Below are 72089 nucleotides of genomic sequence, written 5' to 3'. Positions count from 1 at the left end.
GATGAGAGAATATCGATGTAACAGTTTGTTGTTATATTTGCTCGCATAATGTCTATATTCATGTCTCCAACAACAATGAGGTTTTGTTTTTTGTTTATTTGTTTTATGTTGTTTTCCAGTTCAAGCAGAAACTGATTTATACTGCTACTAGGAGGGCGATATATTGAAAGAAAAGAAGTGAGAACATTATTTATCTCTACATCAATTTGGAGACATTCGTGAGAATATGTGTCATAGTGAGTATAAGAGAAATTTATAGTTTCCTTAATGTACACAACAATACCTCCTCCTCTCCCAGTTCTGTTGACAAACACTGAGTTATACCCATTTATTGTGTAGAATTTGTTTTCGTTATCATTTATGTTGGTCTCAACTAATATTATGAGATCTACTTTATTTAGTTGACAATTGATGCTTGCGAGAAAAGGAACGAAATTTTTCCTTAGCGACCTTATATTCATGTATATGAAAGATAGCGAGCTATCCATTACCGGCTGATTTAATTTAAAGAAATTTTCTACTATTAAAGTATTTGATATATTCATCGTAATTCAAATTTGATATAAAGAAAAAAATTGCTCTATGAGCTCAAGCGTTTTGTTTTGTGTTTTTTTTTATTGTTTATTTATTTCTTTTTAAGAATTTTAAGATTGTTTTTTTAAAACTTTGATTTTTTTAACTTTCTTATACTGTATATGTATTTAATTTGATTTTGTTGTATTATTCACTTCTGATTGGCAAATTAATTCAATATCGGAATTATTATTTATCAAAATGGCATTGGTATGTTCTGACTTTCTGGCAAAGATCATTCCGTTTTTTACCCATACATATTTCCAACTCGATTCTTTGGCTTTTGTCTTTGCTAGCCATAGCAATAGCCGGTTGGTTGCTGTAAGTTGGTCATTTATGTATATGTAATTTCCATTCTTTTGTCCTTCACTAGGCACTGGCTCTTCTATACGATGTCGTTTTACTTTCCCCATTATCTCTCTTTTCTTTGTTATAGATGCGAATTCAACAACAACTTTTCTTTTATTTTGTATATGGTAGGCATTGGAGATATCTCTCTCCGGTCAGTTGAGCCATGAAATCTTTCATTTCTTTCATGTCTGCTTTCATTTCTTCAATTCCTGACTTGGATGTGGTCACAAGAGCCTCTCTGAATCGCTTGCTCTGTGAGTTGTTGGTGTCAGCACTGTCTCTTGGTTGCTTCGGAATAATAATAGTTGGTGTTGTATTGTCAGACCGTTCGTTAACTTGTTGCTGTATCGGAGAACCTTGATTTGCATTGTCCTCATTGTACACATATGTTCCGTAAAAATTGTTGGGAGATTTATTGCGCGGTTTACACTGATGACATTTCCACTCAGCTTTTTTTGCTGTGCCCATTCCATTATATGTACTTTCAGAGAGAACCGTACACGGATTAAAATGAAATTTTTTATTACAATTGTGGCACAGGACAAAATTGGCTGTATTTATAGGTGTTAAGCAGTGATTACACATATTTTCATAAACTTGTAATTGATTCATTTTAAAAGAACGTCTCAAAAATTGGAAATAAAAAACTATCGTAATGGAATGCGATTTATGCGTAGCGAAAGCAAATGCGTCTGTACACGTCGAGTGCTGCAGGCTGACTGACTATAAAGAATATTTTACTAAGTTGCTCTTAAGCAGACACGTTAACTAGAAATTTGGGAGCCACCGTGGTGCAATGGTTAGCATGCCCGCCGTGCATACACAAGGTCGTGGGTTCGATTCCTGCTTCGACTGAACACCAAAAAGTTTTTCAGTGGTGGATTATCACACCTCAGTAATGCTGGTGACATTTCTGAGGGTTTTAAAGCTTCTCTAAGTGGTTTCACTGCAATGTGGAACGCCGTTCCGACTCGGCTATAAAAAGGAGGTCCCTTGTTATTGAGCTTAACATGGAATCGGGCAGCACTCAGTGATAAGAGAGAAGTTCACCAATGTGGTATCACAATGGACTGAATAGTCTAAGTGAGCCTGATACATCGGGTTGCCACCTAACCTAACCTAACTAGAAATTTTAAAATTCTCATTCATATTGTATTTAATACATTTCATATTTTATGATTTCCATATCTGCTTCCTACATTCTATATTTTTGGGAATACATACCCCATAGCCATTTGCTTGCTTGGGATTCCACAAACTATGGCATTCCAAACACAAAAAAGTATATAACTGTTTATGAAGTAAATACAAAAATGCCAGGAAAAAATCTACAACAAATCAAACTTTGTTTGAAATTATATGCAAGGGCTGCGGCTATAGTTTCATGTCAGCAACAATATCGAAACTAAAGTTATCAAACTATTCAACCACATAGCCATTTTACCGGAAAAAAATCAAAAACTTTATATTTCAAACTGACATGAACATCAAGGTGGCAAGCCATATTGCTGCAACATTTTCCCATTTGAATATGGTCGAATTATATTTAAACACAAATCACGAATAATAATTAAATTAAAAATTATAGAAATTTGGAAGTATAAAAAAATAATGCAGTATACTTCTATTATGTGTTTTACTACATTTTCAAATGTATATTTTTATGTTGTGTGGCTGAAAATGTAAGTGTTCAGCGAAACTAATTCGTTTCATCTTTTGCGGACCATGGGGCGTATAATTATTGTCGCATGCAAAACAGGAAAAATCATACGCACAGGTGGACACAGTATATGTAGCATTCAAGTAGGCTAGTAGATAACGGGTCACGGTTGCCACTACCCTACGGGAAACGGATCAGCCCCAGGACCGGTACAGGGTTAGTCCCTGGTGTGTATGGACCAGTCACAGTTCTGGTCCAAGCGTATGGAATGGAACGGTCACTTTAAAATGGGTTTGTCATTGGCTGGGAAAATGTACACTTTAGGACACGATATGGACTCATCCCAAAGGACACGCCCTGGAACAAATTAGTAGGACTACCCCATAGACAACTGCTCATGAGAGAGTCTTGGACAAATTTTTAGGACCCTATTTCCATCCGCATCCGCTAACCATTGGACCACGGGAGCCACATGGAATCGGGCAGCACTCAGTGATAAGAGAGAAGTTCACCACTGTGGTATCACAATGGACTGAATAGTCTAAGTGAGCCTGATACATCGGGCTGCCACATAACCTAACCTAACCTAACCTTCCATCCCCATCGCACCAGAACGGAATATGTTGTACAATTAATAATTCTGATAGTTGTATTGTAGTAAAAGTGTGGACTCAAATTTAAGAATTAAGATTTTAATATCAAGTGAGTATAAAAATCAATAAATTATATGACAATTAAATATGTTAATAAACTGGAGCACTAGTACCAGTCCTGTAATGGGTCTATTAGTGGCAATTTGCACTAATTTCCCGTAGGGTAGCCCCAAAAATAATCTACCACAAATCTGTCAAATTAACAAAATAAAATATTTTTGAAGTTTTTGATCGAATTTTTGTGGTTAGTTAAAATTTGTTGTTTGAATGAATGAATAATCACTCCTATTAGCGACAATTTTTTGGGTGTATACCTATCCCTTGAATTGTAAATGTGTCGAATAATAAATCTTTTAACAATTTTAGCCTACGCCAACAATAGGACTAGATCCACGAAAAGAGAGAACTTACTGACAACGTATGAAATAACACGAAAATTATGTTTCTTTTTTTTAAGAAATTGAATTTTGTGAAAATTTAATTTCTATAGAAAACTAACTAAACATTTTATTTCTAAAGAAAATATTGTCAAAACTTTATTTCCTATATAGAAAATTTTCTAAACATTTCTAAAAAAATTGTGTCAAAATTTTATTTCCCATATAAAAAATTCTGTAGAAAACTTTCTCACAATTTTGTTTCTATAGAAAAATTTCTCACAATTTTGTTTCTACAGAAAATTTTGTCAAAATTTCCATAAAAAATTGATGTAGTTGCAAAATTTCCAAAATATCAAGAATTCTACCAAACAGCAACAAATCTACAATTTTTGGTAGAATTCTACCAACTGTGGCAACCGTGTAATGGATATAAGAAAGTCAGAAAAATCGACACATTTTTATACCAACCATCAAAGGATCGTGGCTTACCATTCCGTTTGTAACACATAGAAACTTCGATTTCCAATAACGTGTAAATTTTTATGACGATCTAATAGTGTCTATCTGTCAGCTGTAGCCATGCTACGGCATTAAAAAATAGATCCCAATTTGGTTTTTGGTGTTATTAATGGAAAAATTCCAAATATTTTCGGTCCACCAAAAAGTGTGCCGAACATGGTGGGTATCGGTCTATATTTTGGTATAGCCGCCAAATAGCCCTGTCTCCCTTGGGCTTCTATATACCGCACCACAGAGCCAACGTTGTGCAATGGTTAGTATGTTGGCCTTCATACATAGGGTCGTGGGTTCAACCTCAGTTTCATATTGCTCATATTGCTAGTTATGCATCTATTTTCCTCTTTGTTCATTATAATTTCGACATTTTAGCACTGTATGAAGTAATTGCCAACTTTGTTTCATAAAATTTTACCATTAGAACTTACTCACAATTCAATTGTTCTTCTCATAGTTACTGTATAACAAAAAATATGAAAAAAAAAGATATGATTTATATCACCTAAGTCTTTTGTGGTTGAGGTTAATGGAATGTATTCCCAATTCTCTCTCACAACTCACAATGAAGAGTTTATCTAAAAGACAAGATGCAAGAATGCCAGAAAACAAAACAAAAGCAACAATAAATACATACGGATATATTTTTCACTTTTGTTTTGTTTAAGTAAGAAAACTCCCGGAAGTCTTTTCCACAAACAATAGTCATATATCAACACAGAACATTTTCATTTCATCTCAACCCAGAAAGGAAGTAACACGAAAAATGTACTCATCTTCAGCATAGTGTGGGCCCAGTCATCGTCGTTGTTGTTACGCATGCAGTCTCTCTTCAACCCCACCACATTCACTCGCAACATAATTTCATAATGCATTCTCATGAATACATAAACTCATAGAAATTTGCATATGCAAGTTTTTTTATAGTGAATGTTCCGCCGAGAACTTTAAATAAAATGATACAAATGTAAAACTCGAACTTGTATGTGCACCTATATTCAGTGAGCGAGTGTGTTATGTGTAGTTTGAACGAATTATATATAACCTCTATATGAGAACCGACATCATCAGTAGCATCAACAATATTTTGACAACATTTTCTATAGAAATAAAATTTTGACAAAATTTTCTATAGAAATAAAATTTTGACAAAATTTTTCTAACGAAATAAAATGTTGACAAAATTTTTCTATAAAAATAAAATTTTGACAAAATTTTCTATAGAAATAAAATTTTGGCAAATTTTCTATAGAAATAAAATTTGGACAACATTTTCTATAGAAATTAACTTTCGACAACATTTTCTATAGAAATAAAATTTTGACAAAATTTTCAATAGAAATAAAATTTTAACAACATTTTCTATAGATATAAAATTTTGAGAAAATTTTCTACAGAAATAAAATTTTGACAAGATTTTCTATAGAAATAAAATTTTGGCAAAATTTTCTATAGAAATAAAATGTTGACCAAATTTTCTAAAGAAATAAAATTTCGACAAAATTTTTTATAGAAATAAAATTTGAACCAAGTTGTCTATTGAACTAAAATATTGCTAATATTTTCTACAGAAATAAAATTTTGACAAAACTTTCTAAAGAAATAAAATTGTGAAAAAATTTTCTATAGAAATAAAATTTTTACAAAATTTTCTATCGAAATAAGATTTTTACAAAATTTTCTATAGAAATAAAATTTTGACAAAATTTTCTATAAAAATAAAATGTTGACAAGATTTTCTATCGAAATAAAATTGTTACAAAATTGACAATTTATTTCTATAGAAATAACATTTTGACCAAATTTTCTAAAGAAATAAAATTTCGACAAAATTGTTTATAGAAATAAAATTTGAACCAAGTTTTCTATTGAAATAAAATTTTAACAAAATTTCCAATAGAAATAAAATTTTGAAAAAAATTTCTATGGAAATAACATTTTGACAACATTTTCTATAGAAATTAAATTTTGACAAATTTTTGCAAAATTTTCTATAGAAATAAAATTTTAAAAATATTTTCTATAGATATAAAATTTTGACAAAATTTTCTACAGAAATCAAATTTTGACAAGATTTTCTATAGAAATAAAATTTTGGCAAGATTGTCTATAGAAATAAAATGTTGACCAAATTTTCTAAAGAAATAAAATTTCGACAAAATTTTTTATAGAAATAAAATTTGAACCAAGTTTTCTATTGAACTAAAATATTTCTAATATTTTCTACAGAAATAAAATTTTGACAAAATTTTCTAAAGAAATAAAATTGTGAACAATTTTTCTATAGAAATAAAATTTTAACAAAATTTTCAATAGAAATAAAATTTTGACAAAATTTTCTATGGAAATGAAATTTTGACAACATTTTCTATAGAAATTAAATTTTGACAAATTTTTGCAAAATTTTCTATAGAAATAAAATTTTAACAATATTTTCTATAGATATAAAATTTTGACAAAATTTTCTACAGAAATAAAATTTTGACAAAATTTTCTATAGAAATAAAATTTTGACAAAATTTTCTATCGAAATAAGAATTTGACAAAATTTTCCATCGAAATAAAATTTTGACAAAATTTTCTATCGAAATAAAATTTTGACAAAATTTTCTATAGAAATAAAATTATTACAAAATTGTCTTTGGAAATAAAATGTTGACAAACTTTTCTATAGAAATGAAATTATTACAAAAGTTTCTATACAAAATTTTTCAATTAATGAATTATTGATAGAAACGAGATCGAGGTCTGTGTTTTTTAATTTATTTTTTATTCAATATATCGTCTTTTCATTGAAAGACTTCATCGGAAAAATTTTTGAAAACAACAAAAATATTACACCCACTATTGAGTAGAACCTAACGACAAAAAAAATTTTGACAAAATTTTCTATAGAAATAAAATTTTGACAAACTTTTCTATAGAAATAAAATTTTGACAAAATTCTCTATAGAAATAAAATTTTAACAAAATTTTCTATAGAAATAAAATTTTGACAATGTAGGTAAAACTTATGCAGAATAATAAGTCATCACCATTTTGAAAAAACATCATAAATTATTTGAAGCCAATAATACTAGACCAAAAGTTTTGCAGTGGATCGGAGCTTCTTGCCGTAAGCTTTACAAATGTTGTGACATTTCTGCTTGTGTAATAAAAAAATTTGCAATATATAGCACATTTCGTCATTATTTCCACTCATTTTCAGCAACTTTTTTCAACTTCTCCAATATTTTTTTAATAAGTCGCCTTTCCTATACTCTTTGACTTAATATACACGTCCCTAACGAAATCTTTTGAAAAATATAAAAAGAATTTCATCTAACCAATGTGGACAAGTATCTTCCTGTTTAAACGTAGCAAACCACACAATCCAACTATATAATCTTATTCATAATATGGACGCACAAAAGCATAAAGTAAATGGGTCATAAATGTTAGCTAAACTGCATTTATTTTGACATTTACATATAGCACCAGTATCCATCCTAATTTCCACCCAACACAACACAGTTGCTGCATATATTTTATACTGTAGCTGCAATATGATTTAATTATGGCGTTATTTTAATGTCACATGCATGTATACCCCGCATTGGGAAACATTATTAAATAGTATACCATAATTTAGTTTACATTTATATAATGTAATTACATTTCATTATACTTTTCCATATATAAATGAAATTATCTATTTGTATGTCCTGTTGCAAGGACACCAATGGTCTGCATTATTTGAATGGGAATAAATTTCACAAAAATTGAGATGGAGGCTTTCTCATATATGCATTTACAGTGACGGGAAAAAGTAAAAGGCAAAATATGAATTCCATAGTTTGGATTCCCAACTTACGATCAGGAAGTAGAGTAAATTTGGATCACATCCAATGAGTTTTACATGTGCCTCTCATAGGACAGAAAAAAACAACTTTTCTTTGCATTTTTTTTAGAAGTAATGCCTTGGGATTTCATTGGAACCCCGCAAAAACTTTCGTTACCCTATAATTTTGGAGGAAACTTAGATTAAAATTGGCAAGCAATTATTATTGAATGAGAATTCTCCTACTTCTCCAACGAAATGTCTTATGAGGAAAGTAATTCTCTGCAGCATTACCAAACGCTGATTTTTAATTGTTGGCGAGATATAATCAGAAAAATCTATTCAATGACTCAATTGATCACGTTCTTTAATTTTCTTTGTGTACATAGGTCGAATAATAATTAATTGTGAATTAAATCATGCATTTGGACATTGATCGTTGGTTTCGTTAAAGGCTAACTTGAAAATTAAGAAAAAATTAATTTTTGAAAAAAAAACAACAAATGAATGGGATAATCGAAACGAACAGGGAGTCCGTCTGTCTATTGTACTCAAACTTCAGCCTTAAGTAATGAAACTACTGAAGATTGGGTGGAGCTTTGAAATACAACTTTAAAAAAGCCACTATACCTATCCATCCATCCATGTTTTGATATAGACCTCATATAGACCGACCTCCTGATTTAATTCCTTAAGGACATTGAAACTGCAGTTTTTATGAGAATTGTTAGATGTGTGAAATCTAGAGAAATATAAGGTCCATAAAGCGTAGAAAATTTTGATCAAATGTTTGTGGTTATTATGAAACAAAATATGTTTTTGTTCGAAAGAAATGTTTTATTATTTATTTTCAGTATATGCATTTTATATATATTGATCTCTCCTATTAGCGACAATTTTTGGTGTAAGGACTTTGATATATGACTTTAAACAAAATTAAAATTTTTTAAAGGTATTACATTTATAGAAAATTTTGTTAAAATTTTATTTCGATAGAAAATTTTGTCAAAATTTTATTTCTATAGAACATTTTTTCATAATTTTATTTCTATATAAAATTTTTCAAAATTTTATTTCCATAGAAAATTTTGTCAATATTTTATTTCTATAGAGAATTTTGTCAAAATTTTATTGCCATAGGAAATTTTGTCAACATTTTATTTCTATAGAAAATATTGTCAACATTTTATTTATATAGCACACTTTGTAAAATTCTATAGAAAATTTTGACAAAATTTTATTTCTATATGAAATTTTGTAAAAATTTTATTTCTAAACAAAACTTTGTCAAAATTTAATTTCTATAGAAAATTTTGTCAACATTTTATTAATATAGAAAATTTTGTTAAAATTTTATTTCTATAGAAAATTTTGTCTAAATTTTATTTCTATAGGAAATTTTGTCAAAAGTTTATTTCTATACAAAATTTTATCAAAATTTTATTTCTATAGGAAATCTTGTCAAAGTTTAATTTCTATAGAAAATCTTGTCAAAATTTTATTTCTATACAAATTTTTTTTTTCAAAATTGTATTTCTATAGAGAAGCTTGCTAAGATTTAATTTCTGTAGAAAATTTTGTCAAAATTTTACTTCTATAGGAAATTTTGTCAAAATTTTATTTCTATAGAAAATCTTGTCAAAGTTTTGTTTCTATAGAAAATTTTGTCAAAATTTTATTTCTATAGAAAATTTGGCCAAAATTTTTCTATAGAAAATTTTGTCAAAATTTTATTTCTATAGAGAGCTTGCTAAAATGTTATTTCTATAGAAAATTTTGTCAAAAGTTTATTTCTATAGAAAATTTTGTCAAAATTTTATTTCTATAGAAAATTTTGTCAAAATTTTATTTCTATAGAAAATTTTGTCAAAATTTTATTTCTTTAGAAAATTTTGTCAAAATTTTATTTCTATAGAAAATTTTGTTAAAATTTTATTTCTATACAGAATTTTGTCAAAATTTTATTTCTATAGAAAAGCTTGCTAAAATTTTATTTCTAAAGAAAATTTTGTCAAAATTTTAGTTCTATAGAAAATTGTGTCAAAATTTTATTTCTTTAGAAAATTTTGTCAAAATTTTATTTCTAGAGAAAATTTTGTCAAAATTTTATTTTTATAGAAAATTTTGTCAAAATTTTTCTTCTATAGAAAATCTTGCCAAAATTTTATTTCTATAGAAAATTTGGTCATAATTTTTCTGTAGAAAATTTTGTCAAAATTTTATTTCTATAGAGAAGCTTGCTAAAATGTTATTTCTGTAGAAAATTTTTTTCAAAATTTTATTTGTATAGAAAATTTTGTCAAAATTTTATTTCTATAGAAAATTTTGTCAAAATTTTATTTCTATAGAAAATCTTGCCAAACTTTTATTTCGTAGAAAATCTTGCCAAACTATTAGTTCTATAGAAAATTTTGTCATAATTTTATTTCTATAGAAAGTTTTGTCAACATTTTATTCCATAGAAAATGTTGTAAAGATTTAATTTAGATTTACATATTTAGACCAATGTAATAAAATTGGTCTACACAGATTAAAGTGTTTGTGCATAAGAGGCCATCCTATTGTTTTGCCCGCCTGTGTATGAGCAAGGCTCTGTGTGCCTTAAAATACATAATATTTTTCCAAAAAAATTGTCTGTCCGAACTTTAGATGCAATGTTTAGTTAGAACCTAGGTATTGTTAGCAATCCAATAAATTCGTTAAAATTACATTAAAATTTAATTTGTCTAAAAGTGAATTATTGCACAGTCAATGTTGGCTAATATGTCAATACAAATACATCCACTTCTATGTGATATGCAAATGAATGTGATTAAATGAGGAAATCGCAGTTTTGTAAAACTAATAAAATAAGAAAGAAACGAAAATTTAAATACTCATCTGTGTGATCCTTTCATCAATATTTTGGAAAATCAATTACTATTTATGAATATATGGCCTTTTCCGCGAGTTCTTCCATTAAATTTATGGTTCTAGTATCTATGGTGCTATAAGATTAAATGATCGACCTCCGCTTAAAATAGCAAAGGGTCGATGATCTCAAGACGACGCTACGTCATGAATAGGCCAAAATACCGCAGATCCACTTTGGTGCTATTTCTGACAGTTTGTGCTTTGAACAACAACAAAAATATATACACCCCACAATAAATCATTGTATTCATTTTCTTTCGTGGCACATAAAAATCATCACATAAGAAAGCCTTTAAATATAAGTCTAATTAAATCTACGAATCTAGGATATTTTTAGCATCACATCCTCCGTGCTTAGTTTATCTCCTTTTCGACATTTATTAATTTAGCTATTTCGCCGTCACAACAACTTGAGACAATGAATTCTATACAAAATTAATTTATGAAATTCCTTTGATATTGACAAAGAAAAAGAAAACAATATTTACTAACTTAGTCTTTATCTTGACTTTAACAATTTGTTTCACAATTTCTTTCCTTTTTGCATATCCTACTAAATGCACGCCTCTAAGTGTAAGCACAATGAGTTCACACACACATTACAAAATATGCAAACACAACCACACACTTACAATACCAACACTAAATTGTTTGTATATTTATTGCTGTTGGCACTTTAAACTTTGTCTTGAAATAGAACTTTACATCCAACTTGGCAAAAGAACAAAAGAGGAACTTTTATTAACTTTTCCTCAGTTCTTGGGCTCAGCCTTTATTTCACTCCCTCCGAACAACAAAACGCCAAGGAATAAAACAATAAGACAAAAACTTGCAGCATTAGAATGGAAGGAGTTCAAGTGTATTTTTTAGACATTATACCTTGGAGAAAATATATAAACAAACTGTTTATGTGTTTCTTTCATTTTAATTTTTTATTCGAAGCAAAATTAATTTTTCATTCCTTAATATTTGTGTAAATGTTTGGGCAAAGATTTCTAAATGGACAATCTATAAAAAAAAAGACAAACAAGTAAACACCAAAGCAATTGGGTTCGCACCGAATTTCAGACACTTTTCAAGGTTACCTGAAATCTCTTCTTTTCTGTAATGAAAAGTTAATTTCTTTGGGAAATTTTCTCAAAATTTCATTTCTATAGGAAATTTTGTCAAAATTTCATTTCTATAGGAAATTTGGTCAAAATTTAATTTCTGTAGAGAAATTTGGTCAAAATTTAATTCTGTAGAGAAATTTGGTCAAAATTTCATTTCTGTAGGGAAATGTGTTACAATTTCAATTTTTAAAAGAAAATTTGTCACAATTTCCTTTCTATAGGAAATTTGGTCAAAAATTCATTTTTATAGAGAATTTAGTCAAGCTTTCATTTCTATAAGAAATGTTGTGAATATTTCATTTCTATAGGAAAATTTGTCACAATCTCATGTTTAAATGAAAATTTGTTACAATTTCCTTTTTATAGGAAATTTGATCAAAATTTCCTTTCTATACAAAATATTGGCAAAATTTCATTTCTATAGAGAATTTAGTCAAAACTTCACTTCTATAAGAAATTTTGTCAATATTTCATTTCTATAAGAAATTTTGTCAAAAATTTTTTTCTATAGGAAATTCTGTCAAAATTTCATTTCGATAGGAAACTTTGTCAAATTTTCATTTCTATAGGGAAATTTGTCACAATTTCATTTTTAAAAGAAAATTTGTCATAATTTCCTTTCTATGGGAAATTTGGTCAAAATTCCCTTTTTATAGAGAATTTAGTCAAAATTTTGTCAATATTTCATTTCTATAGGAAAATTTGTCACAATTTCATGTTTAAATGAAAATTTGTCACAATTTCCAAATTTCGTTCTATAAACAATTACTCAAAATTTGATTTCTAAAGGAAATTTTTTCAAAAATTCATTTCTATGGGAAATTTTGTCATAATTTCATTTCTATAGGAAAATTTGTTACAACTTCAATTTTAAATGAAAATTTGTCACAATTTCCTTTCTATTGGAAAGTTAGTCAAAATTTCCTTTCTATACGAAATTTGGTCAAAATTTCATTTCTATAGGAAAATTTGCAAAATTTCATTTTTAAATGAAAATTTGTTACAATTTCCTTTTTATAGGAAATTTGATCAAAATTTCCTTTCTGTAGAAAATATTGGTAAAATTTAATTTCTATAGAGAATTGAGTCAAAATTTAACTTCTATAAGAAGTTTTTTCAATATTTCATTTCTATAAGAAATTTTGTCAGAGAATTTAGTAAAAATTTCATTTCTATAAGAAATTTTGTCAATATTTCATTTCTATAGGAAAATTTGTCACAATATCCAAATTGCATTCTATAGAGAATTAGTCAAAATTTGATTTCTATAGGAAATTTTGTCAATATTTCATTTCAATAAGAAATTTTGTCAATATTTCATTTCCATAGGAAAATTTGTCACAATTTAATTATTAAATGAAAATTTGTCACAATTTCCTTTCTATTGGAAATTTGGTCAAAATTTCCTTTCTATAGGAAATTTTGTCAAAAATTCATTTCTATGGGAAATTTTGTCATAATTTCATTTCTATAGGAAATTTTGTCAAAATTTCATTTTTGAATGAAAATTTTTCACAATTTCCTTTTTATAGAAAATTTTGGCAAAATTTCATTTCTATATAGAGTTAGTCAAAATGTCATTTATATAGAAAATTTTGTCAATACTTCGTTTCTATAAGAAATTTTGTCAATATTTCATTTCTATAGGAAAATTTGTTACAATTTCAATTTTAAATGAAAATTTGTCACAATTTCCTTTCTATTGGAAATTTGGTCAAAATTTCATTTCTATAGAGAATTTAGTTAAAATTGCACTTCTATAAGAAATTTTGTCAATATTTCACTTCTATAAGAAATTTTGTCAAAAATGTATTTCTATAGGAAATTTTGTCAAAATTTCATTTCTATAGGAAACTTGGTCAACATTTCATTTCTAGGGAGCCACCGTGGTGCAATGGTTAGCATGCCCGCCTTGCACACACAAGGTCGTGGGTTCGATTCCTGCTTCGACCGAACACCAAAAAATTTTTCAGCAGTGGATTATCCCACCTCAATAATTCTGGTGACATTTCTGAGGATTTCAAAGCTTCTCTAAGTGGTTTCACTGCAATGTGGAGCGCCGTTCGGACTCGGCTATAAAAAGGAGGTACCTTGTCATTGAGCTTAACATGGAATCGGGCAGCACTCAGTGATAAGAGAGAAGTTCACCAATGTGGTATCACAATGGACTGAATAGTCTAAGTGAGCATGATACATCAGGCTGCCACCTAACCTAACCTAGCCTAACCTAACCTAACATTTCATTTCTATAGGGAAATTTGTCACAATTTCATTTTTAAAAGAAAATTTGTCATAATTTCTTTCTATAAGAAATTTTGTCACAATTTCCTCTCTATAGGAAATTTGGTCAAAATTTCCTTTCTATAGGAAAATTTGACAGAATTTCATTTTTAAAGGAAAATTTGTCATAATTTCCTTTCTATAGGAAATTTGATCAAAATTTCCTTTCTATAGAGAATTTAGTCAAAATTTCATTTCTATAAGAAATTTTATCAATATTTCATTTCTATAGGGAATTTGGTCAAATACATTATTTTGTCAAAATTTCATTTCTATCGAAAATTTTCTCAAAATTTCATTTCTATAGGAAATTTTCTCAAAACTTCATTTCCGTAGGAAATTTTTTACAAATTTCATTTCTACATTTGTGCCAAGATTTCATTTCTATAGGAAATTATTTCCAAATTTTATTTCTATATAAAAATTTCTTCAATTTTCTTTTCTATAAAAATTTTACCAAATCGGATCGGTTACTGTTTCTGGTCTATTTAACGAGAATGTTGGTTCAAAGTTAAAAGTTTTGTAGTAAAATGGGGCAACCGGCAACAGATATGCAACAGTTAATGTATCTTTAAATCTATCGCACATAGGATCATAAAATTTTATACCATAACCACAGAAGTTGCACATTTCCCGATACAAATGAAAAAATGTTTCAACACCATATGCATTTAATGATGATGACAGGACTCCAAAGCAAACCCCACTGGTCAACATTGCCACTGAAGTGATCCTATTAACTGCCACACACTCACACACAAACACACAGTGAAATTGAGCATTTAAAGGGTTAAGTATAAAAAAGGCACCAACAAAAAAAAAACGCTAAAAGTAATATAATTTTACAACAGGGTCACTGTATTTTCAAGGCATCATTAGAAAACTTGGATAAAGTTAGAATGGCCCTGTGAAACAAATGAATGTTGTTTTTTCAAATGTACTTGGCTACTTCTACTATAATGGACAATAAAAACCATTTCACGATTTCATGTTGGTTGGTTATGTCTAACAAATGTATAATGTGTTTGCTGAATGCCATAACCCATACTATGTAACAATGGTTTCATACACTTTTATATTTCAATATTTTAAATACTAAAAAAAAACAAAAAGCGATGTTGAAATCGGCCGGGCCAAAGTCATTAGCGTTTACTCTTATATAGTTTCAAGATTAGACTTGTCATTGGTGCTTCAAGTTCCGCAAGGAAACAAATTAGAACAAAATTCTTTATTATACCCTCCACTATAGGATGGGGTTATATTAACTTTGTCATTCCGTTTGTGACACATCGAAATATTGCTCTAAGACCCCATAAAGTATATATATATTCTGGGTTGTGGTGAAATTCTGAGTCGATCTAAGCATGTCCGCCCGTCTGTTGAAATCACGCTAACTTCCGAACGAAACAAGCTATCGACTTCAAACTTGGCTCAAGTAGTTGTTATTCATGTAGGTCGGATGGTATTGCAAATGGGCCATATCGGTCCACTTTTACGTATAGCCCCATATAAACGGACCCTCAGATTTGGCTTGCGGAGACTCTAACAGAAGCATATTTCATCCGATACGGCTGAAATTTGGTACATGGTGTTGGTATATGGTCTCTAACCATGCAAAAATTGGTCCACATCGGTCCATAATTATATATAGCCCCTATATAAACCGATCCCCAGATTTGGCTTGCGGAGCCTCAAAGAGAAGCAAATTTCCTCCGATCTTGCTGAAATTTGGTACATGGTGTTGGTATATGGTCTCTAACAATTATGCAAAAATTGGTGCACATCGGTTCACAATTATATATAGCCCCCATATAAACCGATCCCCAGATTTGGCTTGCGGAGCCTCTAAGAGAAGCAAATTTCATCCGATCCGGTTGAAATTTGGAACATGGTGTTAGTATGTGGTATCTAACAACCATGCCAGAATTGGTCCATATCGGTCCATAATTATATATAGCCCCCATATAAACCGTTCTCCAGATTTGACCTCCGGAGCCTCTTGGAGGAGCAAAATTCATCCGATCCCGTTCAAATTTGGAACGTGGTGTTAGTATATGGCCGCTAACAACCATGACAGAATTGGTCCATATCAGTCTATAGTTATATATAGCCGATCCCCAATCACATAAAAATTGGTCCATATCGGTTCTTAATCAAGGTTGCCACTAGATCCAAAAATAATTTACCAAAATTTTATTTCTATAGAAAATTTTGTTAAAATTGTATTTCTATGGAAAATTTTGTCAAAATTTTATTTCTAAAGAAAATTTTGTCAAACTGAATCATAGACATATTTAATCAGTATTTTTTGATTTAATATATACCACTTATGGACTTACTTACAATTTAGAAGACGGTGTAAAGAGGTTTTCAGATACCTTGCCATCGGCAAGTGTTACCGCAACTCAAGTAATTCGATTGTAGATGGCAGTGTTTAGAAGTAGTTTCTACGCAATCAACGGTGGAGGGTACATAAGCTTCGGCCTGGCCGAACTTACGGCCGTATATACTTGTTTTTTATTAGCGTTATATAAACACAAATGTAGAAGGCCGAAACTTTTCATACCCACTACCATAGAATGGGGTATAATAAGTTGTGATCACACTACAGCTTTCAGTATGAAAGCCATTGATGTGCTGAAATATGGAACAGATTCGTTGTTTTTTTACAACCATAAATTCCTGCAAACCCTCATGATACTGAATCTATTCTAAATAGACTAAATGAATGTAACCCAGATCTTCCAACCGATGATTGGAAGGTTGGCCGGTTGATTGAAGTGGATGGACCAAGACGACATGCGGTGTTCATATTGAACATTCAGTCTTTGTCACATCTAGCCAAGTCCTAGGCCGTATTATGGCTTTCATTATATCCAAATGAAGGTATACAAAAACGATCAAACAAAAGATTCCGAAATGGGCAAGATTCTGTCTGAATTAGAAATGAGCAGATCTTGCAAAATCAAGAGAAATTCCAAAAATGCAAAAATGGACGGACACCGTGGGAGAGAGACGGTTTTTACTGCCTCAAAATCCACCAAAGTTGAACAGAGGGTTATTGCGAGTAATCGAGATCTGTGAAGAGGACATTCTTGATAACTCTGTGACGGTTGTAGAAAATCTTGATGGTTCTACGCATCCTCCATATAAATCTTGACCAGTGTAAGGCTGTATATAAGAACAAAATGTGAGAATTAAGTACTCCGGGGTTCAAACTATTGAAGTATACTGCCAAAGATGTAAATCGAGCCTGTACAATTGCTTAAATAGAACTCATCTTGTTCTTGCTTCCTTCAATGTGCAATGCAGATAAATATTGGTTATCTTCGGTTTACATGGGATATGATAGGAAGATGCCTCCATGTGCCGTTAAGGCCTTGGTTGGTGAATCAGTGAAAACAAAAACCAAAGTCATTATGAGATGCGAAGCAAATGCACGTCATAATATATGGGGAAGTAGTGATATTATTTAATACAAGAGGAGAGTCACTCATAGAGTTTAGTTGGCGTACTAATTTTGTAGTTTACAATAAGGGAGATGCCACAACCTTCATCACTAAAAACAGGCAAGAGGCTCTGGACGTCACCTTGGCCTCTAAGGAACTGAATGATAAGATATCTGAAAGGCAAGTTCTAAGGGAACATAGCTTCTCAGATCATCGCTACATCGCTTTCAAATTTGATGTTCGTACCAAGACCACATTTCTGCGAAATGTGGGGAAAGCTGATTGGAATATGTATAGGGATACGTTCAATATAATGATACCTGAGATATCAGAGACAAACGCGGTGGAGCGGATTGCAATGGCCTTCAACATCTCACTTAAAGCTTCATGCCCTAGAGGAAAGCCAAAGGGGAGAACTCGACCTCCATGATGGTCTACGGAGTTAAGTAATATAAGGAAATCCTGCCTGAAGCTCTTTAACAGAGCAATGTCCACCAGGCCTTCGAAGGATTGGGACGCTTATAAGATGAATCTAAGTGAATATAAGCGAGAACTGAGAAGGGATCACCACATCTCTTATGATGATTACTGTAGTAGTATCGAAAATACATCCGCGGCTTCTAGACTGCGGAAAGTACTAGCATCTACTAACACCGTTCCGAGTTTCACTAAAACATCGGAGGGTCATTGGATGCCCAATTAAAACTGCGATTGATGCTATCATTTTTGTGAATGAAGACATTTTAATTAAAAAATTAATGGAAACAATAAATTTCGTGATTTTATATTATATTTTTTTTTTTTATGAGGCAAAATTCTCACGGTTAAGCCCATATCCTTAGGTGGTATTGAAATTCCCTTTGGTGAGTGTGCAAAATACCTTGGAGCTATATTGGACAGAAAGCTAAAATTTAAGCTGAATATTGAAGAAACGGCGAGAAACGCCACGGTAGCGTTTGTACTCGTGTAAAAAGGCAATAGGGAAAAATTGGGGACTAAAACCGAAAATTGTACATTGGCTATACGCAGCTGTGGTTAGACCTATAATGTTATATGGCTTTGTGGTCTGTTTGCCCGCACTTAGGTAGCCGACAAGTTTAGATAAAGTTCAGCGAATGGCGTGCTTGTGTATCTCAGGAGCATTCGTTAAGACCAGTGTTGCCAGTATTTTTCTGGTTTGGGGTCTTGGGCTTATAAAAACCATAGTTCTTATTCAATTTGCCTGAAATTGGAAATCTAGAGGTATTTTGGGACCATAAAGAGGTGTGTCGAAAATGGGGTGTATCGGTCTATGTTATGGTATAGCCTCCATATAAACCGATCTCCCGATTTTACATCTTGGGCTTCTAGAAACTGTATTTACTATCCGATGTGCCTGAAATTGTAAATCTAGAGGTATTTGAGGACCATAAAGAGATGTGTCGCAAATGGTCCATATAGGTCCATGTTTTGGTATAGCCCCCATGTTGCTCCTTGGGCGTCTAGAAACTGTATTTACTATCGTATTTAACTAGAGGTATTTACTAGAGGTATTTTGGGACCATAAAGAGGTGTGTCGAAAATGGTCTGTATAGATCCATGTTTTGATATAGCCTCCATATAAACCGATCTCCCGATTTTGCTTCTTGGAAAACCGTAGTTTTTATCCGATTTGCCTTATTGCGATTTACCCTCAAAAATTGGTATCGCATTTAAAGGGTGGTTAAAATTTCAAGGGCTGATGTTGATTTTGAATAAAACACAAACTATATAGGAAATTATTGTAATTTTATTTTTTATGGTATTACTCAATTATGTATGGAACAAAATATCGGTATTACTCAATTATGTATGGAACAAAATATCGGCCAAATGGGCGCCGCGACCTCGGTGGCACACCTTCATCCGATGGTCCAAATTTTCGATGACGCTGGGGCATCATGGAGGTTCTATGCCGTTAATGTGCCGAATTATCTCATCCTTTAGCTCTTGAATTGTTGCTAGCTTATCGACGTACACCTTTTCTTTCAAATAACCCCAAAGAAAAAAGTCCAACGGTGTCAAATCACATGATCTTGGCGGCCAATTGACATCGCCATTACGTGAGATAACACGGCCATTGAATTTGTTGCGCAAAAGAGCAATTGTTTCGTTAGCTGTGGGCAAGTGGCGCCGTCCTGCTGAAACCACATATCGTCCACATTTTTCGACAATCACATTCGCCCAAATGTGGCAATTTTGTTTATTGACGAATCCACTGAGGTGAATATGTGCATCATCACTGAAGATGATTTTCTTCGAAAATTGATCATCCACTGTGGCCATTTCTTGGAAACATTCTGCCCATTCACGACGACCATGGTTCAAAATGAGTAAGTCTGAAATAGAGAAATGTCAAAGAAAACGATCCGGCTGAAATTTGGTACATGGTGTTAGTATATGGTCTTTAACAACCATGGAAAAATTGGTCCATATCGGTCCATAATTATATATAGACCCCATATAAACCGATCCCCAAATTTGGCTTGCGGAGCCTCTAAGAGAAGAAAATTTCATCCGATCTGGCTGAAGTTTGGTACATGATGTTAGTATATGGTCTCCAACAACTATGCAAAAAGTGGTCCACATCGGTCAATAATTATATATATCCCCCATATAAACCGATCCCCCGATTTGGCTTGCGGAGCCTCTAAGAGAAGCAAATTTCACCCGATCCAGCTGAAATTTTTACATGGTGTTAATATATGGTCTCTAAGGACCTTGCAAAAATTGGTCCACATCGGTGCATAATTATATATAGCCCCCATATAAACCGATCACCAGATTTGACTTCCTGAGCCTCTTGGAAGACCAAAATTAATCTGATTCAGTTGATAATTGGTACGTGGTGTTAATATATGGCCTCAAACGCCCATGCAAAAATTTATCGAAATCGGTCCATAATTATATATATCCCCCATATAAACCGATCCCCAGATTTGACCTCCGGAGCCCCTTGGAAGAGCAAAATTCATCCGATTCGGTTGAAATTTGGTACGTGGTGGTAGTATATGATATTTAACAACCATGCCAAAAGTGGTCCATATCAGTCCATAATCATATATAGCCCTGATATAAACCGATCCCGAGATTTGGTTTTGGAGCCTCTTGGAGGAGCAAATTTCATCCGAGTCAGTCCATATCGGTCTATAGTTATATATAGCCCTCAAATAAATCGATCCCCAATCACACAAAAATTGGTCCATATCAAGTTCATAATTGTATACAGCCCCCATATAAGCGACCCCCATAATTCAATTCTGGCTCTCTACGTACCTTGCAAAAGTCCATGTCGAGTCGTAATTATTTGTAGACTTACCTATACATAACTTTTTTGTCTAATATATACCACGTATGGACTAACTAACAATTTATAAAACGATGTTAATAAGTTTTAAGATACCACAACCCAAGTAATTCGATTGTGATTGACAGTCTTTCGTAGAAGTTTCTACGCAATCCATGGTGAAGGGTACATAAGATTCGGCCTGGCCGAACTTACGGCCATATATACTTTTTTTTTAAGAAAATAAAGCAACCGCTGTAATGTGGAAACTCAGTAATAATTTAAAAATTAGGAAAGAAATAAAATTTTGAGAACATTTTCTATAGAAATAACATAAAAAAATTCTAAATAGAAATAAAATTTTCCCAAATTTTCTATAGAATAAATTTGACAAAATTTTCAATTTAGAAATTAAATTTTGACAAAATTTTCTATAGAAATGAAATTTTGACAAAATGTTCTATATAGAAATAAAATTTTGACAAAATTTTCTATATAGATATACAATTTTTACATAATTGCTTATAGAAATAAAATTTTGACAAAATTGCTTATAGAAAGAAAATTTTGAGAAAATGTCCTATAGAAATAAAATTTTGAGAAAATTTCCTATAGAAATAAAATTTTGACAAAATTTCCTATAGAAATAAAATTTTGGCAAAATTGTCTTTAGAAATAGAATTTTGACAAAATTATTTTTAGAACTAAAATTTCGTTTTCTCGAAAAATCCCCACAAAAAACCCCAAAGATATGTAAATTCCCCACCAAGCCCCCAACTCAGAAATAAAATTTTGACAAAATGTTCTATATAGAAAAACAATTTTTACAAAATTGCTTATAGAAATGAAATTTTGACAAAATTTTCTATATAGAAATAAAAGTTTGACAAAATTGCTTGTAGAAAGAAAATTTTGACAAAATTTTCTATAGAAATAAAATTTTGACAAAATGTTCTATATAGAAATGTTGACAAAATTTCCTATAGAAATAACATTTTGACAAAATTTTCTATAGCAATAAAATTTTGACAAAATTTCCTATAGAAACAAAATTTTGGCAAAATTGTCTTTAGAAATAGAATTTTGACAAAATTTCCTATAGAAATAAAATTTTGGCAAAATTGTCTTTAGAAATAGAATTTTGACAAAATTATTTTTAGAACTAAAATTTTGTTAACAAATATTAAACCGTTTTCTCGAAAAAATCCCCACAAAAAAAAACCCCAAAGATATGTAAATTCCCCACCAAATCCCCAAGCCCCCAACTAAGAAATAAAATTTTGACAAAATGTTCAATATAGAAATACAATTTTTACAAAATTGCTTATAGAAATAAAATTTAGACAAAATTTCCTATAGAAATAAAATTTTGACAAAATTTCCTATAGAAATTAAATTTAGACAAAATTTTCTATAGCAATAAAATTTTGACAAAATTTCCTATAGAAATAAAATTTTGGCAAAATTGTCTTTAGAAATAGAATTTTGACAAAATTATTTTTAGAACTAAAATTTTGTTAAAAAATATTAAACCATTTTCTCGAAAAAATCCCCTCAAAAAAGACCCCAAAGATATGTAAATTCCCCACTAAATCCCCAAGTCCCCAATTTAGAAATTTCGTCCCCATTCTTGAAAAAATAACCCCAATTTGTGGAAAATGTCCAATACTGACAACACTGAGTAAGACAGGAACAGATTCCCTTGAATAAGTTTGTCTGAAGACTAAACACTAAGTATACATTATAAAAGTCCTCAATGCATACTTCAATGTGTTACAAGTGCAATAACAAACTGATGCCATCATCTTGCTAATTATAGAAGAGTCTTTTGAAACATTTATTCTCTCAAATTACTTTCAAAACAAAAACTCTTCTTGATAAGGATAATAGTTTTCAAGAAAGTTTTCACTTACCCTTATTGTCGCTCTATAAAAGTGGCTACAGAATATCAATATTGACCAAATTCCTACTTACGGAGCCTATTACTTTCAAACTACTAAGCATTGTTAAATAAGAACTTACCAGCATTTGTTTACCAGCCAGTAACACATCAAGTATCCATGGACTAGAAACAAAGTTTGAAGATGCATCTGCCAAAACTATTGCATATCCATATATTTAAAAAAAAAAAAAACTTTTTCATTCAAACAAAAAAATAAAACTCTTCTGTTTTTACTCAATTACAAAAAATCTTCTATACACTCACACACACTCATAATCAAATACACTCAAGCGTATACATTTCAATCCTCTCTCGAAATAAATGCAGCAGCTCATAGCAAATCCTTAACTTTGCAAAATCCCTTCTCAACCATTTGCAAAACAATCTTTCCGACTAATCTTATTTGAATGCTTTTAAATTGATAAACCTATTAGAAACGTTATCGCTTGAAGAGAATTCCAGAGTGCCCTCAAACTCTATAACATGCCCCCAAATGTATGCAATGGATGGACAGACAGGCATGCAGACAGGAGCAAAAAACCAAAATAAACGTGGTACATAAAAAAGAATCTCTTTGCAAACAGCTTAACTCGGCAAATCCTTTCGAAAGTCGTAAAAATTTCAGGGAAAAAACCTTCAACACAGACCATGGAAATAGGGGGCAGTGGTATTGGTAGCTCTAACATTTGCCATAACATAGCTCACAGGGTTATAACTGGCCAATGGAATACTATGTTAGTTGATCGCTGCTACCAACTTCCCAGCAGATACATTTCACTTACGCAGTATGAGGTAAATTGCAAACCCTTCAACCAATGCCTGATAACAAAAAAATTCAAGTGCTTTCTTCCCGCATTGGGAATTCCAAACAGGAATAATGAAAACTAACGTTCGTAATATTTTTTTGAGGTTATGTTCTTGTTTTTTTTTTTTTTGTGGCCCCATTACAGAATACGTTCATTACGAAAACTAACAAAAAGTATATTATTCCGGAAATAGAAAGTACTATCCTGCACAGAAACTTCCTCTCGTAGAGCTTATGAATTAGAATATCATAAGGCAAAAGTTGTTTGTAACCAAATAAAATTAGGATTTGTTCAAAAGTTAAATATCAGTGTATAATGCCACTGTAATTGCAACCCCTCCGATAAGCCTATGTGCAATAAACCAAGGATTTTGGTGTGGGAGTGCATGCAATATTATAATTGATAGCAGTATTAAGGACATGCTAACACAAAAGAAAAAGATTATTTAGGTCCAAAGATTTTGACCTTTTATTAAGGATTTTGGTATTGATTCCGAGCCAAGGATAGGCTTCTTTAAAAAGACCTTTCGTAAGATGGCATTGCCGTAGTTAGGGTCCTGGGGGTATGGGAGACATCGTGACGCAATGGTTAGCATGCCCGCCATTTATGAATGTTTCAAAATTTCTCTGCAATGTGGAACGCCGCTCGGACTCGGCTATAAAAGGTCCCTTGTCATTGGGCTGAACGTAATATTGGGCAGCACTCAGTAATAGCAGAATTATGAAAAATGTATTAAAAAAGACCAAAACAAGTATATACGGCCGTAAGTTCGGCCAGGCCGAAGATTATGTACCCTCCACCATGGATTGCGTAGAAACTTCTTCTACACACTGCCATCCACAATCGAATTACTTGGGTTGCGGTAAAGCTTGACGTTGGCAAGGTATCTTAAAATCTCCTAACATCGTCTTCTAAATTGTAAGTAAGTCCATACGTGGTATATGTTAAATTAAAAAAGACCGACTAAATACGTATATAATTCAGTTTGAAAAAATTTTCTATAGAAATAAAATTTTGTATAGAAATAAAATTTTAACAAAATTTTCTATAGAAATAAAATTTTGACAATTTTTTTTTTTATAGAAATAAAATTTTTACAAAATTTTCTATCGAAATAAAATTTTGACAAAATTTTTTATAGAAATAAAATTTTGACAAAATTTTCTATAGAAATAAAGTTTTGACAATATTTTCTATAGAAATGAAATTTTAACAAAATTTTCTATAGAAATAAAATTTTAACAAAATTTTCTATAGAAATAAAATTTTCACAAAATTTTCTCTAGAAATAAAATTTTGACAGAAATAAAATTTTCACAAAATTTTCTCTAGAAATAAAATTTTGGTAGATTATTTTTGGCTCGAGTGGCAACCATGATTATGAACCGATATGGACCAATTTTTGTGTGTTTGGGGATCGGCTATATATAACTATAGACCGATATGGACCAATTTTGGTATGTTTGTTAGCGGCCTTATACTAACACCGGGTTCCAAATTTGAACCGGATCGGATGAATTTTGCTCCTCCAAGAGGCTCTGGAGGTCAAATCTGGAGAACGGTTTATATGGGGGCTATATATAATTATGGACCGATATGGTCCAATTCTGTCATGGTTATTAGAGACCATATACCAACACCATGTACCAAATTTCAGCCCGATCGGATGAAATTGGCTTCGCTTTGAGGCTCCGCAAGCCAAATCTGGGGATCGGTTTATATGGAGGCTATATATAATTATGGCCCGATGTGGACCAATTTTTGCATGGTTGTTAGAGGCCATATACCAACACCATGTAGCATATTTCCGCCGGCTCGAATGAAATTGGCTTCTCTTAGAGGCTCCGCAAGCCAAATCCGGGGATCGGTTTATATGGGGGCTATATATAATTATGGACCGATGTGGACCAATTTTTGCATGGTTGTTAGAGAGCACATACCAACACCTTGTACCGAATTTCAGCAGGATCGGATGAAATATGCTTCTCTTAGAGGCTCCGCAAGCCAAATCTGGGGATCGCTTCATATGGTGGCTATACGTAAAATATGACCGATATGGCCCATTAGCAATACCATCCGACCTACAGCAATAACAACTACTTGTGCCAAGTTTCAAGTCGATAACTTCTTTTGTTCGGAAGTTAGCGTGATTTCAACAGACGGGCGGACAGACGGACATGCTTAGATAGACTCAGAATTTCACCACGACCCAGAATATATATATTTTATGTGGTCTTAGAGCAATATTTCGATGTGTCACAAACGGAATGACAAAGTTAATATACCCCCCATCCTATGGTGAAAGGTATAAAAAGTGGAAATTTACTTCCAAATAGGATCTTCCCTTTGCTTTTTTTGGTAATTTATCATTAAAGCATTCACATACGCTAAATTTTTTACATATGAAATTTTTGAGTCGAAATTTTTAAAATTTCCTGGAAGGTGTTACATCTGATAAACTGATGTAGGTCGAATGTTATTGTAAATGGGCCACATCGGACGTTTTAAACCAACCATCAGATATGACTTTTGGTGCCTCTTGGGGGAGAAAATTTCATCCGATCCTGTTGAAATTTCGTTCGAAAGTATATTCTTTTGGATCAAATAAGTCCGAATTTATGATAAGGCTGTTGTCTGCCTTATCATAAATAAATAATTGTCTCTAATCTTTTTATACCCAGCACCATAGAATGGAGATGGGGGGTATAACAAGTTTGTCATTACCTTGGTAACACATCGAAATATCGATTTCCGACTATATAAAGTATATATATTCTTGACCAAGGAGAAATTCTAAGAATATATAACCATGTCCGTCTGTCTGTTGTAATCACGCTACAGCTTTCAATAATGGCCCTATCGTCCTGCAATTTGGCACAGATTCGTATTTTGTTTGCAGACAGTTCAAGTTCAAAGATGGGCTATAAAGGTCCATGTTTTGATATAGCCCCCATATAAACCGACCCCCCCTATTTGGGGTCTTGGACTTCTAGAAACCGTATTTTCTATCAGATTTGTCTGATCCACAAATAGGTGTGCTGAAAATGGTGTCTATCGGTCCGACCTCCCTATTTTACTTCTTGTGTTTCTAGAAAGCGTATTTTCAATCGGATTTGCCTGAAATTTTAAATCTAGACGTATTTTAGTACCACATATAGGTGTGGGCCATATCGGTCCATTATTTGCTATAGCCCCCATATAGACCGATCTCTCGTTTTTACTACTTGAGTTTCGAGAAACTTTATTTTCTATCTGATTTGCCTGAAATTTGAATTCTAAAGGTATTTTAGGACCACAAATAGTTATGCCGAAAGTGGTGCCTATCGGTCCATGTTTTTGTATAGTCCCCATATAGACCGATCTCCCGATTTAAATTCTTGGGCTTCGAGAAAGCGTTGTTTTAAATCCGATTTGCACAAAATTCTAAATCTAGAGATATTTTATGACCACAAATAGGTTTGCTAAAAATAGGGTCTATCGATCCATGTTTTGGTATGACCCCCATAAAGACCGATCTCCCGATTTTACTTCATGGGCTTCTAGAAACCATAATTTTTATCCAATTTGCGTGAAATTTGAAATTAAATATCAAAGTATCCGAAAACACCGAATAGCCACTTCCATGCAGTGTGTAATGGTTTGTCGGCCATTTAAAGCTCATAAATTGTACCAACTTAGGCAGCCAAATCGGACAAATATTAACTGTTTCAACTTTTTTGCTTTTGAGCTGTAAAATTAAAAAAATAAATAAATAAGGAAAGTTGGGCGGGGCCGACTATATTATACCCTGCACCACTTTGTAGATCTAAATTTTCGATACCATATCACACCCGTCAAATGTGTTGGGTGCTATATATAAAGGTTTGTCCCAATTACTATACATTTAAATATCACTCGATCTGGACAGAATTTGATAAACTTCTACGAAATCTATAGACTCAAATTTAAGTCGGCTAATGCACTAGGGTGGAATACAATGTTATTAAAAAATTAATATAGGAAACATTTCAATCTGAAGCAATTTTAAGGAAACTTCGCAAAAGTTTATTTATGATTTATCGCTCGATATATATGTATTATAAGTTTAGGAAAATTAGAGTCATTTTTACAACTTTTCGACTAAGCAGTGGCGATTTAACAAGGAAAATGTTGGTATTTTGACCATTTTTGTCGAAAAACATATATGTATATGGGAGCTATATCTAAATCTGAACCGATTTCAACCAAATTTGGCACGCATAGCTACAATGCTAATTCTACTCCCTGTGCAAAATTTCAACTAAATCGGAGTAAAAAATTGGCCTCTGTGGTCATATGAGTGTAAATCGGTCGAAAGCTATATATGGGAGCAATATCTAAATCTGAACCGATTTCAACCAAATTTGGCACAAACAGTTGGAATATTAATTCTACTTCCTGTGCAAAATGTCAAGTAAATCGGAGTAAAAATTGGCCACTGTGGTCATATGAGTATAAATCGGGTGATCGATATATATAGCAGTTATATCTAAATCTGAACCGATTTCAATAAAAAAGGGTGATTTGTTAAGAGCTTGATAACTTTTTTTTTTAAAAAAAACGCATAAAATTTGCAAAATCTCATCGGTTCTTTATTTGAAACGTTAGATTGGTCCATGACATTTACTTTTTGAAGATAATTTCATTTAAATGTTGACCGCGGCTGCGTCTTAGGTGGTCCATTCGGAAAGTCCAATTTTGGGCAACTTTTTCGAGCATTTCGGCCGGAATAGCCCGAATTTCTTCGGAAATGTTGTCTTCCAAAGCTGGAATAGTTGCTGGCTTATTTCTGTAGACTTTAGACTTGACGTAGCCCCACAAAAAATAGTCTAAAGGCGTCAAATCGCATGATCTTGGTGGCCAACTTACCGGTCCATTTCTTGAGATGAATTGTTCTCCGAAGTTTTCCCTCAAAATGGCCATAGAATCGCGAGCTGTGTGGCATGTAGCGCCATCTTGTTGAAACCACATGTCAACCAAGTTCAGTTCTTCCATTTTTGGCAACAAAAAGTTTGTTAGCATCGAACGATAGCGATCGCCATTCACCGTAACGTTGCGTCCAACAGCATCTTTGAAAAAATACGGTCCAATGATTCCACCAGCGTACAAACCACACCAAACAGTGAATTTTTCGGGATGCATGGGCAGTTCTTGAACGGCTTCTGGTTGCTCTTCACTCCAAATGCGGCAATTTTGCTTATTTACGTAGCCATTCAACCAGAAATGAGCCTCATCGCTGAACAAAATTTGTCGATAAAAAAGCGGATTTTCTGCCAACTTTTCTAGGGCCCATTCACTGAAAATTCGACGTTGTGGCAGATCGTAAGTCTATTCATGATGAAATGTCAAAGCATACTGAGCATCTTTCTCTTTGACACCATGTCTGAAATCCCACGTGATCTGTCAAATACTAATGCATGAAAATCCTAACCTCAAAAGAATCACCCTTTATTTGGCGCACTTGAATACACTACTAATTGTACTCCTAGTGCAAAATTTCAACCGAATTGGGGCAAAACTTTGGCTTCTGGGACCGTAGTAGTCCATATCGGGCGAAAGATATATATGGAAGCTATATCTAAATCTGAACCGATTTCAACAAAATTTGGCACACTTGACTATAGCACTAATTGTTCTTCTTGTGCAAAATTTTAAGCAAATTAGGGTAAAACTCTGGCTTCTGGGGCCATATAAGTCCATATCGGGCGAAATATATATATGGGAGCTATATCTAAATCTGAACCGATTTCAAAATCAATAGGGTTCTATTCTGAGCTAAAACACATACTTGTGCCAAATTTGAAGTCGATTGGACTAAAACTGCGACCTAGACTTTGATCACAAAAATGTGTTCACAGACAGACGGACATGGCTATATCGACTCAGGAGCCCATCCTGAGCATTTTTGTCAAAGACACCATGTGTCTCTCTCGTCTCTTTCTGGGTGTTGCAAACATATGCACTAACTTATAATACCCTGTTCCACAGTGTGGCGCAGGGTATAAAAACATAGTGTTTTACATTGTAACATTACATATCAGCCACATTGTAGCCTCTATATAAACTACCTTCCAAATATGACTTTTGGAGTATATTAGAGAATCATCAATTTGAAAATTTTAATTCGATCCTTTCAAGTCCTATAATGTTGTTAAGGTACCTAGAGGTCAATAAACTGATGTGACTCCTATACAAACCAAAGTTCATATATTTGGTCCATAAATTGGCATAGATCATAATTGTGAGCTATTGCATTTAAGGGAATTTCATCCATAATTGTAAGTCGGGATGAATTTACGGCTGTAGTTTTTGTTTTGCTTTCAAGTTTCTGCTATGTCCTGGAAAGTTACAATTAAATCAACCAAAGGTCCATGTAGAAGATTCTCTCCGTCTCTCGAATATATCCACTACACCAGCTATTAATCCGTTCATCAAGCCACATTTATCGTACAATTATCTCTTCGCTGATAGGACCAGGTATTGAAACATACCATCAGACTAATAACATGTCATTCAATTTAGTGGTTTTGCCGTGAGATTGCCACATAGCCCCCATACAAAGGAGTACAGTCGACAATTCGTGGAAAAGGTAATGGGGAAAAAAGATGCAACAAAAGAAACGGAATACAAAATGGTTAACATTGATTTTAATCTATCCACAAGTGTCATTAGCAGCCGTCCTTTTCCATGGAACAATATATACATTTGATCTCATCCTTTGTCTTTTTGTGGAAACCAAACAAACATGTATAGTAGCTAATTATCTGTGTTTTTCTCTTCTCTTTTGTTTCGTTTCATATTTTTCATCCATTGCCAATGGCTCCCCATAGTGGTTTCTGGCAATCATCATGAAAATGATGCTACCGCCAATGAAGCTGGTAGTGGCAGTGGTCTAACACTGATACCGTATGAACCACAAATGGTACGCTACATAAATGATTCGTTCATGGTGGTATGCCGTAGTACAACAACGGATGTAAAGCTACACTGGAAGTCGCCAAAAGGTGAAATAATCAAGGAGCATAAAGGACGCCTTCACATTGAAACGAATTCCAAAACAGGTAAGAATAAATGTTCATGTATTCCTCTTTTTTTTGCAATATCCCTCCCAGCCCTCCAGTGATGTGTTCTGTTCAAGGTAACATTATCTCCTAGAATATGTCCCTTTTATTTATGTGATTCTGTATATAGGTGTGAGTGAGTGAGTGGGTCTGTGGGTAGGTCGGCGTCTGAGGTTAGAGAGGGTGTGCCTTATTGGCCAGTATTAGTCGCCCAAAAGCCAAAGGGCAGGCATTTTAATGTGAATTTAATGGCATTGTTAACACCTTGTAGAACATTGTGGACTAAATAAGTGTGTTTTTCTTTCCCGTATTTCACTCTTCATTTTCAACTAGGATGAATGTGTGTTACACACAGTGGGCAATAGGTTAGGTTAAAGAATCTTATTGTATACACAAAGACATTTAATCCAAAGAGACCTCTAAGTCAAGGGAGTTGATAAGATTTAGTACAATATCTAAGAAGTTAAGGATGAAACTTGGTTAGAATATTCATAGTGATTGGGATGTAAACCAAAACCATCTGCATTATTTTACTGGGAAAGGAATATGTACATGGACAAATTGTATTAAAACCCGTATGGGAAATCTAAAATCATGTGAAGCCATTTAAATCTCGCTTCCTTCAGTTCTAAACCATTTGATTTTAGGTCAATTGAAAAGTCTCCGACCTCAAACAGTGATAGCTTTACGAGAATTATGTCCATATACGCTTTATAACCGTCACCAGAGGTAGAAGGGTATAGCAAGCTTTTGCATTTGTACACCGGTTCCAAAGACTTTGTCTTTACTTTAAAAAATGTTGGTATTGATTCCGAGCCAAAGAAGCGGAGAATACAAGCAGAGATGGTCTGTATCAAACATTTTTAGGTTTGCGACTGTCGCAAAGTTGTAAACGTCGTAAACGTCACATACGCGTCGTAAATGTAGAAAAAGTAACAAAAGTCGCAAACTCAAAATACTTTAGTCGCGTCAGCTAGGCAGCGAATTCGATGCTATCCAAGACGATGGTATGTGCGAAGAAGTTGCAATTCTTAGGAATGTTCACAATTTTCGGTTTTAGTCCCCACATTTTCCTTATTGCCTTTTGCACGAGTACAGGGTAACCGTGGATTTTCTCGTCCTTTCTTAGCTTTAAGTTCAGTCTCCTGTCCAATATAACCCCAAAGTATTTTGCACACTCACCAACGGGAATTTCGATACCACCTAAGAAAATAGGCTTGACCATGGGAAAACTTTCACAAATTTCTGCAGAAACTCACAGCGTATGCTGTCAAACTAAATTTAAAAATGTTTAGGATTTCTTCTATTCAAAATTTGGTTTTCTACAGTAGGTTTACGACTTTTGCGACATACGTATTATACCGTCGCAAATGTATGTCGCAAAAGTCACAGTTTGTGACAGGCCAACCCTGAATACAAGTAAGGATACTTTTAAGACACAATTCTCTTTTAAATTTGGGTTTTGTGTACTTGCTTCTAGGAAGCAAATTTCAAATTTTCGTTTCTTCATATGCTATCAAAGTCCATTAAAAGCGAGTTAACGACATTTTTTTTTTTCCAAATTCAGACTCGACTTCCAGTAGAAATTATGCTATGTTCCAAGTAAAACAAGTATATATGGTCGTAAGTTCGGCCAGGCCGAATCTTATGTACCCTCCACCATGAATTGCTTAGAAACTTCTACGAAAGACTGTCATCCACAATCGAATTACTTGGGTTGTGGTATCTTAAATCATTTTCTAAATTGTGAGTTAGTCCATACGTGGTATATATCAGACAAACAAGTTATGTATAGGTAAGTCTACAAATAATTACGAATCGACATGGACTTTTGCACAGTACGTAGAGAGCCAGAATTGAAATATGGGGGTCGGTTATATGGGGGCTATATAGAATTATGAACTTGATATGGACCAATTTTTGTGTGATTGGGGATCGATTTATCTGAGGGCTATATAGAACTATAGCCCGATATGGCATGGTTGTTAACGGCCATATACTAGCACAATGTACCACATTTCAACTGACTCGGATGAAATTTGCTTCTCCAAGAGGGTCCAAAACCAAATCTCGGGATCGGTTTATATGGGGGCTATATATGATTATGGACTGATATGGCCCACTTTTGGCATGGTTGTTAAATATCATATACTACCACCACGTACCAAATTTCAGCCAGATCGGATGAATTTTGCTTCTCCAAAAGGCACCGGAGGTCAAATCTGGGGATCGGTTTATATGGGGGCTATATATAATTATAGACTGATATGAACCAATTCCTGCATGGTTGGTGGATACCAAATACTAACATCACATACTAAATCTCAACCGAATCGGATGAATTTTGCTCTTCCAACGGGCTCCGGAGGTCAAATCTTGGGATCGGTTTATATGGGGCCTATATATAATTATTGATCGATATCGACCAATTTTTGCATGGGTGTTTGTGGCCATATATTAACACCAAGTACCAAATTTCAACTGAATCAGATGAATTTTGGTCTTCCAAGAGGCTCCGGAGGTCAAATCTGGTGATCGGTTTATATGGGGGCTATATATAATTATGGACCGATGTGGACCAATTTTTGGCATGGTCATTAGAGACCATATACGTACACCATATACCAAATTTCAGCCGGATCGGATGAAATTTGCTTCTCTTACAGGCTCCGAAAGCCAAATCGGGGGATCGGTTTATATGGGGGCTATATATAATTATGGACCGATGTGGACCATTTTTTGCATGCTTGTTAGAGACCATATACTTACACCAAATACCAAATTTCAGCCGGATCGGATAAAATTTGCTTCTCTTAGAGTCTCCGCAAGCCAAATCGGGGGATCGGTTTATATGGGGGCTATATGTAATTATGGATCGATGTGGACCAATTTTTGCAAGGTTATTAGATACCATATACTAACACAACCCACCAAATTTCAGCCGGATCGGATGAAATTGGCTTCTCTTAGAGCAATCGCAAGCCAAATTTGGGAGTCCGTTTATTTGGCAGCTATACGTAAAAGTGGACCGATATGGCCCATTTGCAATACCATTCGACCTACATCAATAACAACTACTTGTGCCAAGTTTCAAGTCGATAGCTTATTTCGTTCGGAAGTTAGCGTGATTTCAACAGACGGAGGGACGGATATGCTCAGATCGACTCAGAATTTCACCACGACCCAGAATATATGGGGTCTTAGAGCAATATTTCGATGCGTTACAAACGGAATGACAAAGTTAATATACCCCCATCCTATGGTGGAGGGTATAAAAACGTCTTTAAAATAACATACATTTGAACGATTTTTTGGTTTGTAGTCAATATGCAAAAAGACAACAAATTTAAAGACAATTTCATTAATTTTAAAGATTTTTTTTTAATTATTAAAGTCAAGTTGACCTTAGTCCAAAAATGTTTTCTTTCATGTTATGATACCCATTTTTAAGTCAAATCACTTATTTATAAGGACAATACGACTTCATTGAAAAGCTTATCGACTTTTGGACAAGGAAAGAATCTTTATATTAGAGAAGTTCGTCTTCTATGATAAGCAAAATTTGCATTCGTATTTTAAAAACATGAAATCTTTGACTTCACGACAATATTTTTTTCAGTGTATGTAACGCCGCGAAAGACCGATCGCTGATTCATCGTTTAGTATACCAGTCGTCTTAGAATCAAATTCTGAGCCGATTTAACGATGTAGCGATTTGTCTGTTTTTCCATACGTCTGTTTGTTCATGTACACTGCAAAAAAGCATCTTCGGTTCCAGAGATTTTGTCTTTACATTAATGATTTTTGTATTGATTCCGAGCCAAAGAAGCAGAGAATTAAAGTAAGGATACATTTAAGACACAATTATATTTTAATTATCTTTATCTTTTAAATTTGAGTTTTGCATACTAGGAAAAAATATAATATATTACTTTTTCCTTCATGTGCTGCCAAAGTCCTTTAAAACTTTGTTAATAAAAACTTCAATTTCCAAATCAGACTCGAAATTATGCTATGATTGAAGTAGAAAACGTCTTTAAAATAAAGTATTGAAAACATCTTCTATTTTTGAACGCTTTTTTGCTTTGTGGTCTTGATGCAAAAAGTCCAAAAATGTAAAGACGATTTCATTAATTTTGAAGAATTTTTCACAATTATTAAGGATGAGTTGACCTTAGTCAAACAATGTTTTCTTTTATTTAAGATACCCATATTTAAGTCGAATCACTTAATTAAAAGGACAAAACGACTTTATTGAAAAGTTGATCGTCTTTTGACCAAGGAAAAAATTTATATCATTGAAATGCGTATTCTATGCGAAGCAAACAACGCATTCGCGTTTTATGGACACGACATCTTTGGCCTCACGACAATATTTTTTCAGTGTACCTCGTACCTCATCAGACTGGAGTTATTTCGGTTGTACGAAAATGGCCTCTTACCCAATTAAGTTTTCTCCGACGAGAAGCCATTCCAAATTGAGCAGTTTTTGAATAAACAAACTGAACAGCTTTACATGCTAAAATGGTCAGCTGAAAATTTAGACCTTGGTCATCACACTGAAAAAAATATTTACTTGATATTAAGTATTAAGCAACCTAAATTTTATGGTGCCTAATTTACAAATTATTAAGGACGAATTTCTTTAAAATATTTAAATTTTAATTAAAATAAAGTTTGTAATCTTTGCTTCAAAAAATTTTTAACTAAATTTACAATACAAATTTTGTCAATTGGCGTTCCTCCGTTAAAGACGCATGTCTTTGAATTAAGACAAATTTTCTTAAAGTAAAGACACACATTTTTTATTTAATTAAATCGTCCTTATATTAGCTGAAGTATTGAATCTTTAGATTTAAGATAAAAATATAGGCTAAAACTTATTTTGAGTTTTTAGCATCTTTGGTTTAAAGTTTTTAGGTATTAAAAAACCTTTTTTACTTTGAAATATCCGTTATAATTTTGATTTTTAAACTTGCATTAGATTGTACTTGAATAGCTTTATTAATACACCGCGAAAAGAGAATGAATCTTCGATAAATGAGATCTGTATCCAAATTTTAACTTTACTGATCCTAGATTGAAATCCAGATGGATCGCTAAAAAATGTCTTCATTTTAATGAATCCGCCTCTTTGGTTTGGAATCAATATCAAAATCCTTAAGGGATGGTCAAAATCATTGAATCCAAGTAAATTTGTTTTGGAGTGCAGAACGCAAGGATCGCGATTATGATGGTATGGGCAGCGTTGCCATTTTGATCTGATCAGACCAAAGTTGGTCCAAAAGATTTCTAATTTTTAAATTTGGTCCGATGGTCGGACCAAACGGAATTTGGTCCATTTTCACAAATTTGGTCAAATTTATCAAACTTTTCTCCGATTTTATTTCTTGGTCTTCTAACATAGAAATCCTATTTTCTATTTGCCTGAAATTGGATATTTAGAAGTATTTTAGTTCCATAAATAAGTGTGCCGAAAATGGTGTGTATTGGTCTATGATTTACTATAGCCTTCTAGAAATCCTAGTTTCTATCCAAATTGCCTGAAATGTGAAATCTAGAGTAGAGGTGTGCACGTGAGTAATATTTTGCTCACGCACACTCACGACGGAGAGATCTTATTCACGCACGCTCACGAAAAGAAAATTTGTACTCACGCACGAAAATCTTTTAAATGTCATGACTCACGAAAAATGTCGTGACTCACGAAAAACCTCGTGACTCACGAATAATTTTATAAGTAATTTACCTATAGAACCTGATTAAAAACATGAGTATGATTAAAATCGAGAGCGTTATAAAACTATTAACACCTACGATGTCACTAAAATTATATATGAATTCAACTCGTAAGCATTTTATGTTCGTACGCGGGATTATTTTCGTGAGTGTGTTTTTCCGAAATTCGTTACTCACGAAGATATTATTTTCGTAACTCACGCTCACGCACGACATTTAGTTGGTTAATCACGCCCACGCACACTCACGACGTTGCCGTCAGCGTGAATCACGACTCACGCGTAAGTCACAAAAATTTTCGTGAGTCACGACAATTTCGTGTCACGGACACACCTCTAATCTAGAGGTATATTAGGACTATAAATAGGTTTGCAGAAAATGGTGTGTATACCCTCCCATATTGACCCATCACCTGGGTTTACTTCTTGGGCTTCTAGAAATCATGGTTTTTATCAGATTTGTCTCAAATCGTAAATATACTGGCCACAAAAACCTATTTCGGATTTAATTTTTAGAGGTAGGTTAGGTTAAGGTTAGGTTAAAGTGGCAGCCCGATTAAGATTCAGGCTCACTTAGACTATTCAGTCCATTGTGATACCACATTAACTAAAAGTACCTATTACATATGGGCACTTCTAGTTTTAACCGCTGAACCTTCTTGATTATTTTTCTTTGTTGAACCAACCAGATTGTTCCAAAAACATTAGCAGACTGCTTAAGTTAACGTTTTCCAGATCCGCCAGTAATCTGAAGCTATATGCTCCTAAAAGTTGCTTGCGCTTTACACAAAATGCAGGACACTCACACAAGAGGTGTTTAATTGATTCTTTTTCCTCCGCATCATGACAGCTCATACAATAGTCATTATACTTCGCGCCAATAGTTTTTGCAAAATCGCCTATCAGGCAGCGACCCGTTATAGCAGATATCAGGAGTGATATCTGACGTCTCGAGAACATTAGCATATCTAGTGTGCGGTTTAAGTTGAAATGGGGCCATATTTGCTTGGTGTCGTTACAACCCTTGCAATTCTCCCATCGAACATTTGCCATCCTAACAGCCTTCTCACGCAGCATGAGCTTGCAGGTAGCTAGGGGCATACCAACAAATTCCAGTTCCCCTGGAATATGTAAGGTAGTCCCTAGCCTTGCCAACTCATCCGCTTCGCAGTTCCCCGGTATGTTCCTATGGCCAGGCACCCATATTAGGTGAATATTGTACTGCTCAGCCATCTCATTGAGAGATTTGCGGCAGTCGATGGCCGTTTTCGAGTTGAGGAACACAGAGTCCAAGGATTTTATTGCAGGTTGACTGTCTGAGTATATATTAATGCCAACATTTGTTGGAACATTACTTCTCAGCCAATTCGCCACCTCTCTTATTGCTAATATTTCAGCCTGAAAAACACTACAGTGATTAGGTAATCTTTTCGCTATTCGAATTTCCAGATCTTTAGAATATACGCCGAACCCCACTTGTCCATTCAATTTGGAGCCATCAGTATAGAAATCTATATATCTTTTATTCCCCGGGGTCTGTGTACACCACGCCTCACTGTTGGGAATTAGAGTTTCAAACTTTTTGTCGAAAAGTGGTTTTGCCGGGGTATAATCCACTACGTTAGGCACATCTGGCATTATTTTGAGGACCGAACTATGACCGTACATTTTTTCCGACCACAGCGATAGCTCGCGCAACCGCACAGCCGTTGTTGCAGCTGACTGTTTGGCCAAAATGTCTAAAGGCAATAGATGTAGCATGACATTAAGGGAGTCTGTTCCTGTCTTACTAAATGCGCCTGAGATACATAAGCTCGCCATACGCTGAACTTTATCTAAACAAGTCGGTTTCTGAAGTGCCGGCCACCAGACTACAACACCATATAGCATTATAGGTCTAACTACTGCAGTGTATAGCCAATGCACAATTTTTGGTTTTAGTCCCCACTTTTTCCCTATTGCCTTTTTGCACGAGTACAAAGCTACCGTGGCTTTTCTCGCCCTCTCTTCAATATTAAGCCTAAAATTCAGCTTCCTGTCCAAAATAACGCCAAGGTATTTTGCACACTCACCAAAGGGAATTTCAGTACCCCCTAAGGAAATGGGCCTAACCGTGGGAGTTTTACGATCTTTGCAGTACATGACTAGTTCTGTCTTTGCTGGATTTACACCAAGACCATTATCTTTCGCCCATTTCTCAGTCATCCGGAGAGCTCTCTGTATAATATCTCTGATTGTGGATGGGAATTTTCCCCTGACTGCTAGCGCCACATCATCTGCGTATGCCACCACTTTTAGAGGTACATTTGGTAATGCTTCTATATATACCGATTGAGGGTATAGAAGGCGCACTGATCATGAAAATTGCTTTAAACTGAATGTAAAATTTCCCGATTTTACTTCTCGTAATCATCTGAATAATGGGGGTAAAAATCTTCAGATTTTAGATTTCAAATCAAGGTCTTTCATCATTTATCTTGGAAACTTACACGAGATGTTTATGATTATCCAAAAATTCAACCAAAAGTAGTTCTTATAAACCCAGAATCTGATCTAGTCATCATACACCCTCACAAAAAATCGCTTCTGTAACATATACTCCCAAACATATTTTGCTTCAAGCATATACATTTTTGGGTATTGCCCAAACATTTATATGTTTGATCTCTACCAATATATAATATGTTTGAAAGCATATTGGTCTAAACAATATATGTTTGGGTAGTCTAAGTTCCAAACATTTTGTATTTTTGCATCCAAATTCAATAACGTTATCTTCCAAAAACCAATATGTTATTATGTGACCATATAATATGTTTGGAAGCATTTTGCACCCAAAAATATTATATGCTTAAAAAAAATTCTCCCAAACAATATTGTGCTCAAAATTTTATTTATTTATTTATATATTTACAATCATAATGAATTATGAAAATAAACAGGTAATCATTGGCGTAGCTAGGGGGGTGCTGGGGGGGGGGGCTATGCCCCCCCCCCCCCCAGAATAGTTCTTGCCCCCCCCCAGAATAATCAAAGCCACAGTTGATTTATATTTTAATTCAAGCTTTGCGATGTGTTTAATCCAATTAAGATTGTGGCAGAGAGAGTATGTTAAGCATATTTTTTAGTATTGATATTTACATTACAACTAAAAACACGTAATAAAAACACTAAAAGGAAACTTGAGACGCACATTTTCAAAAATAGTCAATTTATAACTACGTTGATTAAAATCATAAATCGTCACATGTCCAATTTACCATCTAAAATCGTCAAAATCACGAAAAATCCACAGAGTTGGCACCGCTGCTCTCGACAGTTGCTTCGTTGTAATCTGTTCTCAGAGAATTTTTAAAAACTAATCGAAGATAGACGTTTTATAATATTCAATTTATTTTTTGCCTTTTATTTAATTTTTTATTCTTAGTATTTTTTATACACGATGAATATATTAAGTTTATGTTTTGCTTTATGATTTCTAGTCCTGTTTTAAAACACACATTTTAAATAAAATTTAAAAATCATATGTTTGTTGTCTTGAATTAAAAATATTTAAACAATATTTTTCAAACACATACTTAAAGCAATGCTTTTATTTTTTGTTATATTAAATAATGGTAAGTTGCTATTTGATTATTTATAGCGGTGTCGTGGAACCGGCTCCCACACACAATAAAATATTTTTTGTCTTCAACCATGAAATTAATTGATCTAATTAATTATACCCTTCACCACTACTGTGGTACAGGGTATAAGTTTGTGCATTTGTATATAACGCCAAGAAATAGTGGTCATAGACCCATCTTTTAGTATACCGATCGGGTAAGAATTAAAATCTGAGTCGATTTAGCGATGTCCGTCTGTCTGTCTGTCTGTCCGTCCGTCTGTCTGTATATGTAATTTTGTGCACAAAGTACAGCTCGCAATTTAAGTCCGATCGTCCTCAAATTTGGCATAGGGCCGTTTCTTGAGACAGAGACAATTGCTATTGGTTTTGGAAAAAATCGGTTCAGATTTAGATATAGCTGCCATATATAATTATCTACGATGTGGTCATAGTTAGCGTGTTTATCAACCAATTTTCTTGAAATACCGTACATCCAAATATTTAATGAATCTCGCAAATCTTGCAAAATATCAGCCAAATCGGTTCAGATTTAGATATAGCTCCCATATATATCTTTCGTCCGATTTAGACTCATATGACCACAGAGCCCAAAATTTACTACCGATCTTCATGAAATTTTGCACAGAGGGTAGAATTGGCATTCTACCAATGCTTGGTACACTTGATTGAAATCGGTTCAAATTTAGATATAGCTCCCATATATATCTTTCGTCCGATTGAACTTATATGGCCTCAAAATCCAGGGTTTTGCCGTGATTTGCTTCAAATTTCGCACAAGGAGTACGTTTAGTAGTATAGGTAATTGTGCCAAATTTGGTTGAAATCGATTCAGATTTAGATATGGCTCCCATATATATCTCCCGTCCGATTTGCACTCATATGACCAGGGGGGCCAAAGTTATACTCCCATTTACGTGAAATTTCGCATAGATAGCAGAATTATTATTCTAACTATACATGTCAAATTTATTCAAAATCGGTTCAGATTGTATATAGCTCCCATATATACGTACACCAGAGTTGGGGAAATATGGTCGACTGTTTCATATTTTAGACCCATTTTCAATGGGATTTTCCTCCAATTGACTGGATAGTTTCCACAGAGAATACAAATATGGCCAAAATTCTCACAGTTTACACAAAATTCTGTGATGATTTCCCCATATCCTACACACTGCAATGCCAAAATTTCCACAGAACGGATGAGTTTTAAATAAGGCTCCAAGTCGCCCTACACATATCTTGGCGAGATCTAACCAATATCCTTGTAAAATCGCCACTGCTGAGTAACAAAAATTGTAAATATTACTCTAATTGTCCTATATCTCGAATACATATGTATCGCCTGAAAAATTAAAAATCTCTTTTGTACAATTGCATTAAAATTTCTCTCGCTTCATATTTCCCTAACATTGTGTATCATCCCAGGGCGTTAGCCGATTTAAATTCTAGAGTTTTTGTAGAAGTACAAAAAATTGTTTCCATTAAAAGTATTTGTATCTGGAAATGCAAACCTTTATATAGCTCCCAGCAAATTTTAAGTAGTTGAGATGGTAACACAAATGTTTGTCTACATAGTGGTGAAGGGTATAATATAGTCGGCTCCGCCCGACTTTAGATTTTACTTACTTGTTTTTAATTGAAATGTATTCAATCAAAAAAAATGATAGTATCAATCATCAAAGCCAATTAAAAAATTAATTGATACAACTAATTTTTGTGATTGAGTTTTTTTTGTTTTTGATTGATTTTGCTGCATATTGCCTTTAACACCGCAATAAAATTGAGGATGTATAGTTTTATCAATAGGGGTAATTTATCGCTTCGGAAATTTCGACAAAATTTTGAATGAGAAAATTTCTAGCTCCGCCAATGCAGGTAATATAGGTGCTAACAACATAGGTTTTCGACCTGAATGCTCAAAATTTTGTTTCTGACCAATTGTATATTCCCCGACATCTTTCTCACTTCCACGAGATTTTTTAGTTCTTAGCACCTTTTTCTGTAATACAAACATTGTAGAAGAAATTATTCAATTTTATGATTTTTTATTTTATTTTAATTTTACCTTTTGCCGGACGGGGATTCGAACAGCGGACCACACAGTTTGTAAGGATCAAAGAAGTAGCTGATCAATTGCCCAAGGAAAAATAAAATGTTAATTTTGTAATAACAAGCAACAACCACCAACTTAATTCAATATCGCTCCCTGTTAAATAGCGCTCCAAGCTACTAAACACATATGTGTTTATAGGCTATTTCTAAATTAATATATGTTTGCATTCAAGCATATTATATTTACAAACATTTTATGTCCCAAACATAATATGTTCTAACATATTAACATATATGTCCCAAACATGTTATGCTAGTTTATGAACATTATATGCTTGCACTCAAAAATATTGTGTTTAAAAATTTGTGTTCCAAACATATAATGTTTATAGCCAAACATATGAAAAACAGTCTTTTTCAACCGTGTAGGTAGAATCTTTTAAATTTCTCTTGGGGAAGCGTACTGGTTGAAAAAACCCCCTGAAATTCTAATATATATATCTGAGTCATGGATTTCTAATATATAGAATTCAGGTAACCAGCCATGAGTATTATATTTGAGGCATGGAAACTATTATATATGATTCATGGTGATGGGTATTTAAGATTCGGCCAGGCCGAGCTTACTGCTGTATATACTTGTTTTTATACACTCCACCATAGGATGGGGGTATATTAACTTTGTTATTCCGTTTGTAACACATCGAAATATTGCTCTAAGACACCACAAAGTATATTATTCTGGGTCGTGGTGAAATTCTGAGTCGATCTGAGCATGTCCGTCCGTCCGTCTGTTGAAATCACGCTAACTTCCGAACGAAACAAGCTATCGACTTCAAACTTGGCACAAGTAGTTGTTATTTATGTAGGTCGGATGGTATTGCAAATGGGCCATATCGGTCCACTTTTACGTATAGTCCCCATATAAACGGACCCCCGAATTTGGCTAGCGATTGCTCTAAGAGAAGCAAATTTCATCCGATCCGGCTGAAATTTGGTACATGGTGTTAGTATATGGTCTCTAACAACCATGCAAAAATTGGTCCATATCGGTCCACTTTTACGTATAGCCCCCATATAAACGGACCCCCAAATTTGGCTTGCGAAACCTCTAAGAGAACCAAATTTCACTCGATCCGGCTGAAAATTGGTACATGGTGTTAATATATGGTCTCTAACAACCATGCAAAACTTGGTCCACATCGGTCCTTAATTATATATAACCTCCATATAAACCGATCCCCCGATTTGGCTTGCGAAACCTCTAAGAGAAGCAAATTTCATCCGATCCGGCTGAAAATTGGTACATGGTGTTATTGTATGGTCTCTAACAACCATGCAAAAATTGGTTCATATCAGTCCATAATTACATATAGCCCCCATATAAACCGATCCCCCGATTTGGCTTGCGGAGCCTCTTGGAGGAGCAAAATTCATCCGATCCGGTTGAAATTTGGAACATGGTGTTAGAATGTGGTCTCTAACAAACACACAAGAATTTGTCCACATCGCTCCATAATTATATATAGCCCCCATATAAACCGTTCCCCAGATTTGATCTCCGGAGCCTCTTGGAAGAGCAAAATTCATCTGATCCGGTTGAAATTTGCAACGTGGTGTTAGTATAAGGCCGCTAATAGTCATGCCAAAATTGATCCATATCGGGGTATAGTTATATATAGCCGATCCTTAATCACACAAAAATTGGTCCATATCGGTTCATAATCATGGTTGCCACTCGAGCCAAAAATAATCTACTAAAATTTTATTTTTATAGAAAACATTGTCAAAATGTTATTTTTATAGAAAATTTTGTCAAAATTTTATTTCTATAGAAAATTTTGTCAAAATTTTATTTCTATAGAAAAATTTTTGCAAATTTTACTTCTATAGAAAATGTTGTCAAAATTTTATTTCTATAGAATGTTATTTCTATAGTGTAATATATACCACGTATGGACTATGTGGTATATATTATGGTTTTAGGAAGTTTTAAGATATCTTGCCATCGGCAACTGTTACCGAAACCCAAGTAATTCGATTGTGGATGACAGTCTTCAGTAGAAGTTTCTACGCAATCCATGGTGGTACATAAGCTTCGGCCTGGCCGAACTTACGGCCGTATATACTTGTTTTTTTTTTTTTTTTTTGATGTCAGTGCTTGTAATACTGTTTAGTCCAACTTTTCTAAAAACAATGTAAATTTTCTAAAATTAACCAAAATTGTTCTTCCTGCTGGGTTCACTGTTTTTTCGGTGTATTTTTAAAATTTCCTTGTCCTATTGCATGTTACGATATTAAGTTTAATACTTTAATGTAATTCATCTCAAATACTCCAGTACTACAGTAGGATTAATGATGCCCTATATCACTCCGTTGCATTTCCCTCTGGTTTACCTTTTTTACACAATGAAGCTTCACATATGTAACCACTGTAACAGGACTACATTTAAAAATTGCTCTTGCATCATTATAACACTTGCTTGGTCCTACTTCTATTTCATGGCATTATTTTCTTTTCTCTTCTCTTTCCGTTTTATTTCATTCCAGCAGAATTAAAATTGGTTTTTATGCATCTCACATTGGAGGATAAAGGCAATTGGACCTGTGTCGATGGTGAAGGTAGCAAGCCTGCAAAAATGTTTGATTTAATAGTCTTTCGTAAGTATCGAAATGAACTAAAACAAAAAACAAAAACAGAAAAAACATGGAACAAAGCATGTCTCAAAAATACCCAAACAATGGAAAACTAATTGATCGTAAAAGCCAAATGAAGGCTAGAACAATAGTCGACCATAAAAGAGATATAGCAATAATGCTGTACTGAAAGAGCTCCATAAGAAATTCAAATATTTTCCTTTCTTCTTTTTTTCTTCTTCTTTTCTTTGTCTCTTTTCGTTTCCCAACCATCCATAGAGAAAATCACCTTCACGGAAAACACATCCGTTTTAACAGTGAAAGAGGGCGAAAATACAACGATTTGGTGTGAAGTTACTGGTGAACCTCAACCCAATATTACCTGGTATTTTAATGGAGAATTCATACCGAATGAACGTAAGTCATCATGAATACATTTCAATTATTGCAATTGTGTTTTTTATTTACGACCCTATCCCATTATGGACAAAGGTGAAGGCGAATGACTGAGTTCCGTTTGCCATAGGTGAGGATACATATTTCACGGTCTATGGTATTCCATACAATGGAATTTTATGGATACTATCGTTTAGTGAAACAATTCGTATAAATACGATTTTTTTAAGCACTCTTGGATAAATGAATATTGAAAGGTAGATAGTAACATGTGAATACTACTGAAAGCTCAGCCGGGTAGAATCTTGTGAAGTAAACAATAAATTTTCCAGATGATATTATTGACATACACAGAAAAATAGCAACTATACATTTCTCGATTAATTAAAATTAAAAAAATAATAATCAATTAAACAAGTAAAGGGTGATTTTTTAGCTGTGTCTTTTAACAATAATGGTTTATACAGCTGACCTTCCACCGTAGGATATTATTAACTTTGTCATTCCGTTTGTAACACATCGAAACATATATTCTAGGTCTTAGTGAAATTCTGAGTCGATCTAACGATGTCTGTTCGTCCGTCCGTCTGTTCTGACCGTCCGTCTGTAGAAATAAGATGTGTGTGCGTGAGTGAAATTTCATTCACACTCACGCACATTCACGAAACAATATGTTTGTTCACGCACGCTCACGTTTGGTAGCCACTCACGCACGTTCACGAAATGAAAACCGGTACTCACGTTATCGTGACTCACGACAAATTCACGAGACTCACGATATTTTCCCACCGGGAAAGAGGAAAGGTAACAAAATTAATAAATAGGATATAGTTCGACAGCTAAATAGAATTCAGTTATCATATCAGAAAGAATTAAATCTTGATTTTTTCTCGTGAGCGTGATTTTGCAGACATTTTATTCACACATTCACGAACCGATTTTATTTCTCACGCATGACATATTATTTGTAGTCCCATTCATGCACATTCACGAAAGTTTCTTCAGACTTTGTTCTCGAGTCACGTGATTATCGCGTGAATCACGCGTGTCACGACAGTTTGGTGTCACGCGTACATCTCTAGTGGAAATCACGCTAACTTCCGAACGAAACCAGCTATCGACTTGAAACTTACCACAAGTAGTTGTTATTTATATAGGTCGGATGGTATTGCAAATGGGCCATATCGGACCACTTTTACGTATAGACCCATATAAACGGACCCCCAGATTTGGCTTGCGGAGGCTCTAGGAGAAGCAAATTTCATCCGATCCGGTTGAAATTTGGTACGTAGTGTTAGTATATGGTCTCTAATATTCACGCTAAAATTGGTCCATATAGGTTCATAATTATATATAGCCCACATATAAACCGATCCACAGATTTTGCTTACGGATCCTCTTGGAGGAGCAAATTTCATCCGATCCGTTTAAAATTCGGTACGTGTGTTTATATATGGCCTCTAAAATCCGTTGGTCCAAATCGGTCCATAATTATATATAGCCCCCATAGAAACCGATCCCAAGATTTGACCTCCGGAGCCTCTTGTAGGAGCAAATTTCATCCAATCCGGTTGAAATTTGGTACGTGGTGTTTTTATATGGACACTAATATCCGTGCGAAAATTGGTCCAAATCGGTCCATAATTATAATAGCCCCCATAGAAACCGATCCCCAGATTTGACCTCCGGAGCCTTTTAGGGGAGCGAATTTCATACGATCCGGTTGAAATTTGGTACGTGGTGTAAGTATATGGTCTCTAACAAATGTACAAAAATTGATTCATATCGGTTCATAATTATATATAGCCCCCCATATAAACCGATTCCCAGATTTGACCTCCGGAGCCTCTTGGAGGAATAAATTTCATCCGATTCGATTGAAATTTGGTACGTTGTTCAAGAGTATAGACGCCAACAATCATACGAAAATTCATAATTGTATATTACCCCCATATAAAGCAACCCCCCATATTTCACTTCTGGCTCTCTAATTACCATGCGGTAGTTCATATCGGTTCGTAGTTATTTATAGACTCTCCTAAATATACCAATCAAGAAGTGAATTATATACGTATTTATCGATCTCTTTTTGTCTAATATATACTAATGGACTAACTTACAATTTTGAAGACGATGTTAAGAAGTTTTAAGATACCTTGACATCAGTAAGTATTACCACACCCCATGTAATTCGATTGTGGATGACAGACTTTAGTAGAACATTCTACGCAACCCACCACTACTGTGGTACAGGGTATAATAAGTTTGTGCATTTGTATGTAACGCCACGAAGGAGTAATCATATACCAACCTTTTAGTATCGGCTTAGAATTAAATTCTGAGTCGATTTAGCGATGTCCGTCTGTCTGTCTGTCCGTCTGTCTGTCTTTTGATGTATTTTTGTGTGCAAAGTACTGCTCGCAGTTTTAGTCCGATTGTCCTAAAATTTGGTATAGGGTCCTATTTCGGCTCAAAGACGATCCCTATTGACTTTGGTTGAAATCGGTTCAGATTTAGATATAGCTGCCATATATATTTTTCACCGATCTGGTCATAATTTGCGTGTATATCAACCGATCTTCCTCAAATTCCGTACATACGAATATTTTATGAGTCTCGAAAAACTTGCAAAATATCAGCCAAATCGGTTCAGATTTAGATATAGCTACCATATATAGCTTTCGCCCGATTTACACTCATTTGCCCACAGAGGCCAATTTTTTGCCTATGCGTGCCAAATTTGGTTGAAATCGCTTCAGATTTGGATATATCTCCCATATATAGCTTTCGTCCGATATGCACTTATATGGATCCAGAAGCCAGAGTTTAAGCCCAATTTGGTTGAAATTTTGCACATGGAGTACAATTAGTAGTGTAGTCAAGTGTGCTAAATTTTATTGAAATCGGTTCAGATTTAGATATAGCTCCCATATATATGTTTTTCTTATTTCGACAAAAATGGTCAAAATTCCAACATTTTCGTTGTAAAATCGCCACTGCCTAGTCGAAAAGTTGTAAAAATGACTCTAATTTTCCTAAACTTCTTATACATATATATTGAGCGATAAATCATAAATAAACTTTTGCGAAGTTTCCTTAAAATTGCTTCAGATTTAAATGCTTCCCATATTTTTTTTACTAAAATTGTGTTCCACCAACTTAAATTTTGAGTCTATAGATTTTGTAAAAGTCTATCAAATTCTGTCCAAATCGAGTGATATTTAAATGTATGTATTTGGGACAAACCTTTATATATAGCATCCAACACATTTGACGGATGTGATATGGTATCGAAAATTTAGATCTACAAAGTGGTGCAGGGTATAATATAGTCGGCCCCGCCCGACTTTAGACTTTCCTTACTTGTTTTTTAATTGACTTTCAATTAATTTTTAATTGATACTATCATTTCTGTGAATGAAGACATTTCAAGACATTTCATTACGTGTACGTACCAAATTTCAATCAGAATTGATGAAATTTACTTCTCTTAGAGCTTTTGCAAGCCAAATCTGGGTATCGATTTTAATGGGGGCTATATGTAAAAGTGGTCCGATGTGGTCCATTTGCAATACCATTCGACCTACATCAATAATAACTACTTGTGCCAAATTTCAGCACGACAGACGGACGGACATCGCTATTTCGACTCAGAATGTCACCACTACCCAGAATATATACATGTATACTTTATGGGATCTGTGACCAATATTTCGATGTGTTACAAACCGAATGACAAAGTTAATATACCACCATCCTGTGGAAGGGGGAGGGGGGGGGATATAATTGGAAAAATATAGCGCTTAACTTTAATGCATTACATATCAGGCACCCTAAAAACTCCGATCACATTGTTTACCAACCTATTACACTTTTCCCTCCCAAAATCAATGTCAATAGCTTCATCGTCATCTGTAAAGTCAACACATTGCATAAAAGTTTTTCCATTACATCATCGATCGAAAGTTGGAACATTTTCAATTTTCCCAAAAATTTACATTATGGCGTTGTTGATGCATGCATGCAGCGAGTACAATTCCAATTAACAACTCACGTCACACCTGTAATGGTGTGAGCGTCTGTGTGTGTGTGTTTTCAGATTCATCTGCACACAGAATGACATCATCCTCTTGTACCACATCATCCAAGTTTTTTCGTGTTTTTTTATTTCAATTGATTTTTAGTGTCTTCAATGATTTCATCTCTATCCTTTCTGTCTGTCTTGTTTTTTCTTTCTTTCCAGAAAATGCAACTAAATTTAGATATTTGGGTGACGGATTAAGTGTCATCAATGTAACGCAGAATGAAACTGGTGAATATACGTGTCGTGCTTATCAAGTCAGCAGCATTGCATCGGATATGCAGGAACGTACCATTCTGATGAAAATCGAACGTGAGTGTGATTCACTTTATATGCATTTATGCAGAGCTTGAATTTTCTTATGTCCTACCCCATATTCAGTTACCCATCCTCAATCTTTGTTAGTCTATGATGCTGTTGTTGTTTTTGTTATTGGATGTTCATTTATGTAACAATTTCTTTTTTTTTGTCGTCGTTTGCCCATCCACCCACATTTCCTGGTCCAACTATCCCGAAATATACTCACAGGTTTTTTCTCCCTGACAAATTTACTTTGAATTTTCTGGTATGTTTTTCCAAGTAAGAGTGAGTAAAGGAGTAAATATCGTTGTGTGTTAGTTTTTCTCGAATGAAAAAAGTGTCATCAGTTTTTCTAAAGCTCTGTTCAATCGCTCGTAAAAAAAAAACAAAATATCCGGCCAATTCTAATGCTCTGGCATGTTATGATAGTAAAAAGCATACATGTGAATGTTATATTTAATACAAGAGCATATGCTAGATGGAACCGAATATGGAGACACTGTACCAAATCCGAATTGCTAAGAATGGCTTAGCAGCAAGTAAACGATTTTGGTATTGACTCCCAGTCAAACATGCAGCTTCATTAAAATAAAGACATTTTTAGCGCCCTATCTGGTTTTAAATCTAGTATAAATAAAATTAAAATTAGGACATAGATTTCATTTATCAAATTTTCATTCTCGAATCTGGGGATCGGTTTATATGAGGGCGATATATAATTATGGACCGATATGGACTAATTTTTGCATGGTTATTAGTGTCCATATACTAACACCACGTACCAAATTTCAACCGGATCGGATGTATTTTGCTCCTACAAGAGGCTCCGGATTTCAAATCTGGGTATCGGTTTATATGGGGGCTATATATAATTATGGACCGATATGGACCAATTTTAGTCTTAGAGCAATATTTCGATGTGTTACAAACGGAATGACAAAATTAATAGGGAACTAATGGACTCATTACAGGACTGGTACTAGTGCTCCAGTTTATCAACATTTTTATACCCACCACCATAGGATGGGGGTTATATTAACTTTGTTATTCCGTTTGTAACACATCGAAATATTGCTCTAAGACCCCATAAAGTAAAGGGTGATTTGTTAAGAGCTTGATAACTTTTTTAAAAAAAAAAAACGCATAAAATTTGCAAAATCTCATCGGTTCTTTATTTGAAACGTTAGATTGGTCCATGACATTTACTTTTTGAAGATAATTTCATTTAAATGTTGACCGCGGCTGCGTCTTAGGTGGTCCATTCGGAAAGTCCAATTTTGGGCAACTTTTTCGAGCATTTCGGCCGGAATAGCCCGAATTTCTTCGGAAATGTTGTCTTCCAAAGCTGGAATAGTTGCTGGCTTATTTCTGTAGACTTTATACTTGACGTAGCCCCACAAAAAATAGTCTAAAGGCGTCAAATCGCATGATCTTGGTGGCCAACTTACCGGTCCATTTCTTGAGATGAATTGTTCTCCGAAGTTTTCCCTCAAAATGGCCATAGAATCGCGAGCTGTGCGGCATGTAGCGCCATCTTGTTGAAACCACATGTCAACCAAGTTCAGTTCTTCCATTTTTGGCAACAAAAAGTTTGTTAGCATCGAACGATAGCGATCGCCATTCACCGTAACGTTGCGTCCAACAGCATCTTTGAAAAAATACGGTCCAATGATTCCACCAGCGTACAAACCACACCAAACAGTGCATTTTTCGGGATGCATGGGCAGTTCTTGAACGGCTTCTGGTTGCTCTTCACTCCAACTGCGGCAATTTTGCTTATTTACGTAGCCATTCAACCAGAAATGAGCCTCATCGCTGAACAAAATTTGTCGATAAAAAAGCGGATTTTCTGCCACTGATTTTGGTAATAAAATTCAATGATTTGCAAGCGTTGCTCGTTAGTAAGTCTATTCATGATGAAATGTCAAAGCATACTGAGCATCTTTCTCTTTGACACCATGTCTGAAATGCCACGTGATCTGTCAAATACTAATGCATGAAAATCCTAACCTCAAAAGAATCACCCTTTATATATATTCTGGGTCGTGGTGAAATTCTGAGTCGATCTGAGCATGTCCATCCTCCGTCTGTTGAAATCACGGTAACTTCCGAATGAAACAAGCTATCAACTTGAAACTTGGCACAAGTAGTTGTTATTGATGTTGATCGAATGGTATTGCAAATGGGCCATATCGGTCCACTTTTACGTATAGCCCCCATATAAACGAACCCCCAAATTTGGCTTGCGGCTCCTCTAAGAGAAGCAAATTTCATCCGATCCGGGTGAGATTTGGTACATGGTGTTAGTATATGGTCTCTAACAACCATGCAAAAATTGGTCCCCATCGGTCCATAATTATATATAGCCCCCTTATAAACCGATCCCCCTATTTAGCTTGCGGAGCTTCTAAGAGAAGCAAATTTCATCCGATCCGGCTGAATTTTGGTACATGGTGTTAGTATATGGTCTCTAACAACCATGCAAAAATTGGTCCACATCGGTCGATAATTATATATAGCCCCCATATAAACCGATCCCCCGATTTAGCTTGCGGAGCCTCTTAGAGAAGCAAATTTTATCCGATCCGGCTGGAATTTGGTACATGGTGTTAGTATATGGTCTCCAATGACCATGCAAAAATTGGTCCACATCGGTCCAAAATTATATATAGCCCCCATATAAACCGATCACCAGATTTGACCTCCGGAGCCTCTTGGAAGACCAGAATTCATCTGATTCAGTTGAAATTTGTAGGTGGTGTTAATATATGGCCTCAAACACCCATGCAAAAATTGGTCTTAATCGGTCCATAATTATATATAGGCCCCATATAAACCGATCCCCAGATTTTACCTCCGGAGCCCCTTGGAAGAGCAAAATTCATCCGATTCGGTTGATATTTGGTACGTGATGTTAATATATGGTATCCAACAACCATGCAGGAATTGGTGCATATCAGTCCATAATTATAGTTATATAGCTCCCATATAAACCGATCCCAGATTTGAACTCCGGTGCCTTTTGGAGAAGCAAAATTCATCCGATCTGGTTGATATTTGGTACGTGGTGGTAGTATATGATATTTAACAAGCATGCCAAAAGTGGTCGATATTAGTCCATAATCATATATAGCCCCCATATAAACCGATCCCGAGATTTGGTTTTGGAGCCTCTCGGAGGAGCAAATTTCATCCGAGTCAGTTGAAATTTGGTACATTGTGCTAGTATATGGCCGTAAGCAACCATGCCTAACTAGGTCCATATCGGTCTATAATTATATATAGCCCTCAGATAAATCGATCCCCAATGACACAAAAGTTGGTCCATATCAAGTTCATAACATAATTGTATATAGCCCCCATATAAGCGACCCCCATATTTCAATTCTGGCTCTCTACGTATCGTGCAAAAAGTCCATATCGATTCGTAATTGTTTGTAGACTTACCCATACATAACTTTGATATATACCACGTATGGACTAACTCACAAGATACCACAATCCAAGTAATTCGATTGTGGATGACAGTCTTTCATAGAACTTTCTACGCAATCCATGGTGTAGGGTACATAAGATTCGGCCTGGTCGAACTTACGGCCGTATATTCTTGTTAATTGTCATATAATTTATTGATTTTTATACTTACTTGATATTAAAATCTTTTTGAATCCTCACTTTTACTACAATATAACTATCAGAATTATTTATTGTTCAATTCAGTAGGACAGTGCTTGAACTCATTCCAAAGGACACGTCCTGGAATAGGACAGTGCTTGAACTCATTCCAAAGGACACGTCCTGGAACAACTTAGTAGGACTACCCCATAGACAAGCCTGGGACAAACTCTTAGGAGCCTGTTTCATTTAAGCATCCAAATCGCACCAGAAAGGACAAGTTTTTCGAATATGTTGAACAATAGATAATTCTGATTTTTGTATTTTAGTAGAAGTGTAGATCCAATTAGATTTTAATATCAAGAGAGTATAGAAATCAATAAATTATATGAAAATTTAAAAAAATGTGATAAACTGGAGCACTGGTAGTAGGGGTCATAGACCGATATGGACCAATTTTTGCATGGATGTTAGAGACCATATACTAACACCACGTACAAAGTGTCAACCGGATCGGCTGAATTTTGCTCCTCCAAGAGGCTCCGGAGTTCAAATCTGGGGATCGGTTTATATGGGGGCTGTATATAATTATGGACCGATATAAACCCATTTTAGTCTTAGAGCAATATTTCGATATGTTACAAACGGAATGACAAAGTTAAAATACCCCCCATCCTATGGTGGAGGGTATAAAAAAATGTTATGCCCCAAACATAATTTGTTCTAACATCCCAGCAAAAAAATATGGAAGTTCTTCCAAAGGCACAACTTAAAAGCACTTCCAGAAGATGCACTCCCAATGATATTCTTTATTTTAACTACCCTGGAAGTTCTTTTAATTAAATTTTTTATATCTTGGTTTTTCATACTTTTAATGGATAATTTTACTTTTTTTGTTTCAAATGGATTAAAAACAGAGTAACAGAGTGGTACAAATCATTTAAATTTTGTCGAAAAAATGCTAAATCCAATCTAAAAAAATTGTGAATTTTTGAAAATATTTGACGTCAAACGTTCCGACAAGCGTTAGAATCCATTAAAAATTATAAAAAATTATAAAAATTATTTATTTGCCAAAATATCATAGAATTTTTTAATTTACATCCAAAACATTGAATTCGGATCACATCTAAAGAAGTGATGCAAATTCAGTGCAACGGCTGTTGTAATGGAGGACTTCCGTTCTATGACAAGCACATGTTAAATTCGTCGCTTCTGCGTCAATTTTGCACCACTTCCGTATCCAAAAAGAACATTTTCATTACATTTTTGGCGACGCTTTTTTTACTGGGATATTAACATATATGTCGCAAACATGTTATGCTAGTTTATGAACATTATATGCTTGCACTTAAAAAGAATGTGCTAAAAATTTGATTTCCAAACTTATAATATTTACATCCAAACCTATGAAAAACAGTCTTTTTCTCCCGTATATGCTAAGAAAATTTCTCATTCGTATTTTAAGGACATGAAGTCTTTGGTCGAACGACAACATTTTTATACCCACCACCATGGAATGGTGATGGTGCGTATAATAAGTTTGACATTCCCTTTGTAACATATCGAAATATCGATTTCCGACTATATAAAGTATATATATTCTTGATCAGGGAGAAATTCTAAGACGATATTAACCATGTTCGTCTGTCCGTCTGTTGTAATCACGCTACAGGCTTCAATAATGGCGCTTTTATCCTGAAATTTGGCACAGATTCGTTTTTTGTCTGCCTGCAAACAAAAAGCGAAGATGTTCGAAGATGGGATATATCGGTACAGGTTTTGATATAGTTCCTCCCGATTTGGGATCTTGGGTTTATAGACACCGTAGTTTTTATCTAATTTGCATGAAATTGGAAATCTAGAGGTATTTTGGGACCGTAAAGTGGTGTGCCTAAAATGGGGTGTATCGGTCCATGTTTTGATATAGCTCCTATATAGACCGATCTCACGTATTTTCTTCTTGCGGTTCTGGAATGCGTAGTTTTTATCCCATAAGCCTGAAATTGGAATTCAAGAAGTATTTAAGGACCACTATAAGGTGTGGTGTGTATCGGTGCATGTTTTTGGCATAACGAAGATGGGATATATCGGTACAGGTTTTGATATAGTTCCTCCCGATTTGGGATCTTGGGTTTATAGACACCGTAGTTTTTATCTAATTTGCCTGAAATTGGAAATCGAGAGGTATTTTGGGACCGTAAAGTGGTGTGCCGAAAATTGGGTGTATCGGTCCATTTTTTGATATAGCTCCTATATAGACCGATCTCACGTATTTACTTCTTGGGGTTCTGGAATGCGTAGTTTTTATCCCATAAGTCTGAAATTGGAATTCAAGAAGTATTTAAGGACCACTATAAGGTGTGGAGTGTATCGGTGCATGTTTTTGGCATAGCCTGCCAATGGACCGATATCCCAGTTTAATGCCTTGGGCTTCGAAAAACCGTAGTTTTTATCCTATTTGCCTGAAATTGAAAATATACTGATATTTTAGACCCTCAAAAACCTGTATCGGATTTAGTTTTTATCTGTCCATTTGGTAAGGCCTTCATATATACCATTTTCACTTCATGAGGGTATAGAAGGGGCACTGATCATGAAAATTGCTTGAAACTGAATGTAAAATTTCCAGGTTTTACTTCTCGTAATCATTTTAATAATAGCGGTAAAAATCTGCAGACTTTGGATTTCAAATCAGGGCGTTATATCATCATTTTCTTGCACATTTACACCAGATGTTGATGATTCCTCTAAAACTCAAACAAAAATGGTACTTATAAATCCAGAATCTGATGTATGTAGTCTTCATAGGTAGAATCTTTAAATTTATCTTCGGGAAGCGTAACGGTTTGAATTGATCTTAGGGGGATATGTATCTATGATTAAACCCCCCTGAAATTCTATATATTATCAAGTAACCCGTTTCGACGAAGTGTTTTCCATGGAAACTATTATATTTGAATCATGGTGGTGGGTATTTAAGAATCGGCCCGGCCGAATTTATTCCTGTGTATACTTGTTTTTTAGTACGATAGCTAGTCTCGTTCGGAAGTTAGCGTGATGTTAGGTTAGGTGGCAGCCCGATGTGTCAGGCTCCCTTAGACTATTCAGTTCATTGTGATACCACATTGGCGTGATGTTAACAGACGGACGGACATCGCTAGATCGACTCCGAATATTAAATTCCTTCCTTTAATTAAAATTTCCTTATTTTAAAGAAATTTTTCCTTAAATTTAAATGTTGGTGCATTAATGCTTCATATTAGGTCTATATTATTTGAGGTCCTAAATATTTCGTTATTTTAAAGAATCTGCATATTTCGCACGAACTCAATACCAAACTTCTTAAGGGAAGGCCAAAATCCTGGGATTCGAGTAGGGTACCCAATATTTCATTAAACCAGGATCCACGCGTTCTAACATGGTTCTCCATATTGTAGCACCTATAGTGGAGGCACATTTACAATTTACTTGCATCACATGGTGTTTCATAAGAGAATTGAGAATTTGGTATTGAATGTTCACTTTTTCCACACCATCATCCTCCCACTAACAAAAGTGAATTTTTTAGAGTTATTTTCAGTTGCTTCGTGTTTTTTTTCCGTTTTTGTTTTTTTACTTCGATCCTTTCCAGTTTTCTCTGGTGAGTCTTGTTTTTCGATATGTGTACAACTGGATGAAATGCATATGTTTTCATTTTTTATTCGCCCGATATAACCGGGTTCAATTGGAATTGAGTTTTTTATAGCTGGATTTTGGTTATGAAGGGATTTTGAATCAAATGGATTTGCAGAGTGAAAAAATTCTATGTTGAAGCACACGAAGAGCAAAAGGAATCAAGTATTTCATGTTGGAACAGCATAATAGTTTTAAAATTGAAATTTTATGAGTAATATATAGATGCAATATTCAAGCAAAGTTACGTTGAGACTCATCGTGATGTTTTTTTTACCAGATTCTCATCTGGGATCAGATTTGAAGAACTATTGGAATGTTATTGACAAAAAAAAAAGTTTATGCCACTTTATTGTGGTGGTTAACAGAGAAATTTCTATTTTTGTAATTTTTTGTGAATATCCATAAACAAGTACGAAACATGGATATATGATAGCAATACCAATGGTATTCAATTATTGGTACCCAGGACATTCGAGAGGTAACTACAGCTAAGATATTGTGATGATTTCTACGAATTGATGGCAGGGCTGTGGAGTCGAGCCAATTTTGCTCGACTCCGACTCCACCATTTTTCACCAGCTCGACATTAGATGCCAATTGAACTCTATATTTCAAATTTAGGGCAATGTTTAATAAATAAAAAAATGTTATAAATACCCATCATAATATGAGAAGATACCAACAGTATATGTATTTGTGGACCAAAATTATTGATACTATCTCAAATCCTTTAAATTTGTTGCGAGCTATATAAAGGTTTATATTCCCATATGCATGAATTTGAATCTGAATCGATTTAGACAAAATTGTATATACTTCTACAAAATCTATGTACTTAAAATTTAAATCTAACGTTATGGGACGTAATACAATTTTAACAAAAAATAAAAATGCAAGGAAAGTCTAAAGTCGGGCGGGCCGATTATAATATTCTCTGCACAACTTTGTACTTAGATCTACATTTTGATAAAATCTCAAATCAGACTTCTACAAAATCTCGGGCAATATTTGGGAAATATTTATAATTGTTTAGACAATTTCGCAAAAATGCATTTATGATTCATTCATTGAAAAATTTGAAAATTTGAGTCATTTCTACAAGTTTTCGACTTAGCAGTGAGCATACAATTTTGAAAAAATTTTTGTCTAGTAAATAAAATTTTGCAAAATTTTCTACAGAAACAAAATTTTGACTAAATTTTCTATAGAAATAAAATTTTGGCAAAAATTTTTATAGATATAAAAGTTTGAAAAAGTTATCAATAGAAATACAATTTAAAAAAAATGTGTAGAAAACAAAATTTTGCAAAATTTTTTATAGAAATAAAATTTTGCAAAATAACATATTCTATAGAAACAAAATTTTGACTAAATTTTCTATAAAAACAAAATTTTGACTCAATTTTATATAAAAAAATATTTCTATAGTAATAAAATTTCGAATACATTTTTTATAGCAGTGAGCATCAGTAAGAAAAAAAAATTGAGAAAATTTGCTATAGAAATAAAATTTGACGATTTTTTCTTATAGAAATAAAATTTTGAAAAAATTATCAATAAAAATACAATTTTAGAAACATTTTTGTGTAGTAAATAAAATTCTGCAAAATGTTCTACAGAAACAAACTGTTGACTAAATTTTCTATAGAAATTAAATTTTGACAAAATTTTCTTATTAAACAAGTAAGGAAAATCTAAAGTCGGGCGGGGCCGACTATATTATACCCTGCACCACTTTGTAGATCTAACTTTTCGATACCATATCACATCCGTCAAATGTGTTGGGTGCTATATATAAAGTTTTGTCCCAAATACATACATTTAAATATCACTCGATTTGGACAGAATTTGATAGACTTCTACAAAATCTATAGACTCAAAATTTAAGTCGGCTAATGCACTAGGGTGGAACACAATGTTAGTAAAAAAATATAGGAAACATTTAAATCTGAAGCAATTTTAAGGAAACTTCGCAAAAGTTTATTTATGAATTATCGCTCGATATATATGTATTAGAAGTTTAGGAAAATTAGAGTCATTTTTATAACTTTTCGACTAAGCAGTGGCGATTTAACAAGGAAAATGTTGGTATTTTGACCATTTTTGTCGAAATCAGAAAAACATATATACGGGAGCTATATTTTAATCTGAACCGATTTAAATCAAATTTGGCACACATGACTATATTACTAATTGTACTCCTAGTGCAAAATTTCAACCAAATTGTGCCAAAACTCTGGCTTCTGAGGCCATATAAGTCCATATCGGGCGAAAAATATATATGGCAGCTATATCTAAATCTGAACCGATTTCAATCAATCGAACCGATATCAATTCAATTTGGCACACATGACTATAATACCAATTGTACTCCTAGTGCAAAATTTCAATCAAATTGGGCCAAAACTCTCGCTTCTGGGGCCATATAAGTCCATATCGGGCGAAAAATATATAGGGAAGCTATATCTAAATCTGAACCGATTTCAATCAAATTTTGCACACTTGACTATACTTCTAATTGTACTCCTAGTGCAAAATTTCAACCAAATTCGGCAAAAAATCTGGCTTCTGGGGCCATATAAGTCCATATCGGGCGAAAGATATATATGGGAGCTATATCTAAATCTGAACCGATTTCAATCAAATTTTGCACACTTGACTATACGACTAAGTGTTATGTTTGTACAAAATTTCAAGCAAATCGGTATAAAACTCTGGCTGCTGGGTCCATATTAGTGCATATCGGGCGAAAGATATATAATGAGCTATATCTAAATCTAAACCGATTTCTTCCAAAATCAATAGGGTTCTATTCTGACCCAAATTAGGAACAAGTGCCAAATTTTAAGGCGATGGGACTTAAATTGCGACCTAGACTTTGATCACAAAAATGTGTTCACAGACAGACGGACGGACGGACAGACGGACATGGTTATATCGACTCAGGGACCCACCCTGAGCATTATTGCCAAAGACACCATGTGTCTATCTCGTCTCCTTCTAGGTGTTACAAACATATGCACTAACTTATAATACCCTGTTCCACAGTGTGGCGCAGGGTATAAAAATTTATTACTATAAAATTTTGGCAACATTTTCTATAGAAATAAAATTTTGACCAAATTTTCTAATAAAAAATCTATTACTATAAAATTTTGGCAAAATTTTCTATAGAAATAAAATTTTGACTTAAATTTTTATAGAAATAAAATTAAAAAAAAAATTTTGTGTAACAAACTAACTTTTGAAAAATTTTCTATAGAAATAAAATTTTGCAAAATATTCTATAGAAACAAAATTTTGACTCAATTTTCTATAGAAATAAAATTTTGACTAAATTTTCTATAGAACAAAATATTTCTATAGCAATAAAATTTTGAATAAATTTTTTGTAGAAATAAAATTTTGACAAAATTTGCTATAGAAATAAAATTTTGACAAAACTTTTTATAGAAATAACATTTTGACAAAATTTTCTATAAAAAACAACTTTGAAAAAATTTTCTGTCAATATTCCACATATGTATATGGCCTTAAAAAAAAATTTAAAAAAAAAATAATTTCGGGTATTAAAATGGATCGATCCAGCCCATCTGCTAGTCTAACATTCTAGGAAACATCAAAAGATAGCCGTAATTGGAAGTTGATTTTCATTTACAATCATGCTGTACATTGATCGAATGAATAACGCAATGAAAACTAATTTGCGTAAAAACTTGCTTAGTTACAAAAATGTGAAGTGTTTAAAAAAGTTGGTTTAGCCGGAGTCGGAGTCGAGCAAAACTCCGACTCCGGCTCCACAGCCCTGCTTTCCACGCTTCGGAGACGGTTCACCGGTCGCTGTCCACTCAGCCGACTGTCGATTGGACTCAGGAGTGTAGTGATGGAGCCATGTTTCATCCACTGTCACATATCGACGGAAAAACTCGGGTGTATTACGAGTTAACAGCTGAAAACACCGCTCAGAATCATCAAAACGTTGTTGTTTTTGGTCAAATGTGAGCTCGCGCGGCACCCATTTTGCACAGAGCTTCCGCATATCCAAATATTGATGAATAATATGACAAACACATTCCTTTGATATCTTTAAGGCCTCTGCTATCTCGACCAACTTCATTTTACGGTCATTCAAAATCATTTTGTGGATTTTTTTATATGTTTTCGTCGGTAACCACCTTTTTCGGGCGTCCACTGCGTTCATCGTCCTCCGTGCTCATTTCACCACGCTTGAATTTTGCATACCAATCAATTATTGTTGATTTCCCTGGGGCAGAGTCCGGAAACTCATTATCAAGCCAAGTTTTTGCTTCCACCGTATTTTTTCCCTTCAGAAAACAGTATTTTATCAAAACACGAAATTCATTTTTTTCCATTTTTTTCACAAACAAAAGTTGCTTCACAAAAGACGCTCTATCTCACAAACTAATTGACTTACAGACGTCAAATTTTGACACGAATCATTTGAAGGTTGGTACTATATAAAAATAATATGCATTTAATACTAGCGACGCCATCTATGTGTCAGACCGGGAACTTATTAGCCAACCTGTTGAATTCACTCATATGAAAGAATTAGTTTGATTTTAGAGATTCATTTGATTTGAAAAAATGTTTCATTTGACATGAAAAGGGTTTCTTGAGAAACGTTTCGTTTGAATTGAAGAAGGTATCATTTGATTTGAAAAGGTTTCACTTGATTTGAAAAAGGTTTCATTTCAAGTGGAAATGCTATACATAATTTTCAACACCTATACGACATAAAAGTGTTAATGGATCCGGAAGTGGTGCAAAATTCGCGAAGAAGCGATGAAATTGACATGGGCTTGCCATTGGACGGATGTTCACCATTTCAACAGTCGTTGCAGTCAATTTATATCACATTTTAAGGTGTCATCCGAATTTAGTGTTTGTAAAGTGAATTAAACAATTTTGTGGTATTTTGAAAAAAAAATAATAATTCATAAAATTTTTTATGATTTTTTATGCATTCTAACGATTGTCTGAAACGTTTAACTTCAAAAATTTTAAAGTAATCGCAATTTTTTAGAATAGATAGTGCATTTTTTTCGACAAAATTTTAATAATTTGTGTCATTTTATTAATTCGTACTCTGTTTTTAACATATTTGAAACAAAAAAAGCGAGTTATAAAAAATTCAATTAAAAGAACCTCCTGTGTAGTTAAAATAAATAACATCTTTGGGGGGTAATTTTTGCTATCAAAGTTGTGTCTTTAGAAGAACTTCCAAATTTTTTTGCTGGCTACTTTATAAGTTCCTATTCATCTTACATCATTAGAAGTAATGAGAGTTCTTGCTGGGTACATTTCAATCGGTCTGAGCTGATGTAATCGGCGGCGGCTTCAGCTAGTCGTTGACCAATTCATTAACCTCCTCCTCTGCGGGGTGTAGAACCAATAATTCCTGTATTTTCAACTCAGATCAAAATTATTATTCCAAATGTTTCTTGGTATCAATAAAAAAAACTTCATTGGCCTTGAGTCTTCTCCTTTTGCGTGTAATGTGATATCGTAGCCATAATTTCACATTAAAACTTTACCATTATATTTGCAGATAAACCTACGTGGAAGAACACTACAATGAGCACAGAGGAGTATGCCTATATGAATGGCATAGCTGAATTCAAATGTGAAGCTGTGGCCGAGCCACCAGCCAATTTCTCTTGGTATCGTGGCAAGAATAAAACGAAAATTGTCGATAGCGAACAGTATCACATCGAGCATGACAATCACATCTCCATACTGCACATCAAAGCAAACGAAGAATTTGTCTTTAGTACATACAAGTGTAAGGCTCGAAATCACTTGGGCTCCATTGAACGCTCGGTGATTTTGAAGGAGGGTGAGAAACCACCAACGCCTCTACCATTGACCTTACGCGGTCTCAACTCTCACACATTCGATATCGAATTGAAGACCCCAAAGAATGCATCAACCAAAGTGATTGGTTGTCGATTTGAGTACATAACGGAATTGCAATTCAAAAAGGATGCTGGTCAATGGACCAATGCCAAGCACAAAAATTTCAATTACGACAGTGGTAAGTGGATTATAACCCCCCAAACGCCCCATGTCAGCCATAACCACGGTTTGGGGGCTTAAATCGTTGGGTAATCTCCGCATCTTACAATTTTTCTGTGTCGATTTACAGGTGCCACTTTCTTGCTTAACAATCTGGAGGAAAACACCACTTATCTGGTACGTGCCGCCACACGTAGTATTGCAGGTCTCAGTGATTGGACTCCAGTTGAAAAATTCCGCACGAAGTTTAATCAGACCAGTGGAGGGTCATCATGCAGTCTTTGCTCATCGTTTACCCATATTTTGTGTTTCGTTTTGGTTGCCTTAATGTTAAGCTCTGATCTAACATTGGCCAATCCCATTAGGGCCATATTTTTGGGTGTTCGTCAGCAGACCACAAATTCAATTGCCTCTCATGGGATGTTGGGTGATGTGGGTCGTTGGTGAGTCAGTCCATCATCATCATCAGCATCATCACTATAGTCAACATCATCGTTGCCGTCGCCATCAAACAGCGGGTGCTGTTTACTTTTAATTTTAAGTGACCGAACAAAAAACGCTTAGTCCAGTAGTTTCCAGATCTTTGTGTAAGGAATTTTTTTCTCAGTTTCTTTTCTTGTTGCTTTTTTTTTTGCTTTTCTTGGGCTTTTTTTGTGGGTCATTTTGTTTTTTTTTCGTTTAGAGTTTACTTTAAGTTCACCCACTATTCTCTCATAGTTCATACAGAATCCAAGAATGGGTAAGGACAACCAGTAGTCAATATAAAGTAAAGGCGATGGACTTGAACAAGAGATTTGATGCTTTTAGAAAATTTCATTCTTTCGTTGATTCTGTCCATCAAAGTAGGTCAGTTTTGATATGCCCTTTGTTTTTAAGGAATTATATTACAAAGAAAATATTTAATATAAATAGAAAAGTAAAACAAAAAAACAAGTTATATTTAAGTAAAGACATTAAATTATAATTTCGAAAAAGCCATTTACTGCCAATGAATTGCGAATAATGAAGTATACTTTCAGGGAGAAACTAGTAGAACTACAACTGGTATTAAAACATTTTTCTTGTTAATTCTCTGTTTATTGATATTTCGCATTTCGTTGGTGTCTGAATATATTTATGTGTTTCACATAAATGTCTTTTATGCATTATTGACATTCCAAAACAACCTCAACATCAAAAGATGTCAATGAACATACAGAATTTAAACATTTATCTTTTAAGTTGCTTTGGTATATCCATAATTTTTTGAGTTTGTTTTTTCCAAAAACCACAAATTCATATAATTCTATATAACATACAATTATTATTATTATGAAGACATACATCCTAAGTGTACTTTACTACAATTTGTTAAAATATGAATTTGAATCCAATGTGCTTTAAGACCCTGTAAGCCAAACAAGAAATATAATAATGCATGAAATAAATCTAATATTTATATAGTAGTTGTCTATTCCAATATAATGTAGAAAATATTCCAAATATACATAAATATAAATAAATATATATACTCATAAAAAAAAAACATATACAAAAATTACGAAATATACATACTTAAATATGGGCCATTCTACTACAAGTTGGAAGGTGTAGGTGGATTTTTGGATTATCGATGTGTGAATTACAGTACGCATAAAATAACTCTTTCGCTTATTGTGTGTTTATACAGAAAAATAACTCTTATTATTGTTCGTTCCACATATCTGAAGTTAAATGGTATATACCGGCATGAAATAGTGTAGTAGTTTTTGTAGTGACATTCACTGGCCAAGTTTATTTGACAATTTTAAATATATTCCTACGGGAAATTGCTGCAAATTTTCACTGACGGGCTTACCACCAGACTGGCACCAGTGATCCAGTTTGTCACAATTTTTAAATTTTCATATAATTTATTGATTTTTACTCAGTTTGAATCCAGCATTTCTCATTAGCGCGGACTCCGACTCCTGGTAATGTAATTTGATCTAATTTTAAGAGCACTCCATTTTTTTTTGCAATAAAAATAAAGTAAATTTAGCGTTAGTTTTACTACGGAAATTTTTTTCGGTGTGATGATCTGTAACATATTATTGATATGGAAAAATATCAATTAATTTTGGTTCCGGAGTTTTATCGAAATAAAATTTTGATAAGTTGGTATAAATTGGTAGATTATTTTAGGATCGAGTGGTAAGATCTTAAAATAATCCAGCAATTTATACCAATTTATCAAAATTTTATTTCGATAAAAAAAAATTGGCAATATTTTATTTAACACGATTATTTAGTTTATCGACCTTGTTCTAATTATTAACTTCTCTGTATATACTTTCTCTGGACTGTCAAGGTAATTTTTAAATGCGAATAAAACAAATATTGAATTATTCCATTATTTTCATACAACGTTTCGCTGGGATTATTTCCAGAGTCACCAGGGATGATTTTTATACCCTGCGCCACACTGTCGAACAGGGTATTATAAGTTAGTGCATATGTTTGTAACACCCAGAAGGAGACGAGATAGACACATGGTGTCTTTGGCAATAATGCTCAGGGTGGGTCCCTGAGTCGATATAACCATGTCCGTCTGTCCGTATGTCCATCCGTCCGTCCGTCTGTCTGTGAACACATTTTTGCGATCAAAGTCTAGGTCGCAATTTAAGTCCAATCGCCTTCAAATTTGGCACATGTTCCTAATTTGGGTCAGAATAGAACCCTATTGGTTTTGGAAGAAATCGGTTCAGATTTAGATATAGCTCCCATATATAGCTTTCGCCCGATATGCACTAATATGTACCCAGCAGCCAGAGTTTTATACCGATTTGCTTGAAATTTTGTACAAACATAACACTTAGTCGTATAGTCAAGTGTGCAAAATTTAATTAAAATCGGTTCAGATTTAGATATAGCTCCCATATATCTTTCGCCCGATATAGAGTTATATGGCACCAGAAGCCAGATTTTTGGCCGAATTTGGTTGAAATTTTGCACTAGGAGTACAATTAGTAGTATAGTCAAGTGTGCTAAATTTGATTGAATTCGGTTCCGATTTAGATATAGCTCCCATATATATCTTTCGCCCGATATGGACTAATATTGTCCTAAAAGCCAGAGTTTTGACCCAATTTGGTTGAAATTTTGCACAGGGAGTAGATTTATCATTGTAGCTATGCGTGCCAAATTTGGTTAAAATCGATTCAGATTTAGATATAGCTCCCATATATATATATATATCTTTCGCCCGATATGCACTTATATGGACCCAGAAGCCAGAGTTTTATTCCGATTAGCTTGAAATTTTGCACAAGGAGTACAATTGGTAGTATAGTCATGTGTGCCAAATTGGATTGAAATCGGTTCAGATTTAGATATAGCTTCCATATATATTTTTCGCCCGATATGGACTTATATGGACCCAGAAGCCAGAGTTTTATCCCGATTAGCTTGAAATTTTGCACTAGGAGTACAATTGGTAATATAGTCATGTGTGCCAAATTTGAATGAAATCGGTTTAGATTTAGATATAGTTCCCATATATATGTTTTTTCTGATTTCGACAAAAATGGTCAAAATACCAACATTTTCCTTGTTAAATCGCCACTGCTTAGTCGAAAAGTTGTAAAAAGTACTCTAATTTTCCTAAACTTCTAATACATATATATCGAGCGATAAATCATAAATAAACTTTTGCGAAGTTTCCTTAAAATTGCTTCAGATTTAAATGTTTCCCATATTTTACTAAAATTGTGTTCCACCCTAGTGCATTAGCCAACTTAAATTTTGGGTCTATAGATTTTGTAAAAGTCTATCAAATTCTGTCCAAATCGAGTGATATTTAAATGTATGTATTTGGGACAAAACTTTATATATAGCCCCCAACACATTTGACGGATGTGATATGGTATCGAAAATTTAGATCTACAAAGTGGTGCAGGGTATAATATAGTCGCCCCCCCCCCCACCACTTTAGACTTTCCTTACTTGTTTTCTATTGGATCTGGCAACAATATAATATGGAAATATCAAAGATAATTGAGAAGAAAATGCAGTCTTCTCATATCAAAACTGAAACACCAGAGGACTCTGCCAACAAAATATCATAAAGTTTGCGTCGACGTGTCCCTCAAATGTAATGCCGTTTGCGTCGGAAAATATCATAACATTTGTGTTTTTCATAAATTTCTGAATAAAAACCCACAAAAGTTATACCAAAACGATTGTAGAAAATTAAAATAAAACGTATGTGTATTTCAAAGCGAATATTCATTATGACTTTATGCGAATATTGCCTTTTAAATTTATTCCTGGGCAGAGCTGCTTTGGAAAAAATTGACAAATAAAACAATTTTTTTCTCATAGCCCTCTACACCTTGAAATTTGTTTTCTCTTTATAAGAGCACAATGCTTAATCTTGTTATACTCAATTATCTTTGGAAATATCAGAGAGAATAAAAACACAAGAGAACGAAACTGTGAAGCGAAACTACGTCAGTAGGTGGCAGTCATGAGGAAAATTTCTCTAATATAATGCAGTATTTGTCGGCGCTTCTCTCAATAAATTTTGCGTCGTCTTCACCCAGTTCAGTTCTCTGCCGGCTCTACGAAACGTAAGGAACCTACTTTGTATAGTAACGTATGTTTTTTTATAAATGTTTTCATTCCATTAAATTTTTTAGCAGACAATTTGAAATTATAACTGCCGATGCCTTTATAAAGAATAAATCAAAACAGCGCTTCGACCGCAACGTCGGTAATACCAAAGCTGCAGGCATTGTGCGACATATATACAAAGTGCTCTATAGAAATTTTATTTCTAGAGAAAATGTTGTCAAATTTTATTACTATAGAAATTTTGTATTTCTATAGAAAATTTTGTCAATATTTTATTCCTAGAGAAAATCTCGTCAAAATTTTATTCCTAGAGAAAATTTTGTTACAATTTTATATCGATAAAAAATTTTGCCAAAATTTTATTTCGATAGATTTTGTTCAAATCTTACTTCTATAGAAAATTTGTGAAGGACTATTTTGTAAAATCTACCAAAACATCAAGAATTCTACCAAACAGTAGAATATCTATCATTTTTGATAGAATTCCACCAACTGTGGCAACCAGTTCAGACTCCGATTCCGATACTCAAAATGACACAAGTTCGTAAAAGTTTGTGCCAGTCTGGTTCATGAGGACCTGTATACACGTCCTAGGACGTGTCCTTTGGAATGAATCGTGAAGTCGTGTCCTAAAGTGTAAATTTACCCCGTCAATGACAAACCCACGTTAAAGTGACAGAACTGGGGCTGGTCCATACACACAAGGAACGAGTCCTGTACCGGTCCGTCGGTTATAAATAATTTATATACACACAAAATAATATTATAATTTTTGAGCTAACAATAAATTGTTGTTACAGAAAGTTTTTAAGTTCAACAAAATTTTTGTTGATATAACAAAATGTTTGTTGATATAACAAAATTAGTTGCTAAAGTGATTAAAATCGTAATTGTATTTACAAATTACGTTGTTAGCTCAAATTTAAACATAATTTTAATTGTATTGACAATCAAATTAATTGATATTTTTTGTGTGTAGATATAAAATTCAAATTGTTTGTATGTTTCGGGTATGCTCGGAAAGGGCTGAATCGATTCTATTGAAATTTTCAGTTCGCTTAGAGGGTCTGATATTGGTGAAAACAAGCTACATCAATCTTGGATATCTGATTGGGAAGAGGGACCCCTCCTTTGACCGACTTTTTGAAATTTTGCCTTAAGTTCCCCGATTTATTTAAAATTTTCAGTGAAGGTTGGGATGGCCTCTAGAGAAAGATCCTCTATTTATTTTTGAATAGTTGGTCGGAGTGTGAGACATCCCGACTTACGTGAGTTTTTTAAGTACAGTGATAAAACTAAACTTCTTCGATTTACTTGAAATTTCCACAAAATATAACGTACACCGAAAAAAGTTAGTAGTTAAACTAACGTTAATTTGAACTGAATTTCATTGCAGAAAAAATTATTTGTTTGTAGAGAAATTCTTTTAATTTTTCCGAAATTTTCCACAGTCCAATGAAATACCCGTGAAGGGGAAAAAGTTCAATGACCGCACACAGAAGTTCAATATAAACTAAAGCAGAAGAAAATTTTCGTACGATTTCCAAAAGTAGTAAGAATGAACTAGGGTTGGTTAAAATGGTCATGATTTGGCGCCAATGGTTTTTTCTTTACTTTTAATTCATTTTTGGCAATACCCAGCAAAAAAGCGTCGCCAGTAGTGAAATGTTCTTTTTGAATTTAACATGGGCTTGTTATAGGACGAATGTCCACCTTTTCAACAGCCGTTGTACTGAATTTGCATTATTTCTTAACGTGTGAAATCAGTGTTTTGGATGCAAATATTTTACCAAGTAATTTTAATTTAATAAGTTATTTTTGATTCTGAATGTATTTTAACACTTGTCTCAAACGTTTGACCTATTCAATCTTTTTTATGACTTTTAAAGCATTTTAACGCTAGTCTGAAACGTTTGACCTATTTTTTTTTAATTCTCAATTTTTCTAGAAAGAATTGAGCAGTTTTTTGACATAATTTAAATAATTTGTAGCATTTCATTAAAAAGTTTAAATTACCCATTAAAAATAGTTATATTTTTAGTTAGTTATAGTTAACAGCTAGTTAAATATAAATTGTATTAAAAACTTTCTGTGTAGTTAAAATGCGTAGTATCTTTGGGAGGACATTTTTGGAAGTGCTTTTAAAGTTGTGTCTTTAGAAGAACTTCCAAATTTTTTGCTGGGTAGTTTCTTTAATGTCTGGTCTCGAACTATGCCATCTGTTGTTGATCCCACATTACTAATTTGCGCACCCAATACATTTTTTTTCCGCTTTTCTTCAAACTCGTGGGGTGCTTGGTGTTAGGGTTGTTATGCGATATAAATAGACTACTTACCTTGACCTTGACCACTTAGGGAAGCCCTAAGAGGTTTTTTTTTATAAATATAATCGATGTTTTTTCTGTGTATAAAGAAGTTGACATATTCAAAAACTTATTTATTCTCACCATCCAATTTTGTAATAAAATTGCCCATATACATAAATCTTGAATTGAATACATCTATAAAGTATGAAATTATAAGCGATTTTTATATGAAATCAAATATGATACAGTAAATCCATTTTGGAAGATCTAACAATCTGTCAACTTTAGTGATATGCTTAAACAAATTCAAATGGAAAACTAAACCACAGAGCATGAAATAGTTTTAATTACAGTTATTATGGTTAACAAATACATAATGATAATAGAACATACAATAACTTTTAGAAGTCTTTAATTGAAATAGATTTGCCATAATATTCAGGTTTTCAATAGAATGATGATGTACCACCACACATATGTTAGAATATCTTAGACACTCATTCACACACCCAAAACAAATTTTATAAATAAATAACAACTTAATGAGTATGAAATATATGTGACATTTTTATAAATGCCTATGGCATATATGGTTTCGCAAAAGAATTCTTAAATCAAAATGTGTAATTTTTGAACTTTATCAAAAACCACCATCATATGGTTTGATAAATACAAAATTGTCATTAGCCAGTAAAAACCAAAATTTTATGTTACTATATATATGGTATACATGTTGCAAAAATGTTTAACATAATGGCCTTATAGAAAATTAATATAAATTACCTCGATCGAAATTATTTTATTGCATCTTTAGAGAGATTATGGCATACATTTATATGAAAAGGAAACACTATTTAAATAAATACTATTCGGTAGAGATGGATACATATATAGAAAAATAATACCGTATGTCATACGGTGTTGCCTGTAGTTTCATGGCTTTATCCCCATATTGGGACGCTTTCATCCCCAAAAATTCCCAACTTAAATTCCTCCCGAAAAAACCCAGATAAATAAAAATCGACTATAGAAAATCTGTAATATCTTAAAAATTTTAAAATATAAACTTTTGTCACACTAGATTACGAATTGCAATGACATCAATATTTCGAAATAAATTGTGTTTTTATGATGTTTTTTTAATGTGAATCATTCTATTGTCTGCAGTTTCACTATTTTTGAAATTTATTTTCAAAAACAGTGCTCAATTAAAAATTTTTATAGAGCACTTCGTGAATTTTATAGTGCACATAATCGTCCTTCTGAGACCCCCATAAATAGCGTAATTACCACAGTGCCGTATGTAGAGCAAAGATAATCCACACGCTATTCAAGAACTACCAATGCATCCCGATGTGGATGTAAACGGAATGTGGCTTCAACAGGATGGTGTCGCTTGTCATACTGCAGGCGAAACAACGGACAACATTATTGATGTTGTCGCGCTCGTGTGATTTGACGCCACTGTTTATTTTTTGTGGAGATACCTGACAAACTTATTATACCCCTGTCACCATTCTATGGTGGTGGGTATAAGAAAAATACACATGTCAATTATGACATGGCAAAAAAAAATATTTCGTAGATAATTTCTTGTCATTTAACATTTAAATATAATTTCGGGCATATGGCCACCACTACTATTATGTACAAAGGTTGGGAGCCACCGTGGTGCAATGGTTAGCATGCCCGGCTTGCATACACAAGGTCGTGGGTTCGATTCCTTCTTCGACCGAACACCAAAAAGTTTTTCAGCGGTGGATTATCCCACCTCAGTAATGCTGGTGACATTTCTGAGGGTTTCGAAGCTTCTCTAAGTGGTTTCACTGCAATGTGGAACGCCGTTCGGACTCGGCTATAAAAAGGAGGTCCCTTGTCATTGACATTAACATGGAATCGGGCAATGTGGTATCACAATGGACTGAATAGTCTAAGTGAGCCTGATACATCGGGCAGCCATTTTACTTTTGGTCTTATAGAAACCGTAGTTTTTTATCTGATTTGCCTGGAATTGTAAATATACTGGAATTTAAGAATTAAAAAAACCTATGTCGGATTTAGTTTTTATCGATCGGTTATAGAACGTGCACTGATAATGAAAATTGCTTGAAACTGAATGTTTCCAGCTTTTACTTCTCGTAATCATTTAAATAATGGGGATGATTTTACAGATTTTAGATTTCAAATC

General features: G+C 33.7%; 1 protein-coding gene across 1 annotated transcript; it reads left to right on the top strand.

The window, feature by feature from the left end:
* The first annotated feature begins 18191 nt into the window (after positions 1–18191).
* Positions 18192–64497, top strand: fipi (factor of interpulse interval). Its single transcript, XM_075294912.1, has 7 exons — positions 18192–18294; positions 30605–30835; positions 44810–44917; positions 45173–45310; positions 49533–49682; positions 62536–63021; positions 63133–64497. Exons 1-7 carry the CDS (start codon positions 18192–18194, stop codon positions 63447–63449), a joined length of 1533 nt encoding a protein of 510 aa, XP_075151027.1. The 3' UTR covers positions 63450–64497.
* Positions 64498–72089: the final 7592 nt, after the last annotated feature.

The sequence above is a fragment of the Haematobia irritans genome, chromosome 2 (genome assembly GCF_050003625.1).
Source record: "Haematobia irritans isolate KBUSLIRL chromosome 2, ASM5000362v1, whole genome shotgun sequence".
NCBI lineage: Eukaryota > Metazoa > Arthropoda > Insecta > Diptera > Muscidae > Haematobia > Haematobia irritans.
Note: the sequence above shows the minus strand (reverse complement) of the source record. Positions and strands in the feature narration are given on the sequence as shown.

What these genes read in the sequence shown, in the direction of transcription:
- fipi (XM_075294912.1), top strand. Translation starts at nt 18,192, where the DNA reads ATGTCCACCAGGCCTTCGAAGGATTGGGACGCTTATAAGATGAATCTA. An exon ending in AGAATTCATACCGAATGAAC is followed by an intron (nt 45,311 to 49,532) that starts GTAAGTCATCAT and finishes CTTTCTTTCCAG; the next exon opens with AAAATGCAACTAAATTTAGA. An exon ending in CATTCTGATGAAAATCGAAC is followed by an intron (nt 49,683 to 62,535) that starts GTGAGTGTGATT and finishes TTATATTTGCAG; the next exon opens with ATAAACCTACGTGGAAGAAC.